At 33.0% G+C, this 69,857-nt stretch overlaps 3 protein-coding genes across 3 annotated transcripts; all 3 read right to left on the reverse strand.

Moving 5' to 3' along the window:
• Window positions 1-2,715: 2,715 nt before the first annotated feature.
• LOC143051236 (uncharacterized) lies at window positions 2,716-14,100 on the reverse strand. Its single transcript, XM_076224206.1, has 8 exons — window positions 13,994-14,100; window positions 13,321-13,392; window positions 12,280-12,385; window positions 10,341-10,438; window positions 8,815-8,886; window positions 6,969-7,059; window positions 4,282-4,403; window positions 2,716-2,930 (listed from the first exon to the last, which is right to left on the reverse strand). The coding sequence occupies exons 3-8, from the start codon at window positions 12,383-12,385 to the stop codon at window positions 2,775-2,777; spliced, it is 645 nt and encodes a 214-aa protein (XP_076080321.1). The 5' UTR covers window positions 13,321-13,392; window positions 13,994-14,100; the 3' UTR covers window positions 2,716-2,774.
• Window positions 14,101-18,281: 4,181 nt separating this feature from the next.
• On the reverse strand, window positions 18,282-37,188 carry LOC143051237 (uncharacterized). Its single transcript, XM_076224207.1, has 10 exons — window positions 37,142-37,188; window positions 36,000-36,027; window positions 34,868-34,950; window positions 33,425-33,496; window positions 30,560-30,665; window positions 27,628-27,728; window positions 23,403-23,474; window positions 20,886-20,946; window positions 19,497-19,618; window positions 18,282-18,514 (listed from the first exon to the last, which is right to left on the reverse strand). Exons 1-10 carry the CDS (start codon window positions 37,160-37,162, stop codon window positions 18,362-18,364), a joined length of 819 nt encoding a protein of 272 aa, XP_076080322.1. The 5' UTR covers window positions 37,163-37,188; the 3' UTR covers window positions 18,282-18,361.
• Window positions 37,189-39,593: 2,405 nt separating this feature from the next.
• Window positions 39,594-56,641, reverse strand: LOC143051238 (uncharacterized). The gene is made up of 10 exons (XM_076224208.1): window positions 56,556-56,641; window positions 55,145-55,189; window positions 53,394-53,473; window positions 52,866-52,937; window positions 49,179-49,296; window positions 46,664-46,761; window positions 44,796-44,867; window positions 42,505-42,637; window positions 41,394-41,515; window positions 39,594-39,788 (listed from the first exon to the last, which is right to left on the reverse strand). The coding sequence occupies exons 1-10, from the start codon at window positions 56,563-56,565 to the stop codon at window positions 39,633-39,635; spliced, it is 906 nt and encodes a 301-aa protein (XP_076080323.1). The 5' UTR covers window positions 56,566-56,641; the 3' UTR covers window positions 39,594-39,632.
• Window positions 56,642-69,857: the final 13,216 nt, after the last annotated feature.

Consider the following 69,857-nt stretch of genomic DNA (forward strand, 5'->3'; position numbering starts at 1 on the left):
TTCATAGGAAAGTATCAAAACTTTGATTATATTTATTTTTTATGAGAATTAGACCTTATATAAATACTACAGTATTTAAATAACAAAAAATCAATGAATTAAATAATTTACAAAATGTACAAATCAATCAAGATCAGGGGTCAACAGATCCTTTTTTGATCTCTTCGATATACTTCATTCTTACTTACCTGAAATATTCGATTATTATAAGTTTAAAAATTTACACATTTGATAAGTGACTTGACGACTGTAATAAATTACTCACCATTTCAAGAATTTTTTTGTTAAGCCATGAGGTCAACCATGCTTGATCATTCTTGATCATTCTACTTTCGGTTTTATATAATCAAAACAAATGACGAGCAAAAATCCGGTTATCTGGTGTTCTTTTTTTTTTATTACTTTCTTATACTGATATGATTGTTTATATATAGTATCACTGAATAATATATATGTATTGTGTGCTCGTATGAATACTTTGTAAAATGCAACTAACACAAGATATAAATATAAGATATATTTTGCTAATCAAATCCCCTGGTTTCATTAGCAATTAACAACACAGGGAGGAACCTTAGTGTCATTGTTGTAGCGCTAGCATTGTTGTTCACAACCAGTAGTGAAATAAAATATTTAAAGTTTAAAAAAAAAAAAAAAAATGGGTAACAATTGTATCGAAAAGAGAGAATCGAGTGCATCTTTTTATGTTAGGGCGTGTTTGAGTTGAATAGTTTGTCTTGATATCGTACAAAGCAAGAATATTTCATACATCGTCTCGCTTCAGATTCTATCATTTTATATATTAAAGCTACTGGTTGACTTAATAACATAAAAAAAATCACAGTTCTAAAAGATAAAATATATAGGTCAAGTGAAACACCTATCTAATGAATCACAAAAACAGAGAAGGTGTGTTCGAATAGCTATATTTTTACTGAAAGTACTTGACGACAGTCTTTCAAGTTGGATAGTGAAAATGCATATCTTCGGAAAATTATAATTTTTTGTGTGTGATAACTAGGGTTTATGGTCTTCAACCACTAAAAAAATCTGGTCTGCACTTCCACGAATATTTAATTAGAATTTTTTTTTAAATGTTTATGAATTTTCAAAAATTCCACCTGACAACCGATCAGATAACAGTTTTTAGTTGAATCAATGCAGACAAGATCATTAACTGATGCTCAATAGCTAGTTGATATATTTGTCTTTTAAAATACAACTGACATATAAGGATCGTAATGGTGCAATGTGGATAAATTTATCGGTTTCCGAGAGCAAAATTGGCAGCTCGTCATCCCTACAATGGCTTCCATTTCTACGATTGTGAAAATGAACTGGCGTAATGGGGAGATAATTTTGACGAAGTAGAATCCTGACTGAACATGAGCATATTCGATAGAATGATGTATTATGTTATCATTAGTCTTGGTATCCCCTACAAGAATTTGTTATATATCTGTTTAGCAACTCATCATACTCTACTAATGCCATTTTGTAATTAGAAACATTGATCATAATCTACTAATGCCATTTTGTAATTAGAAACATTGATCATACTCTACTAATGCCATTTTGTAATTAGAAACATTGATCATACTCTACTAATGCCATTTTGTAATTAGAAACATTGATCATACTCTACTAATGCCATTTTGTAATTAGAAACATTGATCATACTCTACTAATGCCATTTTGTAATTAGAAACATTTGTCATACTCTACTAATGCCATTTTGTTATTAGAAACATTGATCATACTCTACTAATGCCATTTTGTAATTAGAAACATTGATCATACTCTACTAATGCCATTTTGTAATTAGAAACATTGATCGTGCTCTACTAATGCCATTTTGTAATTAGAAACATTGATCGTACTCTACTAATGCCATTTTGTAATTAGAAACATTGATCATACTCTACTAATGCCATTTTGTAATTAGAAACATTGATCATACTCTACTAATGCCATTTTGTAATTAGAAACATTGATCATACTCTACTAATGCCATTTTGTAATTAGAAACATTGATCATACTCTACTAATGCCATTTTGTAATTAGAAACATTGATCATACTCTACTAATGGCATTTTGTAATTAGAAACATTGATCATACTCTACTAATGCCATTTTGTAATTAGAATCATTGATCATACTCTACTAATACCATTTTGTAATGAGAAACATTGATCATACTCTACTAATGCCATTTTGTAATTAGAAACATTGATCATACTCTACTAATGCCATTTTGTAATCATACACATTGTACAGTTGACTTTTAGTTAAATCTTGTTCTTCTGGATCTTGACTCACTACTACTAAAGGAAGCTTAATAATCAAATATTTTTTAAAGTTTTTATATCTATATATTTAATGACCATTTGAAATTCAAGTCCTATTATTTTTATAAAAAGTAAACCTTCTCCTCTCTGCGTCTCATTTTATCACAACAGTAACTGTTTCTGAACTATATACGTCTATTGGTTTTTGTGTCTATATTTTTCAATTTCATTCTCCAATATTGCACATTAGATACCTGCCGGTTTATCTGTGTCTAAGCATTTCTATTTCATTGTCCAATATTGCACATTAGATACCTGCCTGTTTATCTGTGTCTATGCATTTCCATTTCATTTTATCCAGAAATAAACTTAAATACGTAGGAATAAAGCACAGAACAATGTGGATTGAAATGAGAATGTTAAACACAAATTTAATTGCTTTATTACCAGAATAATAGTAGAACTAATTATTAGTCAAAACTGCACTACAATATGCCGTCTATTTTAAACTGTACTTGATCATGTCCAAGTACGTTGGTAGCTACACATCTGTAGAAGCCGTCATTGTTGCGACTGAACTTGGTAATTTTAAGGATTCCAGAACTTGGAGATGCCACCAGATTATTTACGTCTCCGCTGTGCTGAAGTAAGATTATAGTATATGTTCTGTTACTCAACGTTGAAAAGCAACTTTTTAAAAACAAATTTATCATTATCTTGTAACAACTAATTTCAAAACTGAACAACAGTATTACTGAAAAGAAAGTAAATATATTTTTACAATGAAATATATTTACGAAAATCTTGTATATCCTTGCTATCCGTTGACATAGTTTTGGTTCGATCCTTGTAATACCAAGAAATCCCTTAAGATAGTTGTTCCCAAGTTAAAATACAATGCGATTTTCACGAGCATGAGTGTATAGGCATGCAATATGACAGAGACAAACATGCCACGGCTGAAGAATTCCGTTTTCGTGACCGTGATGTAATGAAAAAGAGGTAGTCATCCAGACGAATAGCAAACTCGAGTTAAGACATTTTGTTATACCTTGTAACACTTAATACTTTATTCGCCGTAAGACCTTCAATAATGAGCAAAACCGTACTGTACATATACTGAACTAGATAAATATCTACAACAATTATATGATATACTAATTTCATATAACAACTATAAATTAGGTCGTTAGTTAATTCCAAAGAGGAAAGCAGATCGTTTTACACTGATGGCATTCGCCAGTTAGAGTAAAACCTGGCAAAAAAAATATGAGCATGATGACAAAAATGCAGTCTTGAAAAAATATTTCAACAAATCAGTTCAACAAACCTGCCTGATGCAAACAGAAAGAACATTTAGATTGAAAAACAGAAGTAGTATTATGCATAATTGTCCTAACATTTTGTTTATGAAATAATACAATTTATCACGTATACGTATTCCTTATATGACAGAAACGGAAAACCACAATGATTTGTATTAACTACAATTAAACATTAATAGATCATTAGTCGTTACTGGCAAATGCAATGGGCCAGGAGCAATTATGAACGTTATATACATTTCAACAAACCAGTTGTTAGTGGCGGATCCAGAACTTTTGATAAGGGGGGCACACTGACTGACCTAAAAAAAAAGGGGGGCTCCAGTCATGCTTCAGTGATTCCCTATATAAGCAAACAATCTTTTATTACGTAAGCCCACCCACCCCGGGCCTATGGTTGTATATATAAGCGTTAGTCTGACTAATGAAATTATAAAGAACCTTCAGAAGAATTATTATGCATAATTGTCCTTTTCTATGACACACGTCGGCATAACTATACAGAAATTGATCATATGCTTTTTTCCTGATCTCTTGTTTAACGCTTTTTTTTATGTTCACTAATCGATGATGCTTAGTAGAACCAATAATTAAAATGAACAGTTTGTCAATGTAAAAAAAAAACAAAAAAAAACCCGGTAATTTAAAAATAACGATTAGTAAATACCAGAAATAGAAATTCCGTTTTCGGATGAGGATTTCCCGTCGTTATGCAAGACAAGGATACATCGTCACCGAAATGTATAGTATTTGGTGTCCAGGTTATATTTACAATTTTTGGTGGGCTAGCTGAAACGAAAAACAGGTAAATGGCTATAAATGCATGTATATATATACTGGATCTAGCGCGTCGGATACAGTGCAGGCGATTTGGTGTCAAGATATCTCAGTAGCATGAGTTCGAATCCCGGCGAGGGAAGAACAAACAATTTTGCAAAATCACAGATTTAACATTGTTGGGCTGATGTTTAGACGAGTTGTATATACTGGATGACAATATAGTTTTGTATACTAAATTCTTTTTTTGTAAAATAAGGAGATGTGGTATAATTATCAGTGAGACAAGTTTCTATCAAGAGCAAAAGACAAAGTCAAAACGTAATGGATTGAAGCAACTGTACATGTAGGTCAACTTCTATACTCATATTCATTTATCTATAAAAAGTGAATGGATGGTTTTTAGTTTTATGGAAATTCACAGTACAATGTCAATATGCAAAGACGGTACCAAACCACAAAAAAAAAAAAAACACCCCAAAAAACAAAAACAAACAGAAAAGTATATATAAAAAAAAAATATAAAGAGATATGTTTTCATTGTTAATTAATAGGCAACTATCCAACAGAGTATAAATGAAGCGGATTACAGGTCACTGATCGGCCTTCAACAATAAAGCCTCGGTCACACCTTACCGGATAGCACGAACAGACGCCTTTAGAACGGATGAAAATAATAGTTGTCCGTTGACAAAATTGTTATCCGGTGGGAGTCCGCTGATGTACTGACCGAATAAAACGGACGTGTAACGAATGCATAACGGACACTGACCGGATATGAACCGTACAAGAAACGGACACGTACCGGACAGAACGGATGTCGAACGTACATCCAACGGACGAGTACCCCATAAAACGGACACATAACGGAAGCGCACCGGATAAAACGGATGAACAAGATATACGGAAAAATCAAAGGCGACAATAATAATACATGTAAATCGCATAAATATTCAAATTGTTTCTGTGTAACTGGTTTTGGTTTGTTCTTTAAAATTCCGCCAAAGGGCAGTGTCTGGCCTGCTTGATTGTGTTGACGTGCCTATACTCTAAGATCGATCATGAATAATAAGAATTCATGTACCTTAAGAAATCTGACATACCAATAATTGGCATTTCTGACGCGAAATTTTCAGTTGGCATTTATCCGTTTCAGATCCGTTTATCATCCGTTTTATACGTTATACGTCCGGTAGAAGTCCGTTTCTCATCCGTTTTATCCGTTTAACGTCAGGTAGAAGTCCGTTGGTGAATTTATCTTCAAGACCTCCAACAGATGTATAACGGACACGTAACGGATACAACACGGAAACGAAACGGACGAGTACCGTACAAAACGGACGTCTAACGGACGTTCAACGGACATTTTATCCGTTGGACGTCCGTTCAAAGTTTTGAACATGCTCAAAATTTTCCACCGGACAGAACGGACGTCGACGGATAAAACGTACGCTTAACGGACATGCAACGGATATGGAAGGACGTCTAACGGTCATGAAAGGATTAAAAAAGTCATCCGTTAGGCGTCCGTTCGAGCTATCCGGTAAGGTGTGACGGAGGCTTAAGCAAAACCCATATCAGGCAAACTAAATTGAATTTTAGTAAATGAAGTTTTAGTAGTATATAACAAATTGTAAGTCAACCCTTCACTCAGCATACCAGTAACCGCCCATGCTCAATCCTAGCACACACCACTTTAAGTAAGCTATTGTATCTTATCGCACCGTGGGTAAATTATCACGTGATTGGTTTAACGTCGTCACGTGAAAAAAATTAGCTTAAATTTTTTTCCAAACCCCAACCATTTTACATAAATCTTATAAAATAACATTTTCATTATATATCCTAATGCATGTATAGCAGTCTTAACTAAAAATTGTAACTAAGTTTAATTTGAGACCAATTTAATTCTTATGTGTAAATATATGCAGTTGTTACTTAACATTTTCTTACACCCCAGCATATATATATATGAATTTTATATATTTTTTAAAACTTTATGATAACCCTATGAATTAATTATGATATTTATTATTTAGTGATTATTATAACCAAATTCAGTCATCTTATATAATTAAAGGTTTCCTTATGTTTTAAGGTGTACATAGTTGCTAAAATTGCTAAAACTATATCCTTTGGGTAGTGCTCCACAATTAATGGAGGAATATACAAGAAACTGAACTGAACTGATGACCATCTATGAAACCGTACGGGGTTAGTAAATTTCATAGGGGTTCATGATGCGTTAATGGTGACGTCATCTATTAATATTGTGTTTCCTTATTTTTTTTTCAACAAAATTCATTAGAAAAAGTTCAGTGTGCGATACATTCGTTATACTACTGACCCCCTACGGATCATAGAGGGTGAATAAAACCCATAGCGAATAAGACCTCCAACCCCACCCCCTATGGATTTTACTAACTCGCTATAGATCCGTAGAGAGTCAGTAGCAAACCATATAACTTATATTATTGTTGATTTTACGCCCATTTATATTGACAGATTAAAAGGTCCTACGTAAATTATCTAGATATATCTTAAAAGTGTTAAAATAAAGGTCTGCATAACACTCACGTGGTCTTGGACAGTAGTTGTTACATAAACTACTGCTACAACAATGATCTTTACACGAGATTGTGTTGTTCTTCTGGATGCTCAGACATTTCTAAAACAAAAAAATAAAAACTAGATGTGTAAAAGAGACACGAATGGCTCGTTCTCAAAAGGTTGAAAAATGTGCAATTTCAATTAACACATGTGGACACAAACATGATAGTAGTCTCACATATAAAGAATCAGCTCAAAATCTGGAGGCGTATAAAAAAAAGTCTGTATAACTTGATGGTAGTCTCGCATATCAAGAATCAGCTCAAAATCTGGAGGCGTATAGAAAAAAAGTCTGTATAACTGTGATTTTCAACAATTTTCAATGTTATAAACCCATAATTTTGGCCAAAATAAGCAGAGCATTAAAAAGTTGCAGTTTCAATAACACATGTGTACACAATCATGATGGTAGTCTCACATATCAAGAATCGGGTCAAAATCTGGAGGCGTATAGGAAAAGAGTCGGTACAACTTTTAAAGTTGTAAACCCAAAAGTTTGGCCAAAATTAGCAGAGCGAAACGAAACTTAAACTTGATCTGTAACTAGTCATGGTTTGCCCACATACTAAATATCAACCCAATATCTGAAAGCATTTAGAAAAAAGGTCTGTATAACTGTGATTTTCAAAAATATATCTTGTCCAAAGCCCGAAATATATGCAAAAAATTGCAGAGCGGAAGGAAACTTAAACTTGACCTGTAACTCATCATGGGTAACTCGCATACCATAAATCAGTCCTATATTTGAAAGCGTTATGAAAAAAGTCTGTATAACTTTGATTTTCAACAATTTATCAAAGTCCATAACCCCCAATTTTGGCATAATTTAGCCAAGTAGAACAAAATTTAAACTTGATCTGTGACTCATCATGGTTTAAAAACTCGCATACCAAAAATCAGCCCAATATCTGAAGGCGTTTAGAAAAAAACTCCGTATAATGGTTTGTTGCGGAATGACGGAATGACGGAATGACGGAATTTCGGAATTACGGAATTTTGGAATTTCGGAAAAGGGTAAAACTATATGGCACCGACAACTTCGTTGCTGGGCCAAAAAAAATGGCGTAAAATAAAATTCAACTATCTCTGAACATTATTGAACGCTTGCAAACATTAACTGGGTAAACCAAAGTTGGCCTGTAGCAAAAAACAAAAAAGTGCTCTTGTTTTCAAGTAGAAGTTGAAGAAGTTGGAATTCCTAACCGGTCTATTCACACTAAATTAATCTCGTCGGAAGTTAAACGAACACTTACATCACTTGGTTACCCAATACCGAAAATAAGTGTCACAGAAGCGTTTTTTTGCTACACTGCTTTTTTTTTTTAACAAATTTTACATGTGTTTTTCATCACCGTATTTAAGGTGGTACCTAACACTTTAACAAAAATTTATTTGGCTCGTTTAATTTTGATAAAATTTTGACAAAGTATTTAATTTGACCCTTTAACAAAAATATAAAAATTTCAAAAATTTTGAACCAACCGTTTTGTCAGAAAAATTATACTGGTTATATAGCAGTTTGACAAACACCAATTTTGATCTTTGTGAAGCTTGTTATTCCCTTTACAACACTACGTAATTAAAACGTTTAGCTGACTTTGCAGAGTTATCTCCCTGTAGTGTTAGGTACCACCATAAATGGGGTTGGACAATCAGTTTGAAATCATATCAATGCCTTGCATGTATATCCTTGATACACCTTAATTTTTCAGTAATCGGTTGCATCTCATTATTCTTTTCTTTTTTCGATGATTATTTTTTTGCAATAATCCTCTATTTTGTAAACCGCAAATAGACTTGTTTACATTCATACCGTGTTTTCTTGACAGCCCGATTTCCATCTACTTTCTCCAATAAATGTTGAAATTTGTTGAATTTGACAGGACTGAAAAAGATGAATAGAGTGTAAATATTTGCCTCAATCCTGGAATATTATTTAGAGTTAAAATGAAACTAATTACTAAGAAAAAAACATGCTTGTAAGAATACTCGGAAGGTGAACAACTAAATATATAGACGATTATCTCTCTCACTACGAAAAAAAAAGAATCGACTTAAATTTAAAGATCAGTAATACAACAGTATTATTTGTGAAATAGTGGACAGTTGGTCTGAAAAGGTTTCTCTTATATGAAGATAACTTTTTATAATGTGTGTTTGTTTCAAAATATTCTATACTAGCAAATGCCCGCGAAATCGCTGTACAGATGCCCATGTAAAAACAAAGATGTTCTAAATTTCGCGGGCAGTCGACTGAGCAAAACGGATCGACAACGGTCTCCAAATTGGGACATTTTCTCCAAAATTAGCTCTCTCTGAGGAAAAAAGATTGATTCAAAGACAAATGTAGGAAGTTGAAACACAACATTTATATGTCATATCACAAATATTTCCGACTTTGTATGGTTTCAGAGGAGTTACGGCTCAATGAAAACGGTCACTTGCTTTAGTAGCATAGATTGACTTTTCATCATGAATCCTCCAACCCAAACATTTAAAAGCCATTATGGTATAAAAACCCGTATAAAATCACAGCAGGATTGACCGAGATGACCTTAGATAAAAATGGTATATTACAAAAGAGGGACGAAATATACCAGAGGGAGAGTGAAAAACATAGATAGAAAATAAACTGACAAAGACATGACTAAGAATAAACAGACAAACAGACAAATAATAGTACAGAAGACACAACATAAAAAACTAAAGACTAAGCAACACGAACCCCACCAAGAACTGGTGGTGATCTCAGGTGCTCCAGATGGGTAAGCAGATCCTGCTCTACATGTGGCATCCGTCGTATTGCTTATGTTATTACAAATCCGGTAAATAGTCTAATTCGGTAGGTCACATTCGTGAAAAGGAAAAGTGTATTGTAGTTACGACATAAGGAACATATCCGATATCATCTGTGAAACGGTTTTTCCATAACGGTCAACAAACTCGTGATGACGTCCGTAAAAATTTACGAAGGGATGATTCCAACTTCACCATTTGTAACTCTTGGTTTAATAGCTTCCTTGTGAGTAGCAATCCTCTATCATGGAAATCATGATAGAAATACAAACTATGCAAATCATTACTTAAGACACCCGCTGTGTGTGTTTCTTAATACATTTCAAGTATAAAACGAATATCAAGTTTTATGTAAAAATTAGCTAACCAATGTGTCAAGTAATACAAAAAAGTTTCAGATAAATCTATGCGAATGGCGAAAGATACAAAAGGGTTATTTAAACATATAAGTTGAAAACTAACAATGCCAAGGCAAAAAACACCCCCCAAAAAAAACGACGAAAATATATTACTATAACCCCCCTGAAATGCGGGATTATTTACCTGCTGGCTAGAACACAGGGTTATAGTATTGCAGTCATCCGGTCTGAGTGTTCCAGTCTGGCAATTGTAACACAAGTTTCCACCTCTAAGATTGATGCCTGAAAAATATTATTTGTAATACGGTTTTAAAATTTCTAGATGTTAGAATATTTTTATTCCATAAATGAAATTTAAGTATGAATGTTCATTCTGCTTGGGCTTCAGAAAATGTACACGTGCTTTATGATTTTTAGAACAAGAAAGTATAGAACAATTTAATGATTAGGCCATATGCATCTAGTTGGAAATAAGGCGTTGAATAGTATTAAAAATGGAAATGGGGAACGTGTCAAAGAGACAACAACCCGACCAAAGAGAAGACAACAGCCGAAGGCCACCAATTGGTCTTCAATGCAGCGAGAAACTCCGGAGGTGTGTTCAGCTTGCCCCTTAACAATCATATACTATAGTTCAGTGATAATGGACGTCATACTAAACTCCGAAATATACGCAAGAAACTAAAATTAACAAGAATGTGTCCATAGTACACAGATACCCCACTCGCACTATCATTTCTATGTTCATTGGACCGTGAATTGGGGTCAAAATTAAAATTTGGAATTATAATTAGAAAGATCATATCATAGGGAACATGTGTACTAAGTTTCAAGTTGATTGGACTTCAACTTCTTCAAAAACTACCTTGACCAAAAACTTTAACCTGAACTTCGCACTATCATTTTCTATGTTCTGTGGACCATGAAATTGGGGTCAAAACTATAATTTGGCATTGAAATTAGAAAGATCATATCATTGGGAACATGTGTACTAAGTTTCAAGTTGATTGGACTTCAACTTCTTCAAAAACTACCTTGACCAAAAACTTTAACCTGAAGCGAACGGACGGACGGACGCACGGACGAACGGAGGCACAGACCAGAAAACATAATGCCCCTCTACTATCGTAGGTGGGGCATAAAAATCATAGCCAGAGGTTGTAATTTGATGAGACTGTCGTACATGTACAAATTGAGAGCTTGAGTGCTATAAAACCATATTAAATTCATCATTTTCTACATTTGAAAATGCCTGTACAAAGTCAGGAATATGACAGTTGTACATTCGTTTTGATGTGTTTTGTCATTCGATTTTGCCATGTGATTAGGGACTTTCCGATTTGATTTTCCTCTGAGTTTAGTATTTTTGTGATTTCACTTTTTCCTGACTTTTGACAGGCTCAAGAATGCGTACAAAAAAAATCGAAAAGTATTTTTTTGTTTATTTAACATTTTGAATTTAGGTAATATAGCATCGTCCTTGGGTCATCTTTCTCTAAGCATATCATTGAGGGAAATAAATTCAAAAGCAATTAATCCAAAATCAATAACCCTTTCAGTAATGATATTTTTTTACATACACCGATTTAATCGTCACTAATTAAATAAAAATTTGGAGTAAATTTAACAGAAACGATAACAAAAAATCGACCATATAATCGCAATTTTAGAATCATTGAAGTCTGAATATATATATATAAAAAAGTTAATTTGAAACATACCAAAGTTGTATTTTCCCCTTTCTTTACCCTACAAGAAACTTTCCTAGTATCCGTGGATTGTGGAAATCGTCCACATTTCTAAAACGTTTACGTACATTAATTGCGTCATGTGTTAAAACAGTTATTGGCCAATCAAATCGGTATATAGGATTTAATTTGCACCGCTCGTGTGACCCTTTAACCCGAACTCTTTCGTCGTTCGGGTTAAGTAGGGTCAGACGAGCCATGCATATTAAATCCTATATACCGACTTGCTTGGTCAATAACTTTAACTTAACTATTTGAAGCTAGTTTGAGAGTCTCAAAATCAAATCGCTGAAAAATAGTCTAGAAAGGGCTAAACCAGAAATAAAGAATCCGTGAAAATAAGGTTGTTTACAATACTTGCAATTAAAGCCCTACCTTGAGATCCACAGTGTTGGTCAGCATTACATAGAGTAGAATTACAACAGTCTGAACATAACGTTATGTCTCTTCGTCGTCCAACGGCGATGGGGTTGACACACATCTGAAATTAAAAATGTATAAACCAAATTCAAGTGAAACAGGCGATTTGCACTCTACCATAGATTGATAGAAAAAAATCTGTCAAAAAAAGGAAAAACATGTGAGTTACAAGCCTAAGCGTACATAGCGTTAATATAAAGCCAACATAAAGCACAAATATATCATTGTAGTTTAAATCGGGCTAGTTTTTTTTCTATGTTAAATTATATCACATTTTTGTTTAATATCGACTCCTTTAACAACTTGCTACGTATATGGGGTTTGTGAATTGTTGATGACCGTTCAGTGATCTACAATTAATATATTTGGTCTATGGTTTCAATGGAATCAGATATTGTTCTCATATACCTTGATACCGGTACAACGTCGCATTCTTCAATAAATAGACAAATGTCTGTTCCATGTGTCAAGGTCCTTATTACCATGAAGATTTCCTTTTGACCTTTTTCATGATTTCAGTACGACCTTCGCTTACCAACCAACACTAGGGTTTTACTTGGGTATATTAATATGGAAACTCCTTGGTCTGCTTCTAACTTGCACTTGCATCCTTTTAAATTTTGAATTTGGACATCAGTTTAGCTGTGAGGGATGATTACATTTACAGTTGAAAACTAGAAATCCCAAAACTCAACTTTACTTACAATTAAGAAAAAAGTATGGGATAACATTGACAGAAGGACTTTTTTTAATGGATGGCAATTAATGCTAAACCATGCGCCACATGAAGCAGATTTAAAACAAATTCTTGTTTGAAATATGATCTAAACCAACCCGGAAGACAAACCCCTGTTTTAAGATAAAGACGTTTGAGCCAAGGCTCCGCGTTGAAGACCGTACCTTTTCCTATAGTGGTTTACTTTTTATAAATTGTGACTTGAGTTGTCTCATTGGCACTCATACCACAACTTCCTATATCTATTGTGTACAACTCACATCTATATCTCTACAGCCGACCTTAAAATAGTAATGGCCATCATCCGTTACAAATCTGTCTGTAAAACATTTCTGAAGAGAAATATGTGAAAGTCTTAAAAATATAATTATATGAAAATGATGAAATATCTTCAGTGACACGCACGCAAGCTCCAAAAGTTTTTTGACACTTGTGCTACTGGTGACAATTCAAGATAGAAGCACCTGATTAACCACCATATTATGATGAAAACAGCGTATACAAAATGTCAAGGACCCCCCAACAGTCATCCCCCCTTTTTTTTTTTAAATAGGACTGGCATGAATAAAAGCACGCATACGCATAGACATAATTAATTAAACCCAAAATAATAAAGACTATTCACCCGGTTTGTAATATCACATGAAACTAGATGGATGCAACATGTAAAACAGGATCTGCATCACCCTTTTGGAGCATCTGAAATTCACCCTAGTTTTTTGATGGGATTCCTGTTGCTTATTGTCTACTATTTTCTTTGTCGTGTCTTCTGTATAACTTTTTGTCTTTTTTTAACCAAGGTGTTGTCTGTTCATTTTCTTTCTATGAGTTTAATTGTCCCTCTGATATCTTTCGCCCCTTTTTTATAAACCCTAGCTAAAGTAAAGCGTTGATTGGATGAAATTGTACCAATCATTTACAAATATTACATACCTCGTGATCTCCACATCTAGTTACACGATTACAGTCATGTGGCTGAGCTAAGTTATTGGGACAGGACAAGCATGTTAATGATGCTGTTCCTAAACAAAAATGTGTAGAAATATTAAACCATGTTTAACATGTGCACAAATAGACGACGTATACACAAGTTTTGCTTATGGTATTTGTTTTATTCAGTACACATGTTTTCATTTCTTTAATTGTTGGTAATTTGGCGTAACTGAAGTTCGTTCTGTATTTAGTTACACGTACCGAGTGAATTAAAACGTATGAGATATTGGTTTTATAAACATGTATTACTAATACAGTGTAGTTGTTGTTCAATCACATCATCATCATCATTTCTAGTTGTATAGCAATTATATTTGCCATCCTTTATCGCTAGCGTGAACCGCCTTACTGGTCTCGTGGTAGCGTGTTCGCCTCGAGTGTGACAGGTCGTGGCCTCGAACTCATATCACGAAAAACTTGGTATTTGCTACTTCTCCACTCAGTAGGAGGCATTAAGGAGTAAGAGCAAAGCCTGGTCGGCTCGGAGTCAGAGCAATGTTTCAAGGTCAGGTGATATGTCTTACTTCGGGATTGAAATATTGCATGGTTATATTTACATTGTGTTGTTACATAAAGTGGTTCGGAACTGACTTCATAAGTATGATTTGCTGATGTTAAAAATAAATTTTACTTTGAGTAAATAAAATGCTTTAATTTAACTTGCCTGATATAAGTGCACACACAATTATCACAAAACAAGAATTATAACGAACATTCATGGCCATCCTTATCAGGTCAACTTTAAATACACAACAATTTATCAGTACTGATGTTCTGATATTAAATTTTCTTAATATACTGAACTAACCCATGTTTATTCGGGAAAATGAAAAGATGAAGTTGATATGCATGTTACTAGTACATAGAAATTGGATAATTTTGAACTGATATATACAAATATATAAAGAGCATCTCAAAATGTTTGATTTTAACAAATTTACAATTTTTATCTGGAAAAATTGTGTTTTATTATATAAAAAGCGGATTTTGTAAGCAAAATTCAATGGAGGATGTGAACATTTTTTTCTGCAAGATTTTATCGTTTTTAACCTAATAGAATGTACAATAGGATACTTTTAAATATGTACATACATTTTTTTCTCGTTAAACCACCTTGTCATCTAGGAGCACATTTCAACAAAAAATAAAATAATTAACTTCAAAAGCCCACGTTTTTTAAATATCAATATTTTAATAAAGCAGGTTAAATATTTTCAATGGTAAATTCGGACTATGTACACTAAATAACCTCAACATTTTTCAATTTTATCATCTTTCGTAGACTTTATGTTATTGTTCTGTATATACGTCTTATTAGAGCTTTCTTACAAATTGACGAAAGGTACGAACGAACGTAAAGGGAGCACGTATTTCATTTCTACAATAACAGTTAAAAGAGTATTTGTTTTATCCAGTAAAACAGCATTCTTTTCTAAATCAAGTTTATTTAAAAAAAAAAATAATATCGCAAATAATACACGATTTTAATATAATCAAACAGAGAAAAATTGTGTCAAATACACTTACGTCCGATACGTTACTTACGTAAACCACGAGTACACACATTTCCGCGGGATTTTTTTAAGCACGAGTATCACGATTAACATTTCAATGACATTATTGAAGTATGTTAGTCTTAATTTAACGACAAGATTCACATTTATTTTTATTTGTTACAGTACACTTTCTGCAAATTATCAAAGTGGAATATCGAGATTTGCAAAAAAAATGATGCTACAATGTTTTTAAAAAGTAATGTTGAATAAATCTAGAAAAAGACTTTGTTTATCAAGAAAATAAATCTACAATTTTGCACCATATATATATTGTGGATTTTATAATGACGATTTAACAGTACACATGTTTGGAAGATAGACGCGAAGTTGTCACTTATCGTCCAGTGGCTAATATTTCATGAATGTTCAGGACTTTAGGCAAAACGCAGTTATACGCTAAAATAACCGTTCCATTGCTCCGGTGTATCATATATACACATTTAGGGGGGGGGGGGGCAAAAGTTATGAAACGAGCACCAGCATATGGCATAGTATGAAGATCATCTTGTTTTCTTCATTTTCGTTTTATTATTTTGAGCGTTCCAAATTTTGAATCAAGGAAGTATTTGTGTTTCTGTTAGAGAAGAAGACAATGTATTTGCTTTGACATTTTATTAGGTTACACAGTTCAACATCGTAATATTGAAGAGTGGGGGAGGGGCCGGTTTTTCGTCTTCTAGGGGCATTTTGTTCGTCTGACTACTCTATATCTAGAAAATTTTGTAGTGTTATCTCCGACGACCTGGTGGAATCAATAATCATAATAGTCTAACCTATCGTACGTCCCGAAATCCTAAATATATCTCAAGAAAAATCCAATTTTAATAAGTGTCGTTGCATGCACAATAATTGTCCGAAGTTCCACGACTATTATTTAAATATGTCAAAATAAAGGATCCCTAAAACGAGTCTTACGTATGATTCGTCAATCATACGTACCTTTCGTCAATTTGTAAGAATTACATCCCAGCTCCTTTGTTCTAACAGGGGTGATCTGAGCCGGATCGTACCTACCAGATCACCCCAGTTTGAGTTTCTTTGTTATGCATGCTTTCCTTTGTTCTGTAACATTTTGGCGGGAATGTCAAATCCACTATAAAACTTATAATCAATTATACAGAAAAGACTATCTATCAAAATTTACGTAGAAAAAATCCAGGGTATATGCTGGGATTCGAACTCAAGACCTTCAGCATTTCAAGCCAAGACACATACCACTACACCACGACGACTGGATACGAACTATCAGTAATTTAACATACTTAAATGAAGCATAAAATATTTTCATAAGTGGGGCGAGTTGGCAGACCTTTATTCAGAGGGGTTTAAACCCTTTTCGTTGATAAGTGAGTAGTCAGACTGGTTGTTCAATTTGATTCTACACTTTTTCAAAAGTGGGGCGAGTCGGTAAACAAGAGTGGGGCATTTTTTTTATAAAGTGGCGATAAAGTGTGGGCCGATTGGCCAGTGGGGCGAGTTGACATTGTTTGAAATCTACTCATCGTGTTCGGGGGTCATAAAGGGTATACATCATATACGTAATATAGAAAGTATTTTAAAATGGTTGTGTGGCGTTCTAAACTAGATTTTATGAATTGTAAATGGTTTTTCGTCTTATCTAAAATAGCTGGGATGTAAAATAGTTATCCCACTCGGACTTGGTGTGTCAGTGTTAGATCACCCTCTGGCCTCCGGCCATCGGGATGATCTTACACTGACACACCGCGTCATCGTGGGATAACTATTAAAGCTCTATTCAAAGGTGAAAAGGTCATGTGTATTTATAATCGGATTTCATTACGCAATACCATTCATAATATTTACTTCATTCATTCAATAGTCACGCACGTTGAGTGTTAAGAAATTTGTTATCTTAATTGACGCACTGAATAAACAGTTGTATTTGATAAACCATTTTATACTTCTATAAAATAGACCAAACCATAAGAATGACCTGTGTACGTTATTATACGCCCGTTTACGGGCTGCATAATGAGACGCAGTTGTCCGTCCGTCTGTTCAGACATGTCGGATATTTTTTCCCAAAACGCATAATTTGCATGAAACTTTTGGTGAATTGTTCATATCTGTTAATGTGAGTTCCATTTAAATTTTAAATTTTACTGTTATTGGTTTTATTCATTATAAAAAGGAGGAGTATAACTCAAAACTGCTTTACGCAGTTTTCATGAAACTTTGATGAATTATGGTTTATATCTATTGATGTGATTTCGTTTTTATAAATTTTAGAGTTTATGTTTCCGATTATTTTTTGGTTTTATTCATTGAAAAAGAATGATTTTTTAGTTTTTGGATAATAACACAAAAATGCTTTGAGGTGTTGTTGTTATGAAGTCAAACCGCTGTTTGAGGGTGATACTTGTAAAAAGTCTATGATTTTATCAAATATGAAGCTAATAAAAAGGAGCCACAATGAATCCTCCTGACTGTGATTTAATTTGGTACCACAAGTTAAAAACGGCCCTACAACTGACTTGGCTGGAAGTCTTTGTTTGGGTTTTTGTTTGGCATACAAATGTATCATTATAGTGTTAGTGTTGTTAAATATACAAATGTATCATTAGAGTTTTATGGTTGCTTTGATATTGTATTATATATACTTGTTAGTTTAGTTTCTGTGATACTTATCGTTTTATAATTAGTACAGTACGTTAGATATTGTAATTTTTAATACAAAATTGATTGAAACCATGGTTGTTGTATATAAGAACTACGCTTCGGTTTGTATCCCTCAGGTTCCTTTAATTGTAAATTCAACTTTCGCTGTTCCAATGGTATTAACTGCATAACAGTGGTAACTGCCGTCATTTTCTTTATTATAGTTAGAAATCAACAGAGTGTTGTCGTTCTCCCTGACAAAATTGGTTGGGAAAGGGATAGTATGCTATAAAGAAATTGAAAAAGAATCAATACGCTTTAAGATCGCTGTTCATCTCTATTACTGCCCGTTCCTTTTTGTACGTCAAGGTCAATAACGTCAATTTTATACTTGTACATGAAATTTGATTAGGGTACTGTTTCATTTCTATTATATAATTAATGAAGACAATTACAAAAATATTTCAAATATAACACATGGAAATTTAAATGTCTGTGGTCGAGCGCATTAACAAACCCATTTTTTGAAACCCGAAGAGATGACTATGGAATCGACATTACTGTGTCATTTTGGTCTCTTGTGGAGAGTTGTCTCATTGGCAATCATACCAAATCTTCTTTTTTATATTAGGTTATCTCGTGGGTCTTCTGTCCCAAACCGACAGGTACACCTGCTTAAGTTAGTCGTCCGTTTGGCTATGCCGGATGTTAAATGCGCAGTAACGTCCGGTTATATTGGGAACATTAATTCCAATGTCTCGTGTTGAGAGAAAAAATTGTATTACAAATCTTAATATTTATCTGTATACAATACCTGTTACTTTCCAGAATCAATTGAAATTTCTTGTCAATCATCCGGTGTTCACCCCCTTTTGCAGGATCTTCTTATGTATGTAATTATAATTTGTTCTGTTCCTGAACATGCATGAAGTATTTGCCACTGGACGTACGACAAACAACAATGATTTCAATCAATCTATATTTTGATCTCCTATACCTTTTACTTGAACTTATATGTCATTTTGTGTCTGATAGATAATTGTATCATTGAAAAACATACAACATCTTCTTTTTTTTATGTCATGCACTTAAATAAAAATTGATTGAACCCCAACCATTTTCTTCAGAAAATGCCTGTACCAAGTCAGACATATATTAATAGCTTTCTGGTTTTGTTTATCAATAACGGTTGTTTTTGGACTCCCCGTTTTTTTATTTGCCTTGGAAATCAGTATTTTTGTTATAATTCATTCTAAATGTGCACCTACCAGGAACTCATATCCAATGGTTGGTACCGGATATCCGGTGGCTATACACGTTATCCTTACATCTGTATGGTATTTTACTTGGATATGCTGATTGGAGGTTGGATTTACGATAATTGGTTTTGCTATAATAATGTAAAAACGAAAAGAAAAACAACCAAGCAAACACAAAATCAAACACACCCATAATAAAAAGACACTAAGTAGTATGACTTTTATTCAATTGGATTTTTTTCTTATTTCGACAAAAATATCCAATATTTGGTGTTCTTCAGATGAAAAGCGCATACATATGAAAGAAGAAGAATAACATTGTAAGCAGAGTACCCGGTTTTACTACATATATATCAATGTGAAAATAATGATAACAAAAAAAAAAAAATAGTAAGACGATAAATAGTAAACTAAAATTATCAATGTTATCTAAAATTAAAAGCAAAAAAGAATCAAACATATTTTTTTTTCCGAATTGATTTTTTTTATCAGATTCGAAAAAAATTAACCAGTGTTGGGTGATGTTCCTATGATAGATAGGTAAAACATAGAAAACTGGAAGAAGCAGAGGCATGGCAAAATAAATTAACAAAAGGATAAATAGAAAAATGAAGATTCAACACTCCGAATCAGGAGAGGGTGAACAACCAAGCATCTGCTTGTTTACTATTATGTTGATATGTTTTTACAAATGACTTCTTGTTTTCACTATTGCTTGTACATGACACTTGGTTCCAAGTACCTGGGGGCATAAGATACGAGATATAAAAAAAAAACTTTTTTGGGGTCAAATCAATTATCAAAGTGAAAAAGTAAAATAATTATTCGCTTTTAACAGACTGTTCGATCCAGCTTGGTCAAAATAAGCAAATAATCATCGCTATTGAGTGATTTAGTCGCAAGTGAATAATTCGACCTCATTGAATAAGTTTTCATGTGAAGTCTAATTAATCCCTATAGCTAGAGGTAGGTAACGCATGATATGATTCGACCAAGAAACACTCGATCATTCTAATAGTATACAGGTTATACTGATTATTAACATATTGTTTAACCTATAATATGAAATCAAACAGACTTAGAATAATCCAATTGCACGAGTTCGCAATCTATTAGTATCAATGTTTGTGTTTATACATGTATCGAGTTATATCAATATATGACCGTCGGGAAACGTTGAAGGGAATCTTGATAATTAACAAGAAGAAGTCTAGTGTTAAATACACACAAAAACTTATACATACTATCAAGTATAGGCATCGTAAATTGTTTATTTTAGACTTTTTATAATTTAGATATGCGTTTTATTATGTTATAAGTTGAATGTAAGAATTTGAGTCAAATCGGTGAACATGAATTTGGCAGCTTATGCTCCTATAATTGTATTAAATATCTTACTTGGAATGTGTCTGTTACAAAGTTGATTGTTACAGCAGTATAAACCTGATCCTTGACACGCCTAGAATTAAAAACATTGCTGTATACACTATGTACACGTAGGACAAACCTAGAATTAAAAACAATGCTGTATACACGCAGGACACGCCTATAATTAAAAACAATCCTGTATAAATGTAGGACACGCCTAGAATTAAAACAATGCTGTATACATGTAGGACACGCCTAGAATTAAAAACATTGCTGTATACACGTAGGACACGCCTAGAGTTAAAAACATTACTGTATACACGTAGAACACGCCTAGAATTAAAAACATTGCTGTATACACGTAGAACACGCCTAGAGTTAAAAACATTGCTGTATACACGTAGAACACGCCTAGAATTAAAATCATTGCTGTATACACATAGGACACGCCTAGAATTAAACACATTGCTGTATACGCGTAGAACACGCCTAGAATTAAAAACAATGCTGTATACACGTAGGACACGCCTAGAATTAAAACATTACTGTATACACATAGGACACGCCTAGAATTAAACACATTGCTGTATACACGTAGAACGCGCCTAGAATTGAAAACAATGCTGTATACACGTAGGTTGAGATAAAATATTTTACTAAATTTAAACTGTTATTTTGGCATAATGAATTCTGGCATGTGAACTTCAGCATAAAAAGATTTTTTCGCGCACGATAATCTTCACGGAATGACCTTCATCAGGTATGCTCTTAGGACAAACATATCCAAGTCAAAATAAAAAGTCCCGTCAAATCAAAGACCATCTGGCAAAACCATCGATAAAACAGGAAAAGACGAAAAGATTAACAACAGTCGACAAAACACTTCAAAGAACCTAAAATCTGAACAACCCTCACCCTCTTCCCCTCCAAAAAAAATTATTATGAATTAAAATTTGGTGGTTATCGCTTCTATTCTAAAAAGGTAAATAGATCCTACTCCATATGTGCAACTCGTCGTAGAGATCGTATATGAAATGACCAAGAACATTACAGCAATTACATTTTAATCAGAACATCCAAAAACCTCTATGGTTGAATATGTATGCTGGGAGACTATGGTAAGACCAAGTAACGAGTCGACGAATAAACTGTTCTTTTCGCTTTATTTCAATCAAATTGTGTTACAAGGCCATGCTACTGCATTGGCGGATGACAACTAACTTAATCATTAATAGCTTAAATATGTTCCACCTTTTTCGACATACAAATGTAAGAGATAAATTGTGTGAGGCAGTCCCGATACATGTAACCAGGAGACCCAAAATAGGAATATAAAATATAATGGTTTCATACACTTAAAATGTTTAGACAACTATACCATTTGAATCAATACTTAGGCAATGACTACTAGTTAGTGTCATCACGTCAATACTGCTACCTTACTATATAAGTTACTGACCTGATATAATATATATACTGCACGTTTTTGTACGTTTTGATGGGGTCTATTTTGCTCGGTCTTTGTTTTTTTACGCAGTGTTTTGTGTAAGTGGTTTATATAATTAGGTATAGTATTATTACACATTAGCCGAATCTCCTTCAGTGACAAAAAATGACGGGTAAGTTAATATCGGATATGTTCCTTATGTCGTAACTACTATACCCTTCCATTTTCACGAATGTGACCTACCGAATTAGACTATTTACCGGATTTGTAATAGCATGAGCAATACGGCGGGTGCACATGTGGAGCAGGATCTGCTTACCCTTCCGGAGCACCTGAGATCACCCCCTGTTTTAGTGGGGTTCGTGTTGCTTAGTATTTAGTTTTCTAAGTTGTGTCTTCTGGACTATTAATTGTCTGTTTATTTCTATTCAATTCAGTTTATTTTCAATTTTAGCCATGGTGTTGTCAGTTTATTTTCAATCTATGAGTTTGACTATCCCGTTGGTATCTTTCGTCCCATAGTTTTTTAGTGTCACAGTACAGTCTCCAATAATGAGCGAAACCCATAGCACAAAACCAACTGTCTGATTTATGTTCAAAGCAATGAATGAAAAACAAGTATGACACACAGAAAAAGACAATCATTGAATTACAGGCTTTTTTCGCCATCGTTTGTTCGGTTTTGCATTGGGGTTTTCAGTATCTTAGAATAGAAAAAACTGTGCAAAAAAGTTAAGAATAAATATAAAACCTGAAAAAATTGAAGAATACGTAAAGAAAAGACTCCCACCCCAACCAGACCAAAGTTCAAGTTATTTATAAATATAATGCTCAATTCGCTTTTTCAGAATCTCAAGGACTATGCATGGGTAATCCCATTGTTTGTACACCGAAATTGAAATAACGTTACGCCATTGGTTGAATTTTCATTGTTTAGAACATTGTTCACCAATCATAACATTTTGGTGTACGCTTTTGAAAATAATACCCAGAATGCATTAGATTCTGAATAGGCGATTTGTTCTTATATATAGGCAACGCAGAATTCACTGTGAACATTTTAAAAATCTATAAAATGTTTCTACTCGAGCAATACTAACCTTGTTGGATGAACAACCCATTTGATACCTCTCCTCATTCAGTAAATTTCTGGTTGTAGTAATCGAGCATTGCTAGAAACATCAAAACATTGATAAAATAAAAGAAGTAGTATAAACATAAACAATGTTTCTTCTGATAAATAAATATAATATAGTATGCGACAGATTAAAATTAACAATTATAGAATTTACAATTTATGAGTTTTGAACAGCGGTATACTACTGTTGCCTTTATTTATAGAAATCAGGCTTCTTACGTTTTCTATGTAAATGAAATTGTCAGTAACTGTAAATTAGTACATATCGGCTAGGATTCAACAACTGGTTTATTAAATCAAAAGTATCTGATCTTTTCCACACAATTTTACCAAATACTTGATCGATAAAAAGTAGAGATGACGTAAAACCTACAATTATCGATAAAAGACGAGTACAGTTTTACCTGGTCCTGTCCACACAGTGTTATCCTGTGACACTGAGTTGGTTGACGAGTATAAGTTTACCTGGTCCTGTCCACACAGTGTTATCCTGTGACACTGAGTTGGTTGACGAGTATAAGTTTACCTGGTCCTGTCCACACAGTGTTATCCTGTGACACTGAGTTGGTTGACGAGTATAAGTTTACCTGGTCCTGTCCACACAGTGTTATCCTGTGACACTGAGTTGGTTGACGAGTATAAGTTTACCTGGTCCTGTCCACACAGTGTTATCCTGTGACATTGAGTTGGTTGACGAGTATAAGTTTACCTGGTCCTGTCCACACAGTGTTATCCTGTGACATTGAGTTGGTTGACGAGTATAAGTTTTACCTGGTCCTGTCCACACAGTGTTATCCTGTGACACTGAGTTGGTTGACGAGTATAAGTTTACCTGGTCCTGTCCACACAGTGTTATCCTGTGACACTGAGTTGGTTGACGAGTATAAGTTTACCTGGTCCTGTCCACACAGTGTTATCCTGTGACATTGAGTTGGTTGACGAGTATAAGTTTACCTGGTCCTGTCCACACAGTGTTATCCTGTGACATTGAGTTGGTTGACGAGTATAAGTTTACCTGGTCCTGTCCACACAGTGTTATCCTGTGACACTGAGTTGGTTGACGAGTATAAGTTTACCTGGTCCTGTCCACACAGTGTTATCCTGTGACACTGAGTTGGTTGACGAGTATAAGTTTACCTGGTCCTGTCCACACAGTGTTATCCTGTGACACTGAGTTGGTTGACGAGTATAAGTTTACCTGGTCCTGTCCACACAGTGTTATCCTGTGACACTGAGTTGGTTGACGAGTATAAGTTTACCTGGTCCTGTCCACACAGTGTTATCCTGTGACACTGAGTTGGTTGACGAGTATAAGTTTACCTGGTCCTGTCCACACAGTGTTATCCTGTGACATTGAGTTGGTTGACGAGTATAAGTTTACCTGGTCCTGTCCACACAGTGTTATCCTGTGACACTGAGTTGGTTGACGAGTATAAGTTTACCTGGTCCTGTCCACACAGTGTTATCCTGTGACACTGAGTTGGTTGACGAGTATAAGTTTACCTGGTCCTGTCCACACAGTGTTATCCTGTGACACTGAGTTGGTTGACGAGTATAAGTTTACCTGGTCCTGTCCACACAGTGTTATCCTGTGACACTGAGTTGGTTGACGAGTATAAGTTTACCTGGTCCTGTCCACACAGTGTTATCCTGTGACACTGAGTTGGTTGACGAGTATAAGTTTACCTGGTCCTGTCCACACAGTGTTATCCTGTGACACTGAGTTGGTTGACGAGTATAAGTTTACCTGGTCCTGTCCACACAGTGTTATCCTGTGACACTGAGTTGGTTGACGAGTATAAGTTTACCTGGTCCTGTCCACACAGTGTTATCCTGTGACACTGAGTTGGTTGACGAGTATAAGTTTACCTGGTCCTGTCCACACAGTGTTATCCTGTGACACTGAGTTGGTTGACGAGTATAAGTTTACCTGGTCCTGTCCACACAGTGTTATCCTGTGACACTGAGTTGGTTGACGAGTATAAGTTTACCTGGTCCTGTCCACACAGTGTTATCCTGTGACACTGAGTTGGTTGACGAGTATAAGTTTACCTGGTCCTGTCCACACAGTGTTATCCTGTGACACTGAGTTGGTTGACGAGTATAAGTTTACCTGGTCCTGTCCACACAGTGTTATCCTGTGACACTGAGTTGGTTGACGAGTATAAGTTTACCTGGTCCTGTCCACACAGTGTTATCCTGTGACACTGAGTTGGTTGACGAGTATAAGTTTACCTGGTCCTGTCCACACAGTGTTATCCTGTGACACTGAGTTGGTTGACGAGTATAAGTTTACCTGGTCCTGTCCACACAGTGTTATCCTGTGACACTGAGTTGGTTGACGAGTATAAGTTTACCTGGTCCTGTCCACACAGTGTTATCCTGTGACACTGAGTTGGTTGACGAGTATAAGTTTACCTGGTCCTGTCCACACAGTGTTATCCTGTGACACTGAGTTGGTTGACGAGTATAAGTTTACCTGGTCCTGTCCACACAGTGTTATCCTGTGACACTGAGTTGGTTGACGAGTATAAGTTTACCTGGTCCTGTCCACACAGTGTTATCCTGTGACACTGAGTTGGTTGACGAGTATAAGTTTACCTGGTCCTGTCCACACAGTGTTATCCTGTGACACTGAGTTGGTTGACGAGTATAAGTTTACCTGGTCCTGTCCACACAGTGTTATCCTGTGACACTGAGTTGGTTGACGAGTATAAGTTTACCTGGTCCTGTCCACACAGTGTTATCCTGTGACACTGAGTTGGTTGACGAGTATAAGTTTACCTGGTCCTGTCCACACAGTGTTATCCTGTGACACTGAGTTGGTTGACGAGTATAAGTTTACCTGGTCCTGTCCACACAGTGTTATCCTGTGACACTGAGTTGGTTGACGAGTATAAGTTTACCTGGTCCTGTCCACACAGTGTTATCCTGTGACACTGAGTTGGTTGACGAGTATAAGTTTACCTGGTCCTGTCCACACAGTGTTATCCTGTGACACTGAGTTGGTTGACGAGTATAAGTTTACCTGGTCCTGTCCACACAGTGTTATCCTGTGACACTGAGTTGGTTGACGAGTATAAGTTTACCTGGTCCTGTCCACACAGTGTTATCCTGTGACACTGAGTTGGTTGACGAGTATAAGTTTACCTGGTCCTGTCCACACAGTGTTATCCTGTGACACTGAGTTGGTTGACGAGTATAAGTTTACCTGGTCCTGTCCACACAGTGTTATCCTGTGACACTGAGTTGGTTGACGAGTATAAGTTTACCTGGTCCTGTCCACACAGTGTTATCCTGTGACACTGAGTTGGTTGACGAGTATAAGTTTACCTGGTCCTGTCCACACAGTGTTATCCTGTGACACTGAGTTGGTTGACGAGTATAAGTTTACCTGGTCCTGTCCACACAGTGTTATCCTGTGACACTGAGTTGGTTGACGAGTATAAGTTTACCTGGTCCTGTCCACACAGTGTTATCCTGTGACACTGAGTTGGTTGACGAGTATAAGTTTACCTGGTCCTGTCCACACAGTGTTATCCTGTGACACTGAGTTGGTTGACGAGTATAAGTTTACCTGGTCCTGTCCACACAGTGTTATCCTGTGACACTGAGTTGGTTGACGAGTATAAGTTTACCTGGTCCTGTCCACACAGTGTTATCCTGTGACACTGAGTTGGTTGACGAGTATAAGTTTACCTGGTCCTGTCCACACAGTGTTATCCTGTGACACTGAGTTGGTTGACGAGTATAAGTTTACCTGGTCCTGTCCACACAGTGTTATCCTGTGACATTGAGTTGGTTGACGAGTATAAGTTTACCTGGTCCTGTCCACACAGTGTTATCCTGTGACACTGAGTTGGTTGACGAGTATAAGTTTACCTGGTCCTGTCCACACAGTGTTATCCTGTGACACTGAGTTGGTTGACGAGTATAAGTTTACCTGGTCCTGTCCACACAGTGTTATCCTGTGACACTGAGTTGGTTGACGAGTATAAGTTTACCTGGTCCTGTCCACACAGTGTTATCCTGTGACACTGAGTTGGTTGACGAGTATAAGTTTACCTGGTCCTGTCCACACAGTGTTATCCTGTGACACTGAGTTGGTTGACGAGTATAAGTTTACCTGGTCCTGTCCACACAGTGTTATCCTGTGACATTGAGTTGGTTGACGAGTATAAGTTTACCTGGTCCTGTCCACACAGTGTTATCCTGTGACACTGAGTTGGTTGTACTAAACTATAAGGACATGAGAAACAAAGAACGTGTCCTGGCTTTGGAGCAAACGCTGCAAAAAAAATAAAAAATTCTACAGTATGAAATTATGAAAAAAGAAGATGAGGTATGATTGCCAATGAGACAACTGTCCACAAGAGACCAAAATGACACAGACATTTACAACTATAGGTCACCGTACGGCCTTCAACAATGAGCAAAGCTCATACCGCATAGTGAGCTATAAAGGCATCGAAATGACAATGTAAACCAATTTAAACGTAAAAACTGACGGTCTTATCTATATAAAAAATGAAGGAAAAACAAATATGTCACACATTAACAAACGACAACCACTGAATTACATGCTCCTGACTTAGGACAGGCACATACGTACATAATGTGGCGGGGTTCAACATGTAAGCGGGATCCCAACCCTTCCCCTTATCTGAGACAGTGGTATAACAGTATTACATAAGAACAAACTATAAAAATCAGTTGGAATAGGATTGAATCATCAGATAGACAAAAAAAAAAGAGGACGTGGACGGGAACTTGAACACCATAACAACAAAAAAACACTTGATACAGATCTGAGAGTATTCGAAGTCAAATGACAACAAGTTTAAGCCTCTTACAACTAATAAAAATCATGCATCTAAGACTAAATTATCAATCCGTACCCATCCAACATCCAATGGATTTCGTATAAAAACAGCATAAACAGTCATAGAAAAACATGACCTTGTGCGATGCCAAGATACAGGTATCGGCAGATTGTAGATACATGAATGTGTATATGTATATAACATACAAGAAATACATTGTTTTTTTAATTGACTGAGGAATTAATTCAAACCAGCAAACTTACGACCTGATTCATGTTCATTACATATTTGCCGGCGCTCAAACCTTTCTCTAACAGTGTTTTACAGTGCAACATATCAAAAACTTTAAATATCAGTTACAGAGAGCTTAACTTATGAAAAAAATACAAATCACAAAAACAAACCTCCAAAAAAACCCATCAAACATAGGACACAAAAATCTCATTTGAGAGACTCGTAGCTGCTAGTTCAAAGCCAATAACAACTAATGGAAAACAAATATATTAAACGAAGTAATAATTCGATGTTCTGACATGTGGATCAGATTCTTTTCATCTACCGGTTCGTGCTGCTAAGTCTTTAGATTTCAATGCTGTGATCTGTTTCTTAGACAACAGACAACAATAGTACACAAATGAAATTGAGAATGGAAATGAGAAAAAAGACAACAACCCGACCAAAGAGCAGATACCAGTCAGCCGAAGGCCACTTATGGGTCTTCCATCATAAAACATATTTTAGAAAACTAAAGTCCGAGGAACATGAACTCAACCAAAAATGGGGATGATCTCAGGTGCTCCTAAAGGATAAGCAGATCCTGTCCCATATGCGAGAACCCGATTCAAATTGAAATACATTATAAAATTACTATGAAACAATAGGTCTTTTGCGCTTTAGACAACATGACGTTAACTTCGGAATTACATAATTGTTCCAAATTATAGACGTCTGTATTGTTCCAGCATTACGACTGTAACACAAGTGAGAGGTTTAGCTAGTAATTAAACCAGGTCTAATCCATCTACCTAATTAAGGAAATGTATATACCAATTCAGGATTATGACAGCTATTTTCCATCCTTTGATGTGTTTTAGCTTTGAATTTTTCCATTTGATAAGGGACTTTCCGATTTGATTTTTTTTTTAGTTCTGTGATTTTCCATAAATATGTAGGACTCTAAAGTGCAATGGTACTCTAAAGTGCGATGGTCACGTTAAAGTACGATGGTCTACGCTAACGTGCGATGGTGTCAGACGCTAAAGTGAGATTGTTGTTTGTGTTTTAAGTGCGATGGTATGACACGATAAAGTCCGATGGTGTAACGGGAATGTGGTTCAGGCAATGGTTTTCGTTTGTTGCTGAGTTCCTATTACATTTTCGTTTATTGTTTTATTTATATATCAAGCCGTAGTCTTTCTCTTTTGAATTGTTTTACACTTGTCATTGTATAATCCTATATAGCTTGTTATGCGGCATGGGCCAAGGCTTTACGTTGACGGCCGTATGATTATAAGTTGCATACATGAACGACATTTGGGGTTGGATGGATAGTTTATACTACATTTTCTTATTTTTATTTAAAGTACGATAGTTGTCCAAAAAGTGTAATGGTTACACTGCAGTATAGTTAGTATATCCGGAAATAAATGGAAGTCGTTTTTTAATAAAATAATATGTTGTGCAAGACAATGATCCGCGTTAAAGGTCATACCTAAAGTTGCATACATCAATGCCATTAGGTTGAAGATAGAGAGTTGTCGTATGTGCAATCATATAGTATGATGATACTACACATCTGTTCGTTAGGTTGCTGTCTAGATGACGTATATTCATTATTTAACAGAAAAACAAACCAAATTGTATATTTTTATAGAATTATTCAATTAGAAAGTAAATGTATTGATTAAAGTTCTTTCTACAATTTTACAAATTAAGTTAAGCTCTTTCAACAACAACCAAAAAAGTTCCAGATTGTGATCATTTGTTTTTCTCTTCTTTCTTTTCAAGTCTAATAAAAATCCTTAATCTGGACAAACATTCTCGTCATAATGCTGTCGAACGTTGCTAAAGTCGATACTTGTGCGGAAAAAACGCAATTTAGCCTGTTCAAATAAATAGCACAGACCATCGAACTTTAGCGTATCAAACCATCGCACTTTATCGTAGGCCATCGCACTTTAGCGTTACCATCACGTTTTAGCGTCCCCATTGCACTTTAGAGTCCTACAAATATGAAAACTGTTTCTACATTAAACAAGGGATATTTAATAGGTAGTTTGAGTATAAGAAAAATTACCTTCTGAACTACAATACTGATCCAAATTACAAACGTCTGTATTGTTACAACATCTCGTACATATGTTAACATCGCCTACAGACCTAGCAGGATTTGCCTTGCATTGCTGTTAACAGAAGATGACTGTTGAGACATCGTATTTTTTAATAAAAGTTATATATCATGATATGCCTCAAATTGCAATTAATGCTTATTATTTTGTAGAGAAATATGACAGAAAAACGTATAAAAGATTAGTCACTGGATTGTTAGCAAGTAGAATTTTTCGGTTGAGTAATTGTCTTCATGGAACTAAACTATTTGGAGATTTGTTTAAACTTAAAAGGAGGTGTGATGATAGGAGACGTTTTCATTATCATTGAATCCCTAAAAAAACAACTAAACGCCATTTTGAACAAAAAGGTGAAATTAGAAGAAAAAAAGCCTATTTGGAAGGTTTTTATCAGACACAAACCCGGCTTGCTTGGGTGTATTCACCAAACAGCAAAGTTAATTTTGTGCTTATCCTGAAAGTACCATAAAATCTTTCTGAACAGCTATTGTAGTGCATTGTTTTGGCACCCTTAACGGAGTTTGGGTGACGTATTGTTATTATACGATTCTCTTTTTCCTTATTCCTCTTCCACACATTTTGTTCACGCTTTTTCTCGGAATTGTATGGACCAATGCTGATGGAACTATACCATAATGTTGACCACCATGTGAAAATGTGCAATCGGGGTTTGGCATTTTCAAGATGGCCATGTTTCCATGGAAACTGCAAAAATCCGAAAAAAATTGATAGTGCTCCAAACTGGATCAAACTTGACAGAAATGTTAACTGGCATAGGCAGATTTGCCTTTTGAAGTTGGAATTTTTAAAATGGCTGCCGTAACCATGGAAACAGCAAAAATGTCAAAAATTTCAAAATGTTCCAAACTTAATGAAACTTTACAAAAATGATAATTTGTATGTGTAGATACGCTCTTTGACTTTGAAACTTTCAAAATAGCTGCCGTTATACTGGCAATGGGGAGACGAGGATGCGATCCGTTATTGCTAGCAATTACAAATTTAGTTTTAATTTATTCTGGTACTTGCATTACATATTTTTATCTGGGAGTTAATAAACAAAAAATCAATCAATCAATCTCTGTGTGATCAAGGCTGATCTTGGAAATTCTGCAATATATGGTCCTTCACCCTTCCAGGGCATCAGTTTATTGTTTTTTACCCTTCCAGAGCACCAGGGTTTGGTTGGGTTAGGTCTTTCAGTGTTACGGTGACCTATAATTGTTAATTTCTGTGTCATATGGTGTCTTGTGGAGAACTGTCTATTTGGCGATCATACCACATCTTCTTATATTTATATTTAGTTTGCTATGTGGGCGTTTTTCAATAAAAACGTACTTTCTTGTCCTAGCCACTTTAAAAAAAATGTGTTTGATCTTTGCAAGTAATTTTTTGTGCAGTCAGTACATTGAATTAGATATAACATTTTTAAGCAAAGAAACAGTTTATTTTTTAGAGGGATTGATAAGATATTGATTCCTGAATGGTCCAAAACAACCAAAATGGCATGTCCCTAGACCGCCTGTTCAACATTCCATCTCTAAAATATCGTAAAAAAATGTAGAAATAAATATTAATTTTACTTAATATAAGTTCTTTAATAATTCAAAAGTATGTTTAGAGCCAACATATTTTAATAAACAGCTTTTAACATAGGATTTTTTTTTATTTCAGAAGATGTGTCCCTAACACAATGTCCACTACGAAACGAAGTCATTAAAACTTGCTAATAAACAGTTTTATAAAATCAATGTAATTTTTTGTCTGCAAGAGATATAAACATTAGGGTCTTACAAAAGAAGTGATGCTTTTATAACGGCAATTAAATTGTTGGTAAGAAAAATTAAGCACATCAAAGGGACCAGAGTGATACCGTATTTTTGTAAATGTCCACTACGAAACGGGTCAAATCTCCTTCAGTAACTGGTTTTAAAATTATGAAAAAAATATCAGTGTACAGCTTAATAATGTTTTGATGAATACAGTCAGTCTTGTTACTATTGCAATATAGGGGTTGTGAGAAAAAAATAAAACATGTGAATACGTCCCCTACGAAACGGTCACCTACGAAACAAGTTTGGGAGAAAAACGTTTCGTAGTGGACACTACCACTACCATGCAGTCTTTTTTTAACTCTTTTTTCAATTATATTCGTGCAAAGCAAATAACAAAGGTTAGTATCATGTAATTTTTATAAATGTTTTTATTAACATAGAATAGGGTTGATGTCAACTACGAAACTTTTTGTCCACTACGAAACGATTTTGTCAACTACGAAACGCATCAAAATGTCCACTACATAACATGAGTTGTACCTTCATATGTGAAGTACTGTCTAACCTTTATCGATAAAAAATGGTTCTCCAATTCAGAAAAAAATGAGATTTTTCTAGTATATAAAGTAAACAAACTGGAATGTCTATAGGAAACATTTAAAATTGCAAAAATATGTGTGTTTAGAAGCAGTTTCTTAGGGGACAAAAGTCTCCTACGAAACAGTACACAAATTATGAAAACAATTACATTTTAAAGAGTATTTAAGATTGCACTTTTTGTTTACAAACAGGTCTATAATAGAGGTATTCAAAATAACTCTTGAAAATAAATTTTAGACTAGTTGATTTTCCATTTTTTTTAGGTCTGAAAGGAACGCTTTTATTGAAAAACGCCCGCGTAAGGGTTTTGTTGAGTTTTCTTTTGCCGATTTTTTTCATGACGCCTCTTTTTATAATAGCTACAATGTTTATTTTACAAAAGATGGGGTAAATCGATTCAGAAAACAAATTGATAACAAAATAAGTTATATAACTTACATCATGGTCCCGACAGCCCACGTTAAACAAGGTTATGCCATCATATGTTATAAACCTCTGTGTATAGCATGACTGAAATAGTTGAAATATAAAACTTAAAAGTTAATCCATCAAATGTTATAAAAGATAAAGATTCGGAAAATGTGTCCGGATTGTATGCTGTATTCCTCCATTGAAGAAGCAATAAGAAAATGAAATAAGATAATGACATGACATAATGCTGAGGGTGCGTCGATACTTCTGCTGCTGTACTGATAGTCTCCGAGGGCATCACATTCGGTACTCGCATGAAAAAACAGATGTTGTTAGATCGAAACTTTCTGTTAAAAAAATGTAAATCATTTTAGCTAGGAATATATGTCCCTCGTGCAAAACTCTGATTCTTTGTCTGGATATTGCTGTTCTTTCGTTTTTCCTCTTTTGAACAGTTCTTCCAACATGTCTATTACGTTTGAATTTTCTAATATTTTAGCCTCAAGAGATATAAATTGTCTAAATGCGCATCTAGGACATACACATGTGTAACGTTAAAGTTGAATATGTGAGTAAGTTATTTAGGGGATCCTTGATTAAAGGTATACTTAGTCTTTCACATCCTTTATTGTTCGCTATGCTGTATTTATGGTGGTCGGTTAAGGCCATTCCGCGTTTTCGCCCTTCATATTCTATAAGGCGAAAACGCGAAGCCGAAAAGACGAACGCGAAGTCGAAAATGTGAAAACGCGAAATATTTTTTCTTTCGGATTTCGCGTTTTCGACTTCGCATTTTCGCCTTTTCGACTTCGCGATTTCGACAACTCGATTTCGCTCTATAGAATATGAAGGACGAAAACGCGACAACGCGAAATGACCTTAACCGGCCACCATTAGGTATTGGTTTTGAAAATTTTAGAAGGCTGTAAAATTACCTATTATTCGTCTGCGTCATTTGTTTTATTGACAATCATACTACATCGTTTTATTCTAACTAAGTTAGACTTTATTTTCAACATTTATTACGTACCAATAACGTATAATTGACAACAAATATTTCATTTACTATATTGCGATGATTGGTCATCGTAAAAGTTGCTGCTAATTAACTTTCGGGTCTTAATGCAATACTGTACTGATTTTTACCTCGATAATCAAAACGTTAATAATATTAAAAGCTAGCGACGCATCATTCGTTATTTTTTCAGCATTGCATTCGATCAAAAAATGAGATTGATATAATCTAAAATTAAGAATGGAAACGCGGAATTTGTGCAGAAAACAGTCAAAAGACTAAAATGGATCTTAAACATAGCACAAAAATCCTGTACTCAAAGGCAGACTCCAGGTGCCCTAAACCAAAAATATGTACTTGTTCAGCGAAAACAGACGTCATACTAAACTTTCATATGAACCAAAATTGAAAAAAACTTACATGACAAATGTTTAACATGAAGTATTTATGCCTACCTCATGAGTTCCACATTCAACAACATCAGTACAATCTAAAGGCTGGGGTACTGCTTTACAGTTCAAACAAAGTTTTCCTGCGTCTATAACATACACAGTAAATATCAAGCACTAGTAAAAAGTAAAATCACAAAAATACTGAACTCCGAAGAAAATTTTAAATTAAAACGGAGAGTCCCTAATCAAATGGCAAAATCAAATGATAAAACACATCAAACGAATAAACAACTGTCATATTCCTGACTTGGTACAGGCATTTTCAAATGTAGAAAATGGTGGATTGAACCTCTAACCTGTATGTCAGTCGCAACAAATTCCATTATATTTACAACGACATTTGTTTTATTGGATGAACATACTTTAAGGATTGTTAAACGATTGATACGAATGTTTGAATCAAATCCATTATCGTTCACTGGCGTTAGTTGTTTTATAAGACTAGTTCTTTTTTTTCAGGTTAATACACAAAATTATGGAAATAACTCTTGCCTTCATTGAATAATTACCGTATTGACTGACCGACTACATTTCAATAACGTGATACATTAAAACCTGTTTAAAGTGAACCTCTTCGGGTTTTGACCGATGTTCGATTTAATCAGGTTGACTACGCATACTATTTGATATGACAGTGCTTAAGAACATGTTTGGTTTATACAGGTTTTCAGTTTATGCAGGAATCAGTTTAACCAGGTTTTACTGTACTGAAAAATCCTTATATCTTTGATGTATGCATAATGAAAATCGTTTAGCAAAACAAAACCAAAAAAAACCCCAAAACAATGAAAGGATATATAAATCTAAGGAGATAGGAGTGTGAACTCCAATGAGACAACTACTGCAGCCAACAAAAACACAAGGAAAAGGATTTCAAAAATGTTCATGTTTAGAAACAAGTGCTAATATTTTGTGGAGAAATGCATTATTAGATAAACACATACTGTAACATACAGAGTTGATGTTGCTGTACTCTGTGTTTAAATGACTTATAATTGATATGGTTATAATAACAATTTAACTCTTTACAACACTTTGTCGGAATACTGTAGATTTTTTAACCTTTGATTTGATAATTAAGTTGTACGCTTTAGAGTTTTCCCAGAATGCATTTGATTTAGAAATTTATACGTACTAACTGTTGTAATAAACACCAGGAAAAACTGTAAGAAGAATGTAAATTGTACAATACTACGCCATAATAATTTTATTTACTATATATATCTAAAAAAAATCTGCCTATGAATAAAGTCGGACTCGTTTTAGAAACTCTCTATGTCTTTCATTACTAAATATTGTTTAAATTATGTCTTAAATTGTTCATTTTATAAAATCCGTTGAAATGTCACACTTATACAGTTATAATAAGGAAGTATAAAATGACTTATCATCTGGCATTTGAAAAATTAAAAAGACTAAATGCCGCTTACGAAATATCTAAATAGTAATTTTAAAACCTCAAACGGAGGCTACTTCTACAGTTTTGCGATAAATACAATAAGTTTAAAGCCTAAATGCAAATATCATGAATTTGTATATATTAAAGCAGAATTTTAAACTATGAATAATGATATATGTCCTACCAATGTCTCATGAACATCGGAGTTATGTCATTTGGTTTATAGTACTTTAAATTATTGAATTCAAAAGTTCAAAATGGTAGCCTTATCAATCCTACATTCTCCGGTAATCGTAAATTTGTTAATCGATCATATTATTAGCGAATCTTCTTCGTTATAGTTCTACTGCACTGGTTTTGACAACTTTAATCTAGTACATGTATATACAGATCTTCAAATCCTTTATACATGGCATTGGATGATAATTGATCAGACAAATATACCAAAAAAGACAATTTTCTACATTTGAAAATGCCTGTACCAAGTCAGGAATATGACAGTTCTTGTCCATTCGTTTTTGATGCGCTTTGTTATTTGATTTTGCCATGTGATTATGGACTTTCCGAATTGATTTTCCTCTGAGTTCAGAATGTTTGTGATTTTACTTTTTTTTCACACCAAACAATCATCTGTATACCTTATATGTTATGTTTTGAAACTTTTTAACGTAAGATGTATTGTACGGAACTCGGAAAGATACAGCAAGGTGGACACCGTACATTATGTACATATGTTTACACAATACACGTATACACATATACACAATATGATTAACAGATTGATCTTTCTATTAAACAGAACTAAACGGATATTGAAATTAAAAAAAAAAGAAATACCATAACATTTCTATAAAAATAAAACAATACAGAAATCCTACCTGTATGACATCGAAAGGCATTTCTTATAGATATTTCTGTATAGAACGTCCTATCAAAGGTCAAAGATCTAACACAGAATAAAATTACTGACGTGTTTCAATTTCGTATGGTGAATCGAACATGGTTTTATAGCGCTTAACCTCTCACTTGTATGACAGTCGCATCAAATTTCGTTATATTTACATTGATGCGTGAACAAAACAGACATTATAAATATGGGTACAGCAGTCATCACTGTGTTACAATCTCAAAACAAACAATCATTTACAAAAAAGTACAAAAGCATCTATCAAAAATTAAAAAGCAGATCCTGCTCCATAGGTGACGCCCATCAATTCTCAATATGATTATGCATTATATTGTTAATAAAAAAAGAAATATACTTAACAACATGGAAAATTCGTAAAGGAAAATCCTTTATCAAATCACAAAACCAAAAGCTCGTACGAATGCAAAACAACTGTCATATAACTGAATTAGTACAGGCATTTCTTTATGTAAAATATTTTGGATTAAACCCTGTTTTATAGCTAGCTTAACCATAGACAGATATAAATAGAGACAGAAGTATGCATTTGATAAGGTACTAAACAGAAAGTAGGTTCCGGAGCAGAAGATATCCCTCACAAAACTTGTTTGACTTTGGAGCAACACAAAACATTTTAAAAAACGATAAAAAGACGTTTTAAACTAATAGCTTGTATCTTTCACATAACTACCATTGCATATTTTGAATTGAAAAAGTAAACTTAGCGGAATGTAGTTCTATATATCAACTAAAGATTAAACTAAAATATTTTTTTTGTAAAAACAAAGATTTTACAAAAAAAAACCCTACTTCATGAACCAGTCAACAAATATAGGTCAACATCAAGGCTTCAAAAATGAGCAAAACTCATCTAAGTTAAAAGCACTACAAAATAACTGTGTTCTCGAGTCATTAGGTTTCATTTTCCGTATATGTCATATAACATGTTGTTTCATAAGTATCGACCACTTATCAAACACAATATCACAACAACTACGAGGTACGATTTTATGCAGGTTTTGTAGTGATAAAGTGTCTAGAAAGATCGTAGATAAATATAGCACGATGAAATGTCACGTGTGGATGTAGTTGCGCCTTGTTTTAGGCATGATAAATTAATCATGTTGATGTCAGAAAACCAGTAGAATGCTTGAATGGCAGGATGAAAACATAACTTTTATGCCATTACGAGAAAAAAATTACCGATTTGTATTAGGAATATTCTTAGTGGTTTGAAATGAAAAACCATTTTTTGAAATACTGGTTCTAAAAGCATGGTGAAAACATCTCAATATTTGGAAAACCTGACGGACTCATATTTTGAACAATGCGAAAATACAAATACCGCAAAGAAAAGGTAACCGACGATTATCTGAAAAGCTACTGAACATTAAATTATTCATTTTTGTTTAGTTTTTCGGTTTATATCAGCCTGATCAACTGCTTCAATTAAATTTTGATACCCGTATGCATAAAGAGGAAGTTCAATCTTGTCGCATTAGATAAAATAAAAATGCAGTATATTGTCCAGCTTATCTAAAAGTAAAGCTAAAGCTTAAACTAGAACCTTCATATTATGGAAGCTGTTAGTACATTATTTGCTATGATTGTCTGTATTTTGATTCGCTGTAAATATTCCAGATGCAACGTATCATATGACATTGGAGAATATACATAATTTTTGCAAATTACATTTGCCAGATGCCTTTTGAGAGTTATCCTGGTGACAGGTTCAAAAAGCAGGTCGAAAGTGTATAGTGTATATATATTATATTAACTGTATGTTCTCACTTCTTGGAATGTGCGTGAATTATTGGATAATTTCAATTAAACTTATGTTTAATTATGGAGCAATTACATTTAATTTTCAAAAGATTGCTCGAAAATCTTCCAAATTAGCTGGAAAGTGATATAGTTGAAAAAATAAACCACATGATTTTATAATATTCTGAGTGATATATATCATAAACGATTATTAATTTCTTTCAGAAGTATAATTGATTACGAGTGTGCTTACAGTTCTTGTCCATTCGTTTTTGATGTGTTTTGTTATTTGATTTTGCCATGTGATTATGGACTTCCCAAATTGATTTTCCTGTGTGGTCAGTATTTTTGTGATTTAACCTTTTATATTTCCGCTCAATTGGTTTATGCACAAAAACATTGTAAAATGTTAAGTTCATGCCTTTGATGATATTTAAAATATGATAGCTCACAAGTACCCCGAGTCTGATTAGATGTCATTCTTTAATTGCTCTTAACATCCATTTACGGTTTACACGATATATTCATTTGATCATTTTCACATGTATATGTATGGCTATGTATATTGATTGAGTTGTATTGGCAGCTTGTTGTGATCACAGACAATTAACTAAGAAGATAATAACAAACGAAGAATGCTAACCATTTCAAAAAGTTACTACATATCATATCAATTTATTTTCATACAACCAATTCAATTACGGTTGTGCTTGTATGTGGAAATCTTTATGAACATCACCCAATAAGTTTGCAGCGATACACCTGTAATCTCCGTCGTTATAAGGCAGAAAGTTCGATATAGTGAGTACATGTGTAGTGGGATCTACTTTCACATTAGGACCCAATCGTCTACCCTGCAAATATATTATATAAACTTACTATAATAGTATTATAGTACTCGAACGGATTTAATAATTTCAAGTTATTATACATAAACTGATCATTATGTCTCATACAAAAAGTAAGTCAGTAAATTTTCTTCGTGGTGACATGTGTAATAAAAGTTCAGTAAAGTACGAATACATTACATACTCAATAAAATACATCCGACCGAATGGGTCTATAAGTCACTTTCAAATCATAAAACGTATTTCTTTTATCATAGATATCAAACAAAATAATGACCAAAAAAAATAATTTTAAGTCATATATGACTTAGAATAAAAACAAATTTTATCACAACCATCAATTCAGAGTAATCGTTTTCTCTCTATTGTCCGGCAATACAACTTTCTTTTATGTATAAAACTCAAAATTAAGAATACATAGTATATTGCCTCCCCATTTTAAAGTGTGAGGTTGTTTTTCTATAGAAGAATTGGATATTGAATCATAAATCATTAGATAGGTAAAAGATAAATGAATTTGTTAACAAATAGAATGGAGAGAGCACGAATTCGTTATACATTTACATGTCACACTAATACAAATATTGATAGGCCAAAGTATGCTTTCCAATTCAAAAGGAGTAAATTAGATGATCAAAATTTACACATATGTCATGTGTCACATATGGTTTAGTTAACGTGTAATGAAACTGTTTGCATTATTATCTTTATATCCCATTTTGTCACATTGTTGTATCCATAAATTAAAAAAAAAAAAAAATACATTATTTGTTACGGAATTAAAGATGTGCGGTACTTCAGTCTAATAATCATAATGATGGGCTTGATTTTGTCTTAAATCTACGAAATATGGAAAATTATAATGGGAACCTTTAATTGACAACAACAACACACTATAGATATCATACGAATTTAATATTCAAGTAAAATTGAAGTTTGCATGCCTTGAAGTAAATTTTAAATAGTGACGTCATTCTCTTATATTTAATGCGTCTCCCTCGGTTTTGGTTTGTGACCCGGATTTGTTTTATTCTATCGATTTATGAGTTTTGAACATCGGTATACTACTGTTGCCTTTATTCATGGAAACATCATCCGTGTTGATTCTTCAAAAGATTGACATATAGTTCTGAGAGAAAATAACTCCATGTAGGTATATACGATTTTTTGAAGATCACTTTTCCTCATACTCAGTAAAAATTGTAATTCTCTAATAATTGTTTATGAGTTATTTTGAAACCTCTATTACCCTTAATGTATCATGTTTAAATTGCCTAAAAAATCATCAGACTTATTTTATAGTGCACTTTTGAAATAAGAAGGAAATATGTTGATAATAAGTTTGAACTAAAATTTACATAAAGACGATCAAAGTTTAATGACAGAATAATCAATTAAACACCTACAAAATGGATATGCACTCGTTTCACTAGAACTAAATAACTAATAGCATATTGGTTCAAATCCTCAAAATTAAATCAAAACCTGCGTTTTAATGATATATGTCTGTTCTCCCCCTCCCTTAACAAACCAAATAATGTGTCAACATTATTCAAATATTCATTGTTAGTTACACTTTTTGTTATTGAGAAGATATACAAAACTATTTACCCTAACTAAGAAATCTATGGTTGGGTTAGGATTTCCTGTGACAAGGCATTGGACAGTAACAGTATTGCCATATTTGATATTTGCTGGTCGTATTACAGTTTGTGTAACAATTGGGGGTGTCTCTAAAATGTAAAAGAAAACAAAAAAACCACGTGAGAATATTAAAATTAGATTCCCTAATGTATAAAATCAACGAACTGTATATCACCTTTCTCTAAAATCTATGACGCAAGATATGTCTACGTTCCTCTGATTTTACTACTGTGCAGCCACAATGCTTTATATTGCCTAACTCCAGGAACATAATTTCGTATCACTCAATTTATCTTAGTTTTTCGTTAGTCAAAATTCAATAATAAACTTCTTGATTTCGTTTTGTTTCCTTTGTTCGCCATGCCTAGTTATTTCTCGTAAAAGGAGTTTAGTAGTTTTTTTATTATATGTTCTTATTTCCCGTATGTTCTTTTTGATCACCCGATATGGTGGTATTAGAGCTTACAAAGACTATCCAAATAATTTTGGAAAGATTTTCATTAAAATAATTTATTTACTTTTTGTTTTATTTTTATTATTGTGTAATCGAACGACTAGAAACAAGAATTCGTATATAGTATTTTCTACATTGAAAAAGAAGTTACTTTCAAACATTTACCAAGAGCAGGTTTACAGATTTTTTTGTCAGATTTTCAGAATACTTAATCTCTTCCTAAGATATAGGGTTAAATATTTTGTTCTATACATATTATTTGTCTTTTGATATAAGACTACAATAGCTCATAATTGGTCACCCACCAAAACCTTTTTTTTATTTGAGATACGGTTTACGTCTGAGTCAGCCTTTTCCATTCATTTAGAACAATTCTTTACCTGGAAAAGGAGGTCCTTAACCTTTCAATATTTGCAGCTTATTGTGTTTTAGCTTATGTTCATGATGCTTATACTATCAATTTTAATTTCATGTTAGAAATTAACTTATTATAGATACCAGGATTGAACTTTGCATTTACGCCAAACGCGAGTTTCGTCTACATAAGACAAATTAGTGACGCTCAAATCTAAAAAGGTAAAAAATATTCTTTAACAAAAAGGCGGCTCGGACTTAGATACCTACGTTGTATTGCAGTAGTGGTCGACAATGTAGATGGTGAAGTAATTACTGAATGTGTTTTTGAACAGTTATAATTACACAGTGGAGAGTCACAACAGTAAGAGCAACCTCCATGATTAGACAAACTGCTACATACCTGAAATTTAAAAAGCCATCAAATATTGTACAGACAAATATTGTGGATACATTGATATTCACTGGATACAAATTGTCCAGGATTAAGTTGTTACACGAAGTACATTTTTTAAAAGCAAGGTATACATACTTTGTCATATTATTTTTGGGTTTTGTTAAGACATATTCATTTTCACCCTTTAAAAAAATAAGGGCATGATGTCGTTTACAATTAAATTTTAAGTTAAGTGTTATATAAAAAAAAACGTCACTCCTGTACAAAATATTTGATTGTTACTAAATATCAAATTCATCCAAGTACTTAGATATAGAAGGATGTGGTATTAGTGTCAACTCTACTTCCAAGTAACAATTCACAATAGAAAATTATTAAATGGTCAAGGTACGCATTGTCTTTATGATATAAACGTTCATTTTAATTCCGTAATGTTCTGACAAGAAATAAAGGTGTGAGAGTGCTTGCAGTACAGTTCTACTAATACTTTGATCCTGTTAACATTACTGATAAGGGATAATTTATGAAGTCCTATTGTAAAGTATATCAAACAAACTGGAAGAAATGTTGGCTTGTTTTTTTGTTGTTTTTACAGTAATTGTTATATAATGGGGGAAGTTTAATACAAAACACAAGATTGAAATCGATTTTCAAAGAAGTAAGTCCAGTAAGACCCCTTTTTGGTCCCAAAATATAGCACTTTTACAAAATTGTCAGAATATAAACTTTTAGCTATTTATTTGAAACAAGACTGCTTCTGCTACATGAATATGAGCTATTTTAGACAATACAATGCACGTATATCGGGTGCTAATATCATTGAGTCATGCTACATTAAATATTACTGAAATCTTAACAATTCTAGCATTGTAGTTAAATTGTAGACGGTTTCCGTCTTAAATGAAAGTGGCTGCATTTTTGCTCTTTCTAAATTTTGAATGTAACTTGAATTTGATGATAAAACATAACTTGTACCTTTTATAACTTTTTACACCGCTGGGTCGATGCCACTGCTGGTGGACGTTTCGTCCCGAGGGTATCACCAGCCCAGTAGTCAACACGTAGTCAACATTTCGGTGTTGACATGAATATCAATAATGTGGTCATTTTTATAAATTTCCTGTTAACAAAACTTTGAATTTTTCGAAAAACTAAGGATTTTCTTATCACAGGCATAGATTACCTTAGCCGTATTTGGCACAACTTTTTGGAATTTTGGATCCTCAATGCTCTTCAACTTTGTACTTGTTTGGCTTTAAAAATATTTTGATATGAGCGTCACTGATGAGTCTTATGTAGACGCAACGCGCGTCTGGCGTAATAAATTATAATCCTGGTACCTTTTTTAAACTTTTTATAAAGGGTGAGGATGAACACTTTCTTTTTTGAAAAAAAAACACCTGAAAAGTGACATTTGTTGGCATATTTGATAGATTTTTCATATTTAAGCTTTAATCGGAGCGCTTTTAATAATTAACTTAGTTAAAATCTTTCACTTAAATTAATTGAAACAACTGAAATAGATACTTTATTGTTTAAAGAGTGTGCAAAATCGTTCGGTTGATGAACTTGAAAATTGGGGCCAAAATCGGCCCTTACCGGACCTACTCCTTTAGCTGCAATATATATTTTGATTAAATCTGACAAAAAAAATAAACTTCATTCGGTCAGCCAGTATTTTTTTTTTTTATTCAACTCTTTTTATTAGGGCATACTTCTCTTAAAGTTCTGAACGGACAACTAACACCATCATCAGTGAATTGTGAAATCTTAGTAAAAAATTTAATTTGGCACACAAGTTATGTCTTTGTTCTTACGATAAACATGTGTACTAAGTTTTAAGTGTGTGTGAACACAAAATATTTTAGAGCAAAACTTTTGAGGTAACAGCCAACATATTTTCAGTTTCAGTATCAGTTAAAAGAAATTTGGGTTTATATTACAACTATTTTGAGAAATATGACAAAGATCAAAAGGATGTATAAAAAATACTCACACATTTGGAAGATTAATTAAAGATACAGTGTAATATGACTAAAGAAAATAGGTTTTTGTTTTAGAGATTTTTGTTCTGTCGTTTTTGTTAATATATTTCTTTTTTTTACTTACTATAAGCAAACCGATACTGACTAGAAAATAATTGCATTAATTCATATGTACTTACCGCCTTTTTAACACAACCATGTTCCCATCGAATATGCCCAAGATAATTAGTTACTTGTTGAAGCGAGCAGACCTGTAATAAAGATCATATGGTACCTGTGTATCGCATTCTTCAGTTTTCATTGGATATTACGATTACGTATTTCAAATGATATTTTATGTATCTAAAGCCTTGATTCTATTCTGCAGTATATGGACGCTTCGTTCTCTACACAGCTACATTTGCATAGGTACAATTTCTGTACTTAAAATCAGTAGTACTGGAAATTTACTTGTAATATTAAGTACTATTTCTTTACTTTAGAATTATTGTAATATTTTGGTAAATGTACATTCCAGTACTTGATTTGTACTTAACATATTGGTACAAAAATATTACCAACACTGATAACAGTATTCCATGTTTGAACATCATAACCTTATGAAATTTGAAAAAGACAAATTTTCAAAATGATGAAAACCAAAAATCTGTAGTACTTTTAATTTCAAGTACAAATCAAGTACTGTAAAATACAGGTACCTAAATATTACAATAATTCTTAAGTAGCAAAATAGTACTGAATATTAAAAGTGAATTTCCAGTACTACATATTTTTGGTACAGAAAAAGTACATATACAAAAGTAGCTGTGTATTCATACGTATATTGATAGTCATTATTAAAAATCTTGCGTAATTTAGATCTGGATATAAGCTGTTCCTTTTCATGACGTCACATATAACAATCATGACGTCACACATAACAATCATGGCGCAAGCGCCGTAGATTACAGAAAGTACGCTGAAATTAGTTAAATATTGCATTCTTATTTCTTCTAAACCAAACAAATATTTGTTGTGTTTTTGTATACAATAAAAGAAGTTAATCTTGTTTATTGACATTTTCAATAGCTCTATAAACATGGTAAAGATTTTGCAAAAATTAAAAATACGGGCCGTACGGTGACATTTAGTTCTTAATTTCTGCGGCATTTTGGTCTCTTTTTGAGAGTTGTCTCATTGGTCATCATACCATATATTCTTTTTATATATATATATATATATATGGACAGATCATTAAAGTCCATTATCATACATTATTTACATATATGATATATAAATTAAGGACTTTCACTCAGTAAATACATTACAAATTGATCTGCAAGATTGTTATGACGCTCGGACTTCGTCATCGCTCAATATAATCTGAACTGGGTCACATATAGCGTATTGAGCATCATCTCGTCAAAAGTCTTTAATTGCTAAATATTCAAGTTATGCTACGGGTTTTTTTTACGAAACAGTGTTATCTGTCTTGCAGTTAATATGTTTTTATTTTCAATGTGATGAACATGTCATAATATATTTATCGGATTGAACTAGTTTCAGGACCGAAAAAAACAAACTGTTACAATCAGATAAATATCTGGTTCAAATTATTACTAGATTTATTCGACTTGACTGGGCGGGGTTAAAGAAGTTCGCTTATCAAGACCAGTCCATCTATATACAGGGTTTTTGGGATGAATTCATCAATGAAGTATCCAGTTATTCGTCCCATATTTACACTCAATTCTTTTATAAACGTGTTTGGTAAGACTGATAGGTGATTAGAATTCAATAATAACGGCAATCATTCTTATCACACACATCTTCAAATAGACAATTCTTATGCAAATTAAAATACAATCAGTTGAAATAACATTGGTAATACCACCATGAGATATATTATCTTGTATGTTAAGCAAGCAACAACCACTCAAACAGTGGATTATTTAAGGCAAATGATATATTATTTTCAACATATATGGTACATGATAATTTTAGGCTAGTGCTTTTGACCCGTTTTGAAAAAAAACTGGACCAAATTAAAAAAAAAGTAATGACAAACCGAATGCTGATCACATAATGTTAACTGATGACAACTGTCAGGTCTACCACTTAAGTGGCACTTGTAGCAAAGGTTTGAACCTGTTGGCGGTACAAACTCTACAAAAAAATATATATCAAGTGAAAATAAACATACGTTCGTTATATTGTTTTATTCTGATAATTTCTACACCTAAATTAGTTCATTTTATGTATTTAAATTCAAACTAAAAGTTTGTTAATCAATTAAAAGTAGAAAGAAAAACATCATTATCACTGACCTAGTATATATGTACACTCAGAAACGTGTCCTTCCCCCCAAACGTGTCCGATTCTCCCAAACGTGTCCACATTGACGTCACTTAACTTCAAAACATGTCTGGTTGTAAAAGCACGCCTACGCTTGTCATATGTTTAAACTCCTAAACGTGTCTAATTCCCCCGACGTGTCCATATCAAGCTTTTCTTTTTCTTTTACGGGAACTAGTTTTGTGTCCATATGAAAAATATGTAGGTTATTTGGTTATTGCCTCTTTCATTAACGTATACTCATTTTACTATTTCATAAGAAAATAGAAACAAATTACATTATGTCTTAATCGGCAGCATAACCTGGGTAAAAGTGGGGGCGTCCGTTCGGCTATGTATACATGTATGTTGGATGCAAATGTAATCAGTCATGGTCATTTAAATTGTAGTAACTAGTACTTAATTATATACCTCGTATAGGTGAACTCTTTCATGGTGCCATCATGCAGTTGTATTTTAGAAAGTAACATGTTTTTTTTGTAATTTCGCATTTTTGTTTTTTAATTTCAACATTTTTGAAAATTTAAAACGGCTTCTATTACATAACGGAGATTAAAATAGTTTCTTACTGAAATCATAAAAAAATCGGTCTTTACTCGCTCTTAATTTTTTTAATATTAAAACCACAAGTAGTGTTAATAGTCCTGAATAACAGTAAAAAATTAGACCCATGCAATCCTAAATTCCCGGTATGATAATAGAACCTATCTTCAGTATTTATTGTTAACATGATGTTGAAATAGTTGGCACTGGACGTTATGTCTCGTGATTGTGTGTCTTAAGTGATGCTGAAACCTAAAATGTAATTAATTCAACTCTATAATTCTTTGTTTGTTCGCTCTAAATGAGTATGAAATACTTGCAACTTGACAATAAGCAATTTTAGTTAAAAGTTAATTCATAGTTACAAATTAAATTTGCTATTATGATAATCATCAAAAAACGGCGTTGATTAAACTAACTAAAGCTAATAAATGATAACCTCATCAAATGTGTCCCCTATAATAGAATTGCCGTAAAAGTTAACGAATTCATTTAGGAGATACATGTATAAGGGCATATAGACGTGAGACGTTCTGGCGTTTAAAAGCGAATAATAATTATCAAACACGTTAGGGGGTTACGAAATCGGACACGTTTGGGCAATATTGAATATTATGGACACGTTTGAGGAGAATAGACATGTTTGAGGGAATCGGACACGTTTGGGGAGAAGGACACGTTTGGGAGTGTTACATATATATTTGTTTAGAGGTCAGCTGAAGGACGCCTCAAGGTGCGGAAATTTCTCGCTTCATTGAAGACCTGATGGTGACCTTCTGCTATTGTCTGTTCTATGGTCGGGTTGTTCTCTCTTTGACACATTTCCCATTTCCATTCTCAATTGTATATGTATGTTTTCGTCATCTCATGCCTAGTAGTTATAGAAAAAATTGAAAATTCATGCAACGGTAATGAAAAAAGCTGAAAAAAAAATATATACACAAACTTAAACGAAACTAGATCCTTTTAAATTTCGTCGGGTAGTATGGATATTTTATTATGATAATGTACTACAATGCTTGATTTGGTGAAAATAAGATGGCATACGGACATATAGAGATTTTTTTCGACCGGCAGTACAACTTCTCTTAAACTGTTGCTTTTGATTGGCTGTTCGGGTTGCATCAATACGTAGGACAGTCAAGGCAGACTTGTTAATGGCTATTATAATGTTTTATTTTTTATCAGTACCGTTGCGAAATCTAAAATAACTTAACCATGATAATAGTCATGAAAAATAGATCCATATATACCGTTTCTAACAAATTGAACATTAAAGAAGATGGTATTATCAAACTGCTAGAACATATTTGTTGCACATGTAGGATCAATATATTAACTAGTGGTAGTTTGATTTCCTATGGGTATCAATTTGGTCGATCGTAAAAGCCAACTTGTTTTTGTACTCATTGGAGAAAGAATTCGTTTGCCAGATGCTCTATAAAAACTTTGTATTTAATTTGAATTGGCCTTTTAAAATTATTTTTATTCGCGTGTCACTGTTGAGACTTATGTAAACACGAGTCTGTCTGTCCTGGTATCTTTGATGAGTTATTATGATCTTGGTTTAACTGATTTTAGCCATTTTTGGCACAAATATTTTGTATTTTGGGTTATCGATGTTCATCAACTTTGTGCATGTTTACACGCATGATTATATATTGATGAAAATGCTAAATACATACTTTCAGCACCACAGTGTCCGTCGATATTGCATACGTCTTTATCATTGCAACAAACAGAACATATATTGGTGCCAATACTTCTTCTTTTGCCGAATGGCCCATGAGAAGCGGTACATACCTGAAAAAGTTTTTATATACTGCGTGTGGCTATCAATGAAAAAATTGTCTGAAGAAACTTACATAAATAAATTACTTGCAAACAATTATAACGTTAATAGAAGGAATATAAAAAAAAATCCGTCTCCTACACAATAGCATAAAAGAAATATTATATGTTTTCAGTGCACACCAATTGAAACTTTAAAACAATGAAAATGATTATTATATCTGTTTGTGTTTGAAAATCATAAACAGATATTCAAACACAACTTTTGGTCCTTGAATATGTATCTTAAGGATGTACTTAGGTGAGGTTTTGGAATTTGTGTCAAATGTTCGTACTGCTTGATGTTTTTCCATACAATACAATGTAAAATATTTTGCCCCATAGCACCCATTTTTTTTTTCATTTAAGACTTAATGACAGGCCATTTAGCAAAATTTTACAAGATTCTTGATTTTCTTTCTTTTGTTTTGAGACCTAAATAATACCAATGCAAATATAAGATAAAAGTCCGAGTCAGCCTTTTCCCGCCATATTTTAAATCTCAAATATCTCGAAAAGGAGGTCAATGACCTATCAATATTTTGAGCTTATCTTTATCCAAATTGATGCTCTACCAGCTTAAAGTATCAATTTGAATTTCTTAATTTCTTAATTTTAACCTAACCTCACCTAAGTACATCCTTAAACTCTTATATGACGACCTACTATCGTCAAGCAGTATATCTGTTACAGTGAATTTGTATAATCAGGGATTATGTAGAATAACTGATTTTTCAGGGAATATGTAGAATCACTGAAATCATTAGTAATTATATATAATCCCTGAAAATGACCAGTGATTTTACATAATCACTGAACATTTTAATAATTATTCTACATATTCCCTAATATGATTTCAGGGGATATGAATAATGTAAGGATGCTTTGTTTGTTAAAAATAAATAATATAGACAAATTTTCATTTTTTTTCTTTCATATTCCTTGCCAGATGAAATAATTTTGCTTTTAAACACAGAGGAAGACTTCAAAATAAATAATAATAAACATTCCTTTTATAGCGATAACTTTACATGTATTGTTTGTTGCTTATTAAAAAAAAGCCAGCGTCAAATGGATATTCGTGTTCTATTTGTAAATCCACAGAGCTTATAATTGTTATTTGTGGCAAAGAAGATGATGGAACATCTGTTTTGTGGGTTTTTTTTTTTTTTTTTTTTTTTGGGTATTTTTTTGTCAAATGAACCTGAGAGAACTCAAATGTGATGATGTTAAAACAGGCAGAACTGAATGATTGATAAATAGAACAAAATTTTAGAGGAAGCTGGCATTTGGCGTAATATTCTCATAGCAATTCTGCAGGGAAAAAAGAAAAGGGAAACCCAAAAAACATAATCATTTGCAATTGTTCACAAAAAATCTGAAAAAGAATATTGCCTGGCCACTTAACGCGGCATTTTACTCGAACATTTTACAATTTATGTTTATATTGATGTTTTATATGATTTTATAGAATAAATTATTTGACTTTTATTCATTTTCTTTATAGTTAAAACTATTTCTTCATTTCAGTTATTATGTATAATCCCTGACGTTTTTTCTAGTGATTATACATAATCCCTGAAAATTTTAGTGATTATATATATTCCCTAAACTAGCCAGTAATTCTACATAATCCCTGAAAGTTTCAGAGATTCTACATAATCACTGATTATACAAATTCACTGTAACATATCCACAACATATCTACATGAAGTGCAAACTTTGTAATACACAAAAACGGCAGTTCCGCGTTAAGACCAACTTGTTTATACTGCCAGGTATTCTAAATATTTGACATCAGAATCCACAGTTTACGAAGACCAAGATTCAGATGCAATATATTTATTTTTATTCTAAAGCAAGATAAACGCGAAAATGATGTTATTGTCTTGGCATGGTAACGAAACAAGGTGACGTCACAAGTATGTTTCCGTAAACAACAAATCAAATCTAAATATCGGGCGTTTTTAAGCTTCTTGTACGCCTCAGAACGAATAAAATTACATAGGAAGAATTTATAATATATTATTGAATATGCGATTTAAAAACAGATATTGAATTATATATAATATAACTAAAATTGTCAAAATTGGGTAAAACGGAACAGCCAAAACAGAATCGTATTTATAAGGCTTGCACGGTTAAAAAAATTACCGAACTTGTTCTATTGTAATGGAAATAATGGGTTGGGCATTTATATTCGTAAACACTAACGCTCAGGGTAAATTAATCAAATATAAATGCCCAACCTATGGTTAAATGAATACAAATCTACGCCTGCCATGAATTATTTCTTAAGTATTATATGCTTCAAATGCTATTATAAATTTCATATATTGTTGACGATTGTAATATATATATAAACGAAGATGTGGTATGACTGCCAATGAGATAACTGTCCAAAAGAGACCAAAATGACACAGACATTAACAACTAATGGTCACAGTACGGCCTTCAACAATGAGCAAAGCCCATACCGCATAGTCAGCTATAAAATGCCCCGATATGACAATTTAAACAATTCAAACGAGAAAACAAACGGCCTTATTTGTATAAAAAATGAACGAAGAACAAATATGTAACACATAAACAAACGACAACCACTGAATTACAGGCTCCTGACTTGGGACAAGCATATACATAAATAATCTGGCGGGGTTTAATATGTCCCAACCCTCCCCTAACCTAGGACAGTGGTATAACAGTACAACATAAGAATACTCGGTTTAGAAGAAATGACTTTAGATTATATAGCTCCTCACTTATATAGGTATCTATGTATTCTTGACGTTCAAGTTGAATCTAATATGCAATTCCCTTTTCAATTCCTTCATTTATTGAATCAGGAGGTCAAATATACTTTATTGCCACCGGAAAAGATATTCTGACGTTTATTAGGTTTGCGCTTTTCCCTCCCAGTTCAAGACATACCAAGCTGAATGTGGTTATTATTAGACACGGAATCAGCCAATTGCAGGTAGGCATATTACGAACTTGAGATCGACAAAACAGGGGACACATTTAAGTATGCCTATTATATCTAGACATTTAACGATTGAGAATTAACATATTCCGGAAGATGAATAAGTTTAGCTTCCAAACAAACACAAGCGTCGACACTGTTAGTGCATGGTCTGCTAACCTATTATAGCACCTGCCTATGTTATTTAAACTTTTAACAAGAGTTATCGTTTCTGAGTCCTTAGCCTTATACTAGTATGTACTGCTTTTGAAACTTGCTCATTATGTCTTGCCAATGTTAATTAAACTTTTAACAAGTGTTAACGTTTCTAAGTCCTGAGTTTTATATGTACTTCTTTTTTTGAATTTTGTCATTTCGTCAATTTTTGTTTGCATCACGTGGACGACTTATTTTAGTGTACTCTTTGTATCTTTCTCCTTATTTTGTAATGAATAATCTGAGAAATGTATACAAACCGAATGTTATAGATTGATAACAAAACGGACAGAACCGGGTGTAGAAAAATACCACACTGTTTATATAGGAGCAGAATATATTTATAAGTAATGTAGTAACTTACCTGCGTGGCTTTACACCCTACGTCGTATAATATTATTCCATCAGTAGTAACATATTTATCAAGATAACATTCCTGAAATAGTTATCAAAGGAACAATGATTATAAATTTTTACGCCAGACGCGGGTTTCGTCTACAGAATATTTTTATCCTAAAATGCCCTGTACCAAGTCAGGGAAATGGCCATGTGATACTATAGTTCGTTTCTGTGTGTGTTACATTTTAATGTTGTGTTTCTGTTGTGTCATAGTTCTTTATATTTGATGCGTTTCCTTTAGTTTTAGTTTGTAACTCATATTTGTTTTTTCTTTAACTATTTATGAATTTCGAACAGCGGTATACTACTGTTGCCTGTATTCATCAGTGACGCTCAAAATGAAAGTATAGTTATTTTTAATAAAATTTATAAACTTGTTTGCGTATTTATAGAGACAAAAAAACAACAACTCCGCTCTATCAAATTAAAAAAAGTAACTTCATCTGTTAAATCAGCTAAATATAAAACGGATTTTAGAAAAAAAGACAATTACCTCGTTTCTTCCACATTCTGACACATGACTACAATCAAATGGTTGTGTTACACTATTACATTGTAAACATCTTCTGGCATCTTAAACGGATAAAAAAAAATAATATCAATAAAAGTATTGTTTACAATGTGGATTTCTGTCATATTTTTAGTGTGTACGACATTTGTTATGTTATTTCGCATATACAGAAAAAAATATTACAGTCATTATTTATAAAACAATTCTGAATTCTATTTTAAACTGGAGTAAATTATGAAAATAGTTGACCTCATTTTAATATCAATAAAAAGTGTTGTTTACAGGTCTAATTCACCATTTTCTACATTTGAAAATACCTGTACTAAGTCAGGAATATGACAAAAGAGGGGCCAACGATACCAGAGGGACAGTCAAACTCATCAGTCAAAAAAATAAACTGACAATGACATGTCTAAAAATGAAAAAGACAAACAGACAAACAATAGAACACATGACACAACATAGAAAACTATAGAATAAGCAACACGACCCCACCAAAAACTGGAGGTGATCTAAGGTGCTCCTGAAGGGTAAGTAGATTCTGCTCCACATGTGGCACCGGCGTAATGCTCATTGTTATAAAAAATCCGGTAAAATAGTCTGATTCGGTAGGTCACATTCATGAAAGGGAAGGGGATTGTAGTTGGGACGTAAAGAACATACAATTGTTGTCCATTCGATTTTGCCATTTGATTAGGGACTTTCCGTTTTGAATTGTCCTCTGAGTTTGGTATATTTGAGATTTTTCTTTTTACAATGTAGTCTTCTGTCATATTCATTACATGGAAATTGATTATTTCTAAACCTTGTAATCCTCAACCTTAAATATCTGTACATTTTATGTACGAGCATTTGCATGAAAGTAAAACTAAAACTTTCATTAGGCTATCACAAAAAGGAAATTGTCAAATTTGAGGATTACTCTTGATACCTAAACAACTTCGTGCTTTCATCGACAACCTTTAAAAACAAAGTCGAACGTCTAGTTAGTTATAATGTACAACGTACTGTAAGTTAGTGTTTCATTGCATTGACTAACCACTAGAGTATCGCATGGTCTGACCAGACTAACGCCTTTTTGGGAATATAAGCTATTTACATGTACCTCATGTTAAGCAGAATATATGTATACCAGTAATTCATTAATAAATATTACCATAGAAACTGTAAACTTGTATTATAAAAATAATAGATACCTGTTTGTATAAATACACATTACAATTAGGATCTCGATGATGAAGGCACACATGTTGTGCTTGATATAGAAATAGTGTCTGTGATTTGTTGGAAGTTATTGATTATAATGCCATACATGTTGTGATTGATATGTAATGCAATTTTTGGGATTTGTTTTATGTTTGTGAAAACGATAACTAACAGAAGGGTTTATCATCTTGATGCCATTAGAAGATTGATGAATATGAAAAGGAGATGAAGTATGATAACCAACTGCATTCTCCACAACAATCACAAATAAGTGATACACGTCATATTAGGAATTCTAGGGAATCAACTCATAGATATCATGAAGTTTTGTATTTGCGCCAGACGCGGTTTCGCCTACAAAAGACTCATAAGTGACACTCGAATAAAACTAAGTTAAAAAGGTCAAGAAAGTACGAAGTTCAAGAGTATTGTGCACCAAAAAAAACCCAAAACAACCTAATATTAATATAAACATAAAAAGTATAAAACTAATGCTGTATTGTTTGATAACAATGTAAAAAACTTACATACTACACTGTTAATCAGACAGAGGCAAACAATCAGGTTGAAAACTAAAAAAAAGTTATCAAATTATTCATGTTATCTGAAAGCATCAATCAGACATGAATGCATGTGTAATTAAAAGAATTATAAAAGCAAAATGACGATAATGATGAAGCATAAAACGTATTACCGACTTCTTAAGCGTCCATCTGTTTACAAAACCAGCTAACTAAAAAAGACTACTTAACCAAATATAAGAAAGGTTTGATGATACGGCATTAAACATTGGCAGAGTGCCAAAAAGTTGTCAAGAAATTGATTAGAAATTTATAAGAAAAAGGATTTTTTTTTTAATTCTAAAAGGGAATATAATGATAAGACAAATAACATAGCAAGTGAGAAAAAAAACCTTCGTTATTGAGAGGCAAAACGATTTGAACATTGCCCTCTCCTTCCAGTTTTGCCGACAGTGGTAGATGGCACATATTATGCCATTATGAACTGTACATTTTTATGTCTCCGCATTGAATCAGTTTATATGGCACATCATAGGTTTTGATCTTCAATCAAGGTTCCTGTATCATTGAGCTGTTGTTTCAACCTAAGATTTAGATCATTACAGACATTTTTATTTCATAATGTCGTTGTTTAACAGTCGAAACTGCTGAAAAGTTAGTTTCTGTCAAGTATGTCTGCAATGTATTATAATTGATACGGTCATCCTTGTTCATAATTCGTTTTTGTTTACGGATTATTAAGTAATGAAAATATTGAGTAAGACAAAAAAAATATAAGGTCTATTGAATGCTCCAGCTTTATGATACTAAGCAAAGCACGTACATTGTCCTTAAAACTGCAAAAAAAAAAAAAGAAAAAAAAAACGGAGCTTACAATAGAAAATCATATCTTTGTTTTGTGTTGATTGGTTTGTATTTTTCTATGTGTTTTGTGTACTATTGTTAGTCTGTTTGTATTTTCCTTTCTAAGCCTTGTTTATTTTAGAATTATGATTTTAAAATTACCCCAGGTTTTGTTTGACCCTTTTTTTTGACTGAAAAGCCCCATGCAAAAGTATTCTTAAACATGTAAACTTTTAAATACAGAAAGATTTCACTTATTTAACATGACTAACAATATTATTAATGTGCATGCTGATTGTTTTTTAATTTTTAATTCAGCTGTTCTAAATTGATTATATCTTTAAATGCAATTTGCATGTCATTATTAAAATTTTCATAAAATAAACCAGACAATAACTGCAGCTGTTCTCAATTGGAAATTCTTTCAAATACAATGTGGATGTTAATTTCGTCATATATCGAGACTATCAAACCTGCACTAATTGCAGCAGTCCTAAACGAACTAATTGAAACAGTACTAAACTGATTATTTCTTTCAATGTAATAGTTTAATAAAAAGTGATATAAAACTTACTTTTAGCCATATCAGGGGAATGTAATTGTTATCAATCATGTATTAAGTATTACATGTACTCAGTAGATGATATAAGATTAGGGTTCAATGTCGTCTATTACAAACAGTTGGCTAGACTTCTATATAGATATAAGAAGATGTGGTATGAGTGCAACTGGGACAACTCTTCATACAAACCACAGTTTGTATAAGAGAACCATTATTGGTCAAAGTACGGTCTTCAATGCTGAACCTTGGCTCACATCTAACAACAAGCTATAAAGAGTACAATAAATGACACATTGAAACTGTTTTTGGCATTTGTATATGTAATTGCAATTTAGATAAAATACAACTACAGTTTATATATTAATACAGTGAAACTATTAAGAGACCATTGAAGGAAAAGTGGTCTCATAAGACAAGAACGAATTTTACAGGTTCAATTTATACAAGCTAAAGGAAAAGGTCTCATAACACAGGTTACTACTTAAAACTCTTGTTTCCATTGTATGTAATATTTTCAAAAGGAAACACCAAAACGTCATGAATGACTTTCTTCATCCCAAACAATTAAATTTAACTACGCCATTTTCATTTTGGGTACGATCAATTAAATTACAAACAACTTTTTAGATTCTGAAGTTGCCAATTAGGCAAGTTTGACAATTACCAGAATAGTTGAATTGATTTTATTTATTCGGGAAATCTTGTTTATGTATGACAAGAATAAAATTACACAGGTTATTGTGAGCAGGATACAAAATTTACACTGAAAACAGTATGGCTATGCTATATAGCGGTGTACTTATTTTGCAAGATACCAGAGGGACATTTAAAACACATATGTCTAAAATTAAATAAGAACGCAGTGCTAAAATAGAAAAAGACCAATACGCAAACAATAGTACAAAACGGAACATAAAAACTAAAGACTTAACCAGATAACCCCAACAAAAACAAGAATTTATCTTGAAGAAGGGTAGGCAAATCCTGCTCCGCATGTAACACTTTTTATTTATCCTTCAAAAACTTTTTGAGAGAGTCATGATTGCAAATCAATATCTGCAAACAGCAAACATTTAAATAGGTGTTTCAATTACGATAGATATTGCCTAAGTGATGGAATGTGATCGTCCGGTAATTTTTACAGAAACTCGGTTTTAATAATATTCCCCATGTAATGCATTCCATATTCTAAGGTAAGGAAACATGTCTCATATATTACCAAGTTTCTAAAATGTTTCAATGTATTGACAATATTCATCTCGGCTACATAGAATCAAAATCCTATGTTCTATATTTTAATATGCAGAATTCATATGTTATTGAAGCACTACTCGACTTTTCCTGAATGAAAATACAATTCATTGGATTTAGTACGACTGATTGTTTTAAATATACGAGAAAAGCAAGATATGAAATAAAACCTGAATAAAATCACAACAAAAACATGTAGACCCCCATCCAAAATAAAACACAAAAGATCAAACATGCAAACGAAGCCGAATCATACCCAAAAAATGTTGTGTACGCCACCATGAGTTGGTTGACTCACAGAAGACAAATTTAATGATATCTAATTTTCGTAACCATAATGCCACCGTTTTCTTTTTGATTTCTTTGAATTTGACCTACCAGTGTGAAAAAAGAAAACGGGTGCCACACGTGGAGCAGGCTTTGTTCATCGGTAATGAACACCTGAGATAACCCTCGCCACTTAGTATTGTTTCTGTTGAACAGTCTTTTAATTTTCATGTTACATTCTATATACTGTTATGTGTTTTTTTCTCAATGGCGTTTTCAGTCTATTGTCAATTTTGAATGTTTATTTAGTATGAGAGATTACAATTTAGATCCACCAGCCCTATACTGTGTGACATGATGGTCAACATGACAAAGACCACCAAAGGTACAGTAACGATAAACAATAACCATTTGTCATCGTTTTATATAAAACCAGGTTTAATATACCGTTTTCTACACACGGAAATGTCTGTCCTATTCAAAGTCAATGACAATTATTTCTATTCGATTCATGTGTTTGGGCTTTTGATTTTGCCATTTGATAAAATCACTCTGTTTTAAATAGTCCTTAAAGTTTGTATGCTTGGTATCTTATTTTTAAGTATCTCAGTAATATTTGCCGATAGATGTATATATATTTTTTCAATCAATGCAATACTACCATGTGAACTATAAAAATTTAAGGTGATTCCATCATTATTTATATCAGAAAAAATTGAAAGCAACACGTTTAATGGTTTCTTTCGTTCGTAGCGCTTTTCTGGATTTACCTTCATTAGGAACGCTCAAAGCCAAACATTTCAAATCCGAAGATGTATACGTACTGAAACCGTTAAAGAGCTATGTCAAAAATACCTAAAATAAATAGCCAAATCCAACTAAAGCCAACTTTGCCTGAGGGAGTTTAAAGCTTAGTTTCTAAAAAATTTCAAAATTTACAAACGGACAATTTTAGTAAAGTTTGTTAAATAATGTCAGTATCGAAGTACTGACTACTGCGCTGATGATACCCTCGGGGACTGATAGTCCACTAGCAGTGGTGTAAAAATTTAAAAACAACACGTTTAATGAATTCTTGCGTCCAAAGCGCTTTTCTGGATTTGCCTTCATCAGGAACTCTCAAAGCCAAACATTTGAAATCCGAAGATGTATAGTGACCGAAACCGTTAAAGAGCTATGTCAAAAATACCTAAAATAAATAGCCAAATCCAATTAAAGCCAACTTTGCCTGAGGGAGTTTAAAGCTTAGTTTCTTAATAATTTCAAAATTTACAAACGGACAATTTTAGTAAAGTTTGTTAAATAATGTCAGTATCGAAGTACTGACTACTGCGCTGATGATACCCTCGGGGACTGATAGTCCACTAGCAGTGGTGTAAAAATTTAAAAACAACACGTTTAATGATTTCTTGCGTCCAAAGCGCTTTTCTGGATTTGCCTTCATCAGGAACGCTCAAAGCCAAACATTTGAAATCCGAAGATGTATAGTGACCGAAACCGTTAAAGAGCTATATGTCAAAAATACCTAAAATAAAGAGCCAAATCCATATGAAGCCAACTTTGCCTGAGGGAGTCGAAACCTTATTTTCTTAATAATTTGAAAATTTACAAACGGACACTTTTAGTAAAGTTTGTTAAATAATGTCAGTATCGAAGTACTGACTACTGCGCTGATGATACCCTCGGGGACTGATAGTCCACTAGCAGTGGTGTAAAAATTTAAAAACAACACGTTTAATGATTTCTTGCGTCCAAAGCGCTTTTCTGGATTTGCCTTCATCAGGAACGCTCAAAGCCAAACATTTGAAATCCGAAGATGTATAGTGACCGAAACCGTTAAAGAGCTATATGTCAAAAATACCTAAAATAAAGAGCCAAATCCATATGAAGCCAACTTTGCCTGAGGGAGTTGAAACCTTATTTTCTTAATAATTTGAAAATTTATAAACGGACAATTTTAGTAAAGTTTGTTAAATCATGTCAATACCGAAGTACTAAAAGACCTTCATGACAATTTGTATATGACAAGGTCACGATTGTATAGTCTTGATGATGGTAAATTCTTACCTGCTCAAATTGCTTTACAGTTGAAATGTAATAGTAGAATTAATGAAATACACACGTGTAGCATAGCATTTTTTTTACATTTTATTATGATCATCGGTTTTAAATTGTACAGATTATAGTAAGTGAAACAAATCGTACTAAATAAAGGCAACAGTAGTATACCGCTGTTCACAACTCATAAATCCATGGACAAAAAACAAAATCGGGGTAACACTGAGGGAAACGCATTAAATATAAGAGCAGAACAACGACACACCATTTAAATGTAACACACACAGAAACGGACTAAGCATTAGACAAAATCCTATGAGAATAACAAATATAACATCAAAACCAAATACATGAATTTGGGATAGATAAGTACCGTGACACGTCTTATAGTAATGTGAATTCACACTCAATAATAGAAAACAAACGACACAACGGAAACACAACGTTAAAATGTAACACACACAGAAACGAACTATAACAATGACCATATTCCAGACTTGGTACAGGACATTTATAAAGGAACAAATGGTGTGTTGAACCTGGTTTTGTGGCATGCCAAACCTCCTTCTGTTATGGCCATGTGAAATATAAAATTAAAATGACAACACAACATTACAGGACTACATTATAAATAAATAGGAAAACACAATTGACAAAGAAAAACACGAATAATAGCTAACAAAAGGCAACAAGTTTAAAATTTTAACACGCCAGAAATTACTAAATTACGCATATAATCACATATCCATTCGTTTTTTTTTCCAAACAATCAATTTTAATATTAATGTCCTTGTAAATGAAAATCTTTAGTGTCATCACCCAATGAGTTTGTGGGAACACATCTGTAGGGTGCGTCATCATTAGGTGAGAAGTACTTTATAATTAGAACATGTCTAGTTAGATATTCATGCACATTATATAATTAGCACCCAATCCTTTACCCTGCAGATATATTATATAAATTCTTTACATGTTAACTTTTAGTAGAACTCAATATAAATTAATACCTAAAACTTATATCTCAACATGTCCAATATATCTGATGAAATAAATAAATCTAGACAAATTTCATCGGTATTAACAAATTGTTATAATGGTCTTAATGCAAATTATAAAAACCAAATTTGCATTATCTTTGCCAAAAAACATCTTTCATATCTTAGATAAATAGAATACCTTTGTTTGTAGGTTTGGTACATCTTTAAAAGATGTGAAAATAGTAACAACTGTACAACTGGTATACACATTTATGCAATGTCTGTCATACTTATTTGAAGATATACATGCCACAATAATTTTCAATTTGAGCCATTTTCAGTTCATCCTTTTATATATTTTTTATATTACTACAAAGAGTACTTTAAAATAAAAAAAAAATGGTTATTTTCTATTTGGACTATTACAATAAAGAATACCCCATTTCGTTCTAAGACCAGCACCCAGTTTTTCGAAAGCTGAAGCATAATGTATATCTTTGATCCAGCTACATTCTTGTTGGGCCTGTAGTTCAGTGGTTGTCGTTAATTGATGTCTGTCATATTTTGTTTGTGTAAATTGTTTTGTTTTTTTTAGTGTTTTTCAATTGAATTGCTTCATATATTTTTCATATCGGTTGCATTTGCAGCCGACTGCTACATGAGTTTTCCCCATAATAGAAGGATGAACGGTTACCTTTTTTAACTTACATTCACTTCATTTCAACAACGTTGAATTGTTGTCTAATTGGCAATCACATCACATCTCCTTAGTATTAAAATGTACCGCTAATAAAACTAAAATTGTGCTGAAAATAGTAAAATAAAAAAATACTGAACTCAAAACGGAAAGTCCCTAATCAAATGTCAAAATCAACGGATAAAACGCATCAAACGAATGGACAACAACTGTCATAAATCTGACTTGGTACAGGCATTTTCAAATGTAGAAAATGGTGGATTGAACCTGGTTATATAGCGCTTAATCTCTTACTTTTATGACAGTCGTATCAAATTCCTTTATTGTAACAACGATGCGTGAACAACACAGACATAATCGGTAAAATAGCCAAAATATGGTTACAGCAGTCATCACTGTGTTATAATCTCAAGACAAACAAACATATACAAAAAACACCAAAAAACTATCTAAACAAACAAACAAACAAACAAATAATTTATTAGAGTCTCACCTCTTTAAAACATTTGATATACAACACAATATAATATTAACAATTTATAAAAGAGCCACTCTAAAAAGAGTTATGAGAGACTGTAAAAACACAGATTAAAATACATTTATATTACATATATCAATATATCTTAGCGTAAAACACCATACTGTTAAAACAATTATACAAAAGAAAACAAACAACATTATAAACACTTATTACGAGTATAAAATACACTTTCTCTTAAAAAGTACTTCATGGCAGATTTTGGCTGTAAAATAACAAACTCTATCATCATAAAACATAAATAAAAACTTTTCTTCATTACTTAAATTACTAAAACTACTTTCTATATTGCATACACTGTTAAAAAATATCGTTCGCAAATCTGCATATTCTGGGCATTCCAATAAAACATGTTTTTCATCTTCAATTATATTCAAATCATTTTTTCTACAAGTAAAACAGAACCTTTCATTTACATCTATACCTTCATATCTGCCAGTTTCAATTTTAATCGGAGCAACACCTGCTCTAAATTTAGCATATGCACTTCTATATTTACCGGGCATAGTAATACTTAAATATTTTTCTGTACAATAATTTGATTTAAATAACCTGTAAGTACGCAATTTACTGCTTTCATTAGCTAGTAAATTTAAATGCCAATTATTTTGGTACATAATAAATAGTTTGTTTTCAATATCTTTAATAACAGACTTGCTCAAAATACATTCAATATTACAATATTGATTAAGATCAAGTTCTTTAAACTTTGTGTTCACTCTACAGTTCCAATTTTTTACTCTATTAAAACTGATATTATTACTCCAAAGAAAAATTTTCTTATTAAGTCTACAATTAGACATCTTATTAAAACGTGACCATGTCCTAAATATGGAAGACCATTGTTTAACAATACATGGTTTCCATCCCATATCTCCATAAAGTGCTAAGTTAGGGGTATATCTACCTACTCCCATAAAAAATCTCATAGCCTTATGTTTAACAGCGTTTATACATGAAAATTCTTTAGTACCCCAAATAGAGGCACCATAGTCAATCACTGACCATACAATTGAATTGAACAATTTTGTAAATACATCATATTGAAAACCACCATGAGCTTTACATTTTGCTATTAGTAACCCTAATGCCCTACTGGCAGATTTGGCCACTGTTTTTGACATATCCTCATAACTTAAATGTTCGGTTAATAATAAACCTAAATATGTATAATTTGATACTTTATCAACACATTTTCCATTAAAAACAAAAGGAAAATTAGTACATGGCACAGAAGGTGTTCTGAAATGCATAACTTTTGATTTTTCTAAATTAACCTTTATCATGTTTCTATCACACCAACCTTCTAAAGTATTCAAAATGATTTGTAATTCACTTTCACTTTCTGTTAAGAAAACTACATCGTCTGCATATAACATTATACACACTTTTTCTTCACCTATGCTAATACCAACATTTAACTTTTTGACTTCCTCAATTAAATCATTAATGAAAAAATTAAACAATAATGGTGAAATTATACACCCTTGTTTCAAACCAGTATTAACAGGGAACCAGTCAGATAAAATGCCATTCAACTTAATACAAGACTGAACATTATTATACAAAGATCTTAATGCCTTTATCATTTTAGAACTAACACCAAGTAACTCTAATTTACTAAATAACAATGCTCTATTTATAGTATCGTAAGCCTTTTTAAAGTCAATAAAAGCAGCATATGTAGACTGTTTACGTAGTTTTCTAGACTCTATTATACTAGTTATAGACAAAAGGTGATCAATGGTGTTACGATCTTTTCGGAAACCATTCTGCTCATCATGGATAATGTCCGATGCATCAAACTTTTCCCGCAACCGACAGTCAAGAACACCACAGTACAACTTGTAAGTAGCTGGAGCTAAAGTTATTCCACGATATGAAAGAGGATCTCTGGGGTCAGACGACGAACATTTCGGTACAGGTACAATTACACCTTTGGCCCATAGAACAGGGACCTTTCCCGTATTGTAACACACATTAAACAAACGAACTAAAAATGATAAAGCAGTTTGGTTTTTCAACACTTCTACTGGTAGCTCATCAAGACCGGGCGCCTTCCCATTTTTAGCCTTTTTTATTACATTAAATATTTCCTCACTTGTAATTTCGCAATCCAATAAATAATCACATTTATCTTGATCTTTAGAATCGATATTTTCAGAAGGCTGTATACAATTTTCTACATTTAACATTGAAGAAAAATCATTTTTCCATTTATTCAAAACTGAAATTGGATCTGTTGATATCGAACCATCTTCTAAATTTATTTCCATCGGAATGTTACGTTGCCTTTCTGCACCAATGCCTATCTTTCCAATTTTACGCCAAAATTCTTTCGGATTATCACATGAACTGGTCAAATCATCCTGCATTTTATACCAATATCGACGCTTTGCCTGTTGTACATTTTTGTCAAATAATTTCCTGTTTTGACAATATAAATGACGCAACTGTTTTTTAGAATGACAACTTTTGGTTTTAAGATACATAGCTTCCGATTTGCACACCTCGTTCCAAATTTAAAAAAACATTCATCGTTCCGTGTGTTGGGAAGTCAGAGAAACATAATTAAGGGACAAAAAAAAAATAAAACATTGGTAGAATATGTAAAAACGTTTTCAACAAATTTAATTAAGAAAAAAGGCAAAAGGCTGATTCTGTCTCTACCTGATAAACTGCATTGTCATTATGTGGGTCTGAAATAGTTTGTAAAGAAATCCAGAACATGCTTTAATGTTGGTAAATGACACTCTATGAGTTCTTGAAGTCTTATATGAAAAGAATAGCGAGTGATATGGGGCAAATATCTGAACTCTATCATGAAAAAATTAAAAAAAACCCAAGAAATCAGAAAAAATAACTAAACTTGACCTTACTAGATCCATTTGATAATATCGCCACACGTCTAGGACAGATACATTACAACAATAACCAATCACTATCATGAACGTCCAAAGTTCACTTGAATTTAATTGATACACTAAAGAGGATATATATGCGTCATCTAACACATATTATTGAACAAAATTAGAACATTCAACAATTAAGTCATTATGAAATACATGATTCTAATGTGTATATTTTAAACTCACTCCCTTCCACAAAAACAAAAAACATATTTGTATATCCAAACAACAAAAAGACAATAAGTGCAGATCTGAGAGTAATAGCAGATACTGACAGCTAGTTTAAATCTACTAACAAGTTATAAAAAAATTCTGCATCTTAGACTAAATGTCTACTTTTAAAGATGTTAAAGATAACACAGGTGCTACAAGTAGGCCAAGATGTGAACATCTGATATCACCCCAGTTGTATTGTTTTCAGTAGGAGGAATTCGTATAAATATATTTTGTTCACTGTTGTTGGTCTGTTTGTCTGCAATTGTTTTAGCAATGACGTAGTCAGTTTCATTTCGACTTATGAGTTTGAATGTCACTTTGGTATCTTTTCCCTCTCTTATACACTCATCAGAGTTAAATTTCTAATAATCTAGCCGAGAATTTAGTTTTCAAAAGACAATAAAAAATATCAAAAGGACTATATATTGTATATGTCAAATAGAAATAGGGTGCAAAATGGTTCAAAGGGATTCTGTTAATTTCAGTCGAGTGCATCTGCTTCTTAAGTAATTCGAACTCCCAAATTCAGTGTTGACAGTCTACAGTTGTTCGACTACCTAGACTACTCAGCCACTTTCGATCACTACAGGCAGTTTTCATTTTTATATACATGTGGCCGCGGTCGCCAAGTGGTCTAATTAGTAACTAATGTAATCATTAGCCAGTCAGCACTGAGGTTGTGAGTTCATACCCCGCTCGTGCAGATGCACTCGACTCCCAATCTTAATTGACTAGGATTGTCAGTTTTGCTATGGACGGTCGATGGTTTTCTCCGGGCACTCCGGCTTCCTCCGCCAATAAAAAACTGACTGCCTAAATGCGGTGCTTAAAAATGGCGTTAAAACACCAAAAACAAACCAAACCATTTTTATACAATAATAAATATGCCGTGTTCTAAGAATACTTCTACAATATTTTAAAGAAGAAAATAAAAATATACAAATGATTTCGTTTTTTAGCATATATATATATGTGCAATTTAGATGAAAGCCATAATGTGTTTATCTTGACTAAGAAATCTATTGTAGGATTAGGATTTCCTGTGACAATACATTTGATCGTCACTGTATCACCATATCTGATATAGGTTGGCACAATAACAACTCGGTGAACAATTGGAGCTGCCTCTAAAAAAATTACAAAAAAAACAAAAAAAACAAAAACAAAAACCATGAAAATGTAAATAGAAATATATAGCATTGAAAGAATTGGAAGTTGTAAAATTATAGGAACGTGTCAAAGAGTCAATAACCCGACCAAAGAGCTGAAAACTTTGCACCAGGAGCCGAACATCAGATGGCTCCTTAACAAAAATGTGTACTAGTCCAGTGAAAATGAACATCACCTCAAACTCTAAACCATACTATTGAACTAAAATTAGATAGTTGTGTATCTCTATGTGGTTCTTTGTTTAGCATGACATTGTCAGTTTATCATCATTTTATGAGTTTGAATGTCCAATTGATGTTTTCTCCTCCCTAAATTATTGTTGTCCTCAAATGTGGACCCTTTTGTAAGCTGCATATTTGTCTTTTTGTAATATAGATTTTTATCAATAAAACGACTTCTTAATGTAATTTTATATATAATTTTTCTTAAAACAAAAACCGCTAACTCTAGAAACATTTTTGAAGTATAAATATAAATATTTATGAACATACATGTTTTTTTTTACACATGAAATATAGCAATAATGTACTAAAACATTGACGGTTCAATAGTTTGGGTTATTTCTTTCTAATAACATGAACAGGACAAAGATGGTAATATCTAAGAATCGAGCGACACAAATATTTATTTATTTTAAAAGTACGACAGACTACGTGTTATGACGCAAAAGGCTTCGCAAAATTGCTGATTGACGTGATTTATTTTAGCAACTTTTGTCAATTACTTACGATGTTTTAGGTCGAATTGCAAAAAAATTCCTCTTCATAATTAAATGTTCCAAAATTTAGCTAACACCTAGTGGTTCCACATTGTTTCCAAAGGTATCTGGTATATACATATATAACTGACAAACTAGTCTAAACCTATAATATGTAGTAAATAAAATACACAGATTGAAACTTTGTATTTGCGCCAGAGGCGTCCTCCAGGACAATAAGGAGATGATAATAATGAAAAGATAACATAATTGTTATTGTACATCGTTTTGTAGTATACACAAAACATTCGCACCGAACCGTCATTGTATAACGCGCATGTTATTTCAAAGCTCAATTTGATATATAAACTTATGAAAACATATAAACTTCCCAATATGTTCAATAAATCTGCGCTTTATAAAATAAATCACGTGAACAAAAAACGCATCGTTTGCTTATATCATGTATACATTTCCGGGTTTATTTATAACTGTCAACGACATGCCAATACATTGAAACAGCCAATAACAAAAACAACAATAAGATGACGCGCAATATATAAGTATGTCACGACGGCTTTGCGACGGCAACGTTCCTCTAGTACAATCTGATATTCGAGATAAAAATAAATATGCATAATTGAAGGTTGTACAGTGACCTATTGTTGTTAGCGTCTACATCATTTGGTTTCTAATGGAGGGTTACCTAATGCAGACTCATATCACATCTTCTTTTTATCTTCAATCATCTGTTTTAGCTAATTCGTATGGTATGTTGTGGTCGATGTCAAATTACATTTGGCAAAACCTTTTGGAAATTTTGGTCCTCCAACTTCGTCTTTTATTTTGTCTCCCAAACCTTTCTAATACGACTTTTTGAAGACCAAATTCGTATCTGGTGAAGAAAATATTCATCCTGGTATGTTGATGAGTTCCATAATTGGTTTTTCGTAAATCATTTTGTATATACATTAGGTCATTAGTTTTCTCGTTTTAAATATTATTCATTCATCATTTCGGGTCACAATAAATATTTTTCATATTCGTCTCTAATGGAGAGTTGTCTCATTGGCAAACATACCACTTATCGTCTTTTTTTATATATATATACCTACGAGTTCTTCATTTACCACCAAATTGAAGTATGAGTTATAGTTTATTTTATTTCGTCTTCTAATACATGCACATATCACTATAACCATACATATGTTTAGCATTCCGGATATTCTTCAGATTCGTGTTGTCCCGTGTATGTGTTTTTTTGTACTGTCATTTGACCCGATTTGTCTTTTTTGTTATCTTCGAATTTGCTGTAATACTGTAAGTTTATATTTGACAAATGAGATCAATATATGTCTTTTCCTTTTGAGGCATACAACTGATATGACTACAAGTCTAGCTATTTTATATTCCTACTTATCATTATGTTAAAATTGAGAATTGAACATAGGGAATATGCCAAAGAGAAAACAACCCGACCAGAGAACAGAAAACATCAGAAGGCCACCAATGGGTCCTCAACACAGCGAGAAAACATGGACCCGGAGGCGAGATTTATATATATACTAGTTCATTTAAAATAGGCTTCATACTTTTAAAACTCAATAACATATAATTGAACTAAAATAAAAAAAAATATACAGGACTTATAACAAAGGCTGCTGACTTTGGACAGTCGCCAAAATGTGACAGGTTTAAAAAAAAATTCAGATCTCAATTCTCTCCTATACCCGAAGACAAAACATAATATACAAACACACAACAATACGCAGAGTAACACTCAAAGTAGTTCGGGTCCGATGTCAGAATAGGCAAAAAAAGAAACTATTCAAACTTACAATGATACATAAATTAACAAAGAAGTACTAGCTGTTACAGACATGCCAGGTTAAGACTTGTTTTACTGTATGATATATTATATCTCCATCATATGTAATACTAGCACAATCCCGTTTAGGTTTTGGTATCATACCATCACAAAATATATAGACGAACTTAACGCTTATTATACCAACAACTTGTTTTAGAATAAATGTGGTTATTTCCGATACAAATGTTTACCTGTTTAGCTACATTTATTTTGTCTTTTCAGAATCTTATGAAATAAACAATTATTCACTTTTTTACGCCTCAATATGAAATCTTTGGGTTGTATTAATAAAACTCATACAAGATCGACATGTGCATTTATTTTTGTTAAAAATTAATAAAATAGTACTTCTAAATTTAGATAAACGAACAGCAATTAGGGTTAGCGATTTATTTTGGACTTTTGCGGTGCAAGTATGAACGAAGAATGTTTAATCATAATGGGAGAAGAAACCAAAGGAAAAATGAATATCTTAGATAAGAAAATCTAATAAACGAATAACACTCCACACCTCAACGCTATGCTAGAATAAAACGTAGGATTGTCTAAAGCGGCCTCTGTTTATTGTTTTATATTTCATTCTGATTTGCGCTCACTGCATATGATAATTACTATTTCATATGTATCATTTCATTTGAGATAAGCAAGTGCATAAAATAAAATC

Source organism: Mytilus galloprovincialis, chromosome 11, assembly GCF_965363235.1.
Source record: "Mytilus galloprovincialis chromosome 11, xbMytGall1.hap1.1, whole genome shotgun sequence".
NCBI lineage: Eukaryota > Metazoa > Mollusca > Bivalvia > Mytilida > Mytilidae > Mytilus > Mytilus galloprovincialis.

What these genes read in the sequence shown, in the direction of transcription:
- LOC143051237 (XM_076224207.1), bottom strand. Translation starts at nt 37,162, where the DNA reads ATGCCTTTCGATGTCATACAG. An exon ending in TCAGTATTGTAGTTCAGAAG is followed by an intron (nt 27,729 to 30,559) that starts GTAATTTTTCTT and finishes TTTTTTTTGCAG; the next exon opens with CGTTTGCTCCAAAGCCAGGA. An exon ending in CCATTGGATATGAGTTCCTG is followed by an intron (nt 18,515 to 19,496) that starts GTAGGTGCACAT and finishes ATTTCTTTATAG; the next exon opens with CATACTATCCCTTTCCCAAC.
- LOC143051236 (XM_076224206.1), bottom strand. Translation starts at nt 12,385, where the DNA reads ATGTGTGTCAACCCCATCGCCGTTGGACGACGAAGAGACATAACGTTA. An exon ending in CCAACACTGTGGATCTCAAG is followed by an intron (nt 10,439 to 12,279) that starts GTAGGGCTTTAA and finishes AATATTTTTCAG; the next exon opens with GCATCAATCTTAGAGGTGGA. An exon ending in CGGGCTGTCAAGAAAACACG is followed by an intron (nt 7,060 to 8,814) that starts GTATGAATGTAA and finishes TTTTTGTTTTAG; the next exon opens with AAATGTCTGAGCATCCAGAA.
- LOC143051238 (XM_076224208.1), bottom strand. An exon ending in CATTATGTGATCAGCATTCG is followed by an intron (nt 44,868 to 46,663) that starts GTTTGTCATTAC and finishes TCTTTATTACAG; the next exon opens with GTCTGCTCGCTTCAACAAGT. An exon ending in CCATAGATTTCTTAGTTAGG is followed by an intron (nt 39,789 to 41,393) that starts GTAAATAGTTTT and finishes ATATATTTGCAG; the next exon opens with GGTAGACGATTGGGTCCTAA.